Here is a 72089-nt window from a genome sequence, read left to right on the forward strand (position 1 = left end):
GTTAAGACATCAGGAAATAACTTCCACTGTACTAGAAGGAGCTGTAGAGAGTAAAAATTGCAAAGGAAGACAAAGACTGGAATTTTTCTATTAAATACTTGACGAAATAGGTTGCAAGTGCTACGTCCAGATGAACAGTTTTGAACAGAAGAGGAATTAGTGGCTGGCTGCATCAAAGCAGTCAGATGACTAACAGAGCGAGCGAGGTGGTTAGCACACTGGACTCGCATTCGAGAGGACGACGATTCAATCCCGCGTCTGACCGTCCTGATTTAGGTTTTCCGTGATTTCCCTAGATCGCTTCAGGCAAATCACGGGATGGTTCCATTCCAAGGGCACGTCCGACTTCATTACCCAACGTTCCCTAATCCGATAGAACCGATGACCTCGCTGTTGGGTCCCCTCTGTCCAATCAACCAACCAAAATCTTAGCCTAGAGCTAAGCGGATGAATTGTGGCTTAAAGGCGGGCATTGTTATGAAGCAGATGACACTTTACCGCGGACGCCTTTTTTTCAGCACTAATCAGTTTTAAACTGCCTCGTAGGAATGTGTTGTTCAGGTACACATTACCTGTTGGTAACACAGTTACAACGAAAAACATTATGATGCTTCTTTCAACAACAGTAGCCGAAGACATCACAAACATACAAACACAAGATTATTGATTAAAATGTGGGTGTGGAAGAAAGGATCCAAAGACAACTGTGTATGCCTTTGTCAAAAATGTCAGCATACGCCGCAAGTTGAAATGGTATGGTATGGTGCAGTATAAACAGTGAACCGAGTTTCCGGTTACACAAATCCCCGAGAACGATGGCGTTAACACTGTACTACCCCATTCGAATATGTCCTGTATGAATCTCATAGGCACTCACCGATTTTGCGCTATTAACTGCTGCCTGTTCACGATATTGGCTGCCCTCAAAACTAGCTATTAACGATCCAACAAAGTTTATTTTCCTTCCCGTATGCTGCCAAACTACTCTAAACACCCTTGTGCTCTGTTCAATAAACTTCCATTAGTGTGTTTTCTCGGGTTCCGCCAAGGTTTTGAATCCTTATTATTCACAATATCTATACTAGCGATCCAGCCGTCGTCTTGATGCAGTGCATGATGTGTCATTACGCGTACTCGCTGCCTGGATTGCATCCAGACTGTCTTGTTATTTTAATTTGTGCTGTCAACAGTGAGCGGATTTACGTTATTATGAAAGAATATGTTTTTTCGTCAAAGAGGAGATTAATACAAATGTCAAACTGCAGGTGTACATCTGTTGCTGAGTGGTGTACGTGTGTCTGACCTCCATTCAGTTTTCTCTCTCTCTGTCGCACTGGAATGACTGGAACGAATTTCAGAGCTGAGCGGAGCAGCTGATCAGCTACTCAATCGCATTGTCTGCGGTTTGCAGAAGCTAACAACATTAATATTCAGTTGAAAGAACGTAAGATGGCAGTGGATGACAGAATCGGCAGTGTTATCATTTGAATTATAAAATGTAAAATTATAAAGCATTTGAAAATCTCATTTTTGTTACTATAGTTTCCAAATACCTTCTATAGCCGAAATACCAATCTTCGTAACAACCAGTTTTCAAATCCCGAGTATAAGACTACAGGCTTGATGTGGGAACGTTGGCTGGTATACAGTTACCTGCAAGAAAAATAGATGCGAATGAAAATAAATATAACATCTACAGATTTGTGAATAAGATATAAGTTTAAATTGCTCCAAACATTTTTCTTTACTGTGGTTAATCGGCCGACATATTCATTGAGCAGGTTGAGAAAAAACATGTTCAGAGCAATTTAAACAGACACGTGACAGAGTCGTTTACTGCAAAGTTATGTTAATGAAACGTTATGTTAATGACACCTTAGTCCTCGTGATTAGTACAGAGTAGGACATTGTTAACAGGCATTCATAATTAAATGTACGCACGATAAGACCAAATTCGTCAGTTAAGTCAAAGTACATAAGTGCATTAACTTTTTCGATATTAGTATAAGAAATAAGGATCCCACACATAATGTGACTGATACAGGAGGCAAGAGGGCTCCAATTAAGCCACACCTGGACATAGTGAGGTCCCCCAGAAAACCATAAACTTACGATTTAGATCAAATATTAGCTTCGCTCTTAAAGCGTGGGTGCGTTTAAAGACTGACTGACAGCAGAGTCGCTTTCGAGAGCCGAGCGCCTGGGGCACTTGAGCGAAGGCTTACAGGGAATCCCATTACGTAGTCACCTTGTTGTTTGGTTGCAGCCTTCTTGTAACAAGAAAACTCGCAACTGAGGGACCAACATCCAACGCTGAAAAGTGCTACAATGAGAAACTCCTGAGAGCGACGCTGGAATTCGCGTGTCACACGCTAGCTGTCGTCCAGGGACGTTGAGACTCTCAAGATCGGAAATTGGGAGAATCTACACGAAGATTTGGATGTGTAGTTACTCAGTCAGTCCAGATTCATCCCACCATTGACGAAGATGATATGACGGGAAATACAGCGCCCTGAGGAAACATGAACCAAACTGTGTGCAGGGCCATCCATGATATCGATCAATGAAACAGGAATGGTAGCAGGACTCGACGATGTGAGGAATGTAGAATCAGCCAAAGCAATCAGAGAACAGTGAGGACTGAGTGGAATCTTTTGCTCAGATAGAACAATCAGGCACCATACAATGTAATTTACGCACTGTTTCCCAGAAAGCGCTCTAACTTTGCCTTCTGTAAGCAAGTTAGCCTATTGTCTAACAAGTTATCGAATTTCAAGTCGAATCCTCGCATTAATGGCCCCTTTCATCTTCAATTGTGACATCTTCATCTTCCATTCCATGTCGGATGGAGTTTCCTGAATCTTCATGTATCGTATTGCATGTCATCGCGTGACTTCAGGTTTCAAATTTTTCGTAGTTCTCTCCCCTGAGAGTTAATCACTACAGGCCACTGGACAGTGCCCTGCGTAGAGTGGAATTAGGACCAGTGGAGAAAGGAACGAGCTAAACTGCAGAGACAGGCTCCTCAGAGCAGTGGGCTACGTAAGATCAAGACCGACGAGATGGCAAGTGGTAAACTGGTTAACACCACCCTACTGGCCCAGTTACTGAGTCGTGTCTACGCCTAGTCAGAGTGACCCGAGATTAAACTTATTTGCATTGTTGGTCTGTAAACGATAATAACAATAAATTTAAATGTTTCCATGTTTTATTTAATTTGGTATATTTTGACGTCAAGTATGCTGCCATTTTCGTATAACTACCTCAGTCAGTTTATTTTATTACATTTTAGATCCCAGGGTGGTGCCATTTCATGTCAGTCTTTCAATCAGTCTATCTTATTACAGCAGAAATTCAGAGTTTTTTCGTAGCCAACAACTACAGCATATTAATAGGGGATCAAACCATTTAGTAATCCATATAAAGGCATGATTTCACGTAATAGTATAGAGGATAATAAATATTCAGCTTGATGAAAACGAGATTAACAAAGAAACATCACTCCTCGAAAATTTATCCGAACTATTTTGTACCACAAAGGTACAAATACATATTGAAAAATAAACTAAACTTAGACACCATCGCCTTTACTATGCAGAGAGGAGCAGCTAAACCGAAGACCAATTCAGCAGTTCTTTTGTATTACGTTACTATTTGGAACAAATAGCCAAAACATTTAAAACTACGAAAATTAGAGACACCCACAGGAAGGAAGCATTAGAATATATAAAATTGTATACGAAGATTGTGAGACAATGTACAGGTTGTCACTAAATTCCCTTAACAGCCTTTGAGGTCAGATTTCTTGCACCAAAACAGGAATGAAATGTCTAGTAAACTGCATACCGTAAGAGCTATGAGTACTTGTTCATCTTCGGTACTGTGAAACACATTTCTCCTACTGGAAGTTCTTTGTTTTCCATATTTTGCGAGGAGATAGTCTGTCTAATACAAGTGGGCTTAAAACGCATACATTAACAGCTTTTGGCACTTGTTCAATAGAGCACGTGTGTTTCATAATAGTGAAGGTGAGCCGCTGCTTCTAGCTTGTGAAGTGTGGCTTTTAGAGTCCATGTTTACCAGACATTTTTTTCTGGTTTTGGAGAATGGACCTGTCCTCGGAGTCCGTAATGGAATTTCAGCTACACTTTATACATCGTACCAACTGGCAGGAGTTTTTAGATTCCACTGAAACAACAAACAAAATTATTTAAGTGAAAATAAGGAAGCAATTTCACAACGCATCTCATAACCAACGAAGAGACGTCACGAAGCATTTATGATTTACTCAATCGTTCATATGTAAATAAAGGTAAGGAAATAAGTATTCTGAAAGAAATTGAAAGTTTTAAACAATTTAAACATCCAAAAAGTAAACATGTCAAGGACAAATAGAATTTCGGAACAAAGGATATCTCGATAACTTTTCAGTTATTTTGCTAAAGGCTAATCAAAGTTGTAACGTCCCTTTTGAAAAATTATTGAATTACTGTGCTGATAAATCTCTTACATTATTTGATTTTCAAACAGGTGAGCAAAACTGAACGTACTCAGACATTTCGCTCTTTACCTATTCTGATCAACACTAAACTGACACACAATATTTTTGACGCGACGCAATCTAACTTTCAAAAATCCCTACAAAAGAATGGCCCTGACTAACATTAACCTATACCTTTCACAAATCACTTACCTCACAAAAATCTACGTTACTCGAACTACTGAAATACAGCGACAGCCACTACTGCCAGCTAAATAAACGATTCAAACTACTGAAGGCACTAACTACTGATGGGCATCGTTAGCAAATGAAAGATTTTGATAGAGAACGAACAATGTATTTACCTTAATAGTCTTCAAAAGTCATAATATATACACTCCTGGAAATGGAAAAAAGAACACATTGACACCGGTGTGTCAGACCCACCATACTTGCTCCGGACACTGCGAGAGGGCTGTACAAGCAATGATCACACGCACGGCACAGCGGACACACCAGGAACCGCGGTGTTGGCCGTCGAATGGCGCTAGCTGCGCAGCATTTGTGCACCGCCGCCGTCAGTGTCAGCCAGTTTGCCGTGGCATACGGAGCTCCATCGCAGTCTTTAACACTGGTAGCATGCCGCGACAGCGTGGACGTGAACCGTATGTGCAGTTGACGGACTTTGAGCGAGGGCGTATAGTGGGCTTGCGGGAGGCCTGGTGGACGTACCGCCGAATTGCTCAACACGTGGGGCGTGAGGTCTCCACAGTACATCGATGTTGTCGCCAGTGGTCGGCGGAAGGTGCACGTGCCCGTCGACCTGGGACCGGACCGCAGCGACGCACGGATGCACGCCAAGACCGTAGGATCCTACGCAGTGCCGTAGGGGACCGCACCGCCACTTCCCACCAAATTAGGGACACTGTTGCTCATGGGGTATGTTGGGATTATTTGTATTGTCAACATACAGTATACAATATTAAATTTTAATGTTTCTCTATTTTTGTATACGAAACGTTTTATTTATTTTATTTTACTAGCCCTTTAATTTAATAAATGGCTTATTCTTGAAAACCCAATCCTTAATTGGTGAATTAAACTTATAACTGGTATGTCAAGAACAGATAGTCCTCTCATTAAATCATCCCTCTACTTCTACTTTCTTCCCACTAAGTGTGACATCGAAGGCACTCATGTTTAAATTAACAGAAAATTTTGCAAAAAAGGAAGGTAAACTGCTTCGAAAATCTTGATGCCGTAAACAGGGCATCAATTTTAGGAGTTAGATGGGGGGATACGACGATTCCAGGCAGACTGACCCGAGAGTACAGTATATAGAGCGCGTCCACTGCTGTGCCCACGTCCTTCCAGCTGCGAGAGATGCTTGCCCAGGCCTTGGGCGAGAGTCAGGAGTGGCTCCTTCTTGTCATGCCCTCTTGAGTTAATATCCAGCGATAGCGGGTGCGTCATGCTGTAATTTGAATGACGAATCTACGCAGCCGCCAGTGTGTAGTTATCAAACTTGCAATTATTCAGTCTTTCTCGGTCCATTCCACCGATGCCAACGATCCAGGAATGTGAACCGTTTTCTATGTGGTGAGCCCATCTCGTCATTACCTGCCTTTTCTGCATCCTTCATTTTCTGCACTCTGGATACGCACTTGGTAAATTGACTACCTGCAGTAATGTGCTGTTCCTAGGTTCTCTGTAAAATCCGTGCGTGATCCAATGTAAAGTCCCATTTATACTCTTGTACCTCTTGCACATAGTTATGTGTCAACTTTGGTATAATGAACACGGTCCTGGCAGGCCAATATCAACTATGTTCACATTGCAAGCGGTATTAACTTACTTTACTTGCTTTTATTTGATTGAATTCTTGTGTTGATTAACGGCAGCAGGAAGGAAGTACGTAATCTCCGCTAGACACAGTAACTGGAAATCTACTGTCAACAGATTTACAGGACAAAAATCAATACAATTAAAGGACACAGACCTCTCGTGCAATTTTCTTGTGGAAGATGTAAATGAAATAATCATCCTCCTTGTGAGTGGTGTGACTTGATACTGCAAGCACGGCAACATTTCCTAAAAAGATTATCCCCACATCAACTACCACATCTAATCACCTCCTAATGCCCACTTTACGGCATGCCCTGCAGTGCCATATCTTTGTACATTTGCGGTCTTATGTCTTTTATCAAAAGTAATAAGTGTTTTACTAAACTAGCAAGAGGTAGTGGAAACGCACTTCACGTATTGTATTAGTAGCCGCAGACGGTTAGCTGCAAGTGCGGCGACATTTAGTTCAGATAACGTGAATGTAAGAGATTGCGAGATGAGGCTAGCTGCCGTCAGTAGGAAACCGAGCGAAGGCGCGGTAATGTCATACCAGTTGGGTCGATGTCAGCACTTCAGGGCAAGTCTTAATTATGAGTGACGTGACTAGAGGCCAGATTTTAGTGAAACAATTGCGACTTGTGACGCAGTAAATACATCTGTTTTTTGAGGCAGATGCACTTCTATCTCCTGAGTCTCGCAGCACCTCCAGCTAAATAGCTGGCACCTAGGGGTAAAATAAGTACAAAAATAAAACACTAACAATCGAGGACACTAAATAAATTTAAATAAATGGAACACTGTCGTGGTAAATAAATGGAACACTGTCGTGGCGTAGGTTGAAAAGCGTCTATTAACGGAAAACCATTATTCAATTTTCTAATTTCACATCATATTTGTAAAACAGCTGCTTGGGAAACGTGGGGATAAGTACACCATACGATTTCCCGGAGCTGAACTCTCAAAAAATGGCTTGGACGACATATAATGGTGCTGTAAAATAACTGGACTGCGAGCGATCAATTGGACTGGCAACCGTAAGAAACGTTCACCTAAATTAGTAAGTTACGTGGTTAGTTTTTTTTTTTAGTGTTATTTTTAAGTGAAAAAAGTGTTGAGTAACACCTTTTCCGAAGTTAAAATCTTCCTCTTTTACCGTACGATATGTATCGTAATGTCGCCACTTTCCTTCTAACATATCGTTACTGTAAAGAACTGAGGAAAACTACTGAATTATATCGTTTTGTGCTGGACAGTGGTAAGTCCCCGCCGCAAATTTATGAAAAGACAAGGTGACCTTAGATACCGGCTTAGTTACTTTGGAATGTTACACAAATAAGCTTCTGATAAGATTACGTTGGCAATGTCACCCTGCTACTGCTACCTCTAAGGCGGCCTGCAGTTAGTAAAGTACGTATATATTTTCAGTTGGAAACGCACTCGCCAGTACTCTGTAAAGCCTTGTACGGTATGTCACAGCAGTGAGTAAAATACCAAGGGCTGTTATAAGGGAATCAGTCACTGTTCACGAAGCTGCAGCTGATATAGAAAACTTTTGTGTTGTTGGATGATACCAAATCGGTAAGAAATACGATGCTTTTTTTTCTGAAATTGCATTATGTAATTAAAAACCATACATGTTTGTTGTTTATACGCCATTCATATTTGTATACCCAGGATGTGCAAAAGAAGCCGACAGGTCAAAAGGAAATTTGAAAATAGTGCCAGTATACCCTCTTGCTTTTGTTTTTACACTTCTATTCTATGTTACGGGAGTTTATTTGTTAAATATTAGTATTTAAGTTATACTGAAAGAAGTTAAACCAGTACGAGTATGTGAAGTCTCCATTTCCGTGGATAGCTAGTTACCTCATGAAATTCAGATTGATTGTTAGTTATTGTTATCAAGCAGAATGTTCGATGGAGGATGAGGATTTGAGCTCCTTGGAGTATTAAATTTTATAGCTTCTTGTTTCCTGTGACTTTGGGTGAGAGCTGATTAAATGAGTGACAGTAAATCGACAGTTTCGGTAGACTTTTATGTATACGCCTTATGGATAGTGAACTCTACAGTGAACCGTACATCATCCAAGTACGTGAGCTGCTGTACAGGTTTGAGAAGGTCGAGGACATATACCAGCAGGACTAAGTTTACTTCTTGGAGGGGGTGGGGGAGGATTGTTATAGAGTACTGTGGCCGTCCCGAGCAGTATTGAATTCCTACAACCACATTTGTGGTGGAGTTAGTTACCATCACAGTGAGATTTACGCGAAGTGAATGCCGTTTGTCTTGCAAATCTGATGGGAGCACCGATAGGCTCTGACGAAAGAGAGAGCAAGTGCAACAAGCTTAGTGAGAGCATTCAGCAGCCAGAATGAATCTCCTACTCGGCACCAGGGTGTGCTCTATCGCGAACATTTCTCACAAATTTAGAGCTGCATAGTGCAGCATAACTCGAACAGGGACCTTTCTTCGTGATGGAAATGCTCTTACCGGTTAAGCTGTCCAAGAACTACTGACAACGCTTTGTTATTCTTCAGTTGTCTTCGTGGTCAGAATATGATTCACCGCTCACTCTAAGTCTTACATGCGACACAAGGTTTGGGTGACGGTACTGAGAATGATACGCAGCAGTAGAGAAACGTGTGATATTTTTAACACAGTATGTTTCTGAACTGCGCTATTCTATTATCAAGTGCTTAAAGCTTCCATGTCACTAGGAACCGTCAGACATAAAACAATCCATGTTGTTGCCAGGTTTTTACCTTTGTCGGTGTCTAATGGCATAGAAGCTTTAAGCACGTGATAAAGACGTAACTTAGTTCCGTAACACGCTGTGTAAAAGTGTCACACGTCTGGCAAACGGTGCGGAGAGTATCGATTCATGGGACAGCCGTATGATGGCTTCATAACAGATAAGGTTTGCGGAAGGGTTGTTGGGAGATCAAGCTGCATGTTTAAGTGCTGAAACAAATTCTTTTTAAGATATCATTCCACAGGACGCATCCCGCTACAACAGTATCGATCGCTAGGCTAAAATAGTCATTTATTTCGCTGAGTATATATGCATCAAAGGTGTCATCTGTAGGGCGAAAAAAAAAATTGTCAATGGTTGTAGGACAGCAAACTGGTCATTTTTATGATTCTGTGCGCCAATGTGTAAGTACGAAACCCTTGTAGGATCACTTTGTTGACCGTGCAGTCTGCCTGTCTGTCCAACCGCTAAAAACCCTTATTTACAGGAAGCGGAGGACGTATCAAGTAGAAATTTATATCACATGCTAAGGCCTAGAGTAATGACTGTAAGTTTCCAAGTTAATGCCATTTATGTCACTTTGAAAGGTATGTGTTAAGGTCTGATCAGGGTAGCTCCAGAAAATAGTTGGTAGTTGCCAACTTGAAGGTCGAACGAGTATAATATCTTCGAGTAGGAGGATCTTTGATGGTTAAGAGAGTCGGGCGCGTGAAGTAAAAAACTGGGGATTCGCAGGTAGGTGCCCGGAGGAAGCAGACGTGTGCAGACAGCTTTAAGGGCGGAGTCGCAGCTAGGTGCCCGGAGGAAGCAGTGGCCCTGACGTTTACTTGGTTCTTTCATTGGTGGGTAACTTTAGTTTACTACTCATTTTACAGTACAAGCAAAGGATGTGGATTATCATTCTGGCTGTTAGATTTAAACGCAATATTGATCTCAATATATATATTGTTAGAAAAAGTCTGCTTCCGCCGGGCACCTAGCTACGGCTCCTCCCTTAAAGATGTCTGCACATGTCTGCTTCCTCCGGGCACGTACCTACGATTCCCCGGTTTTCTTCCTGCACGTGCCCGGCTCTCTTAACCATCAAAGATCCTCCTACTCAAAGATATTATACTCGTTCCACCCTGAAGTTGGCAACTACCGACTATTTTCTGGAGGCACCCTGATCAGACCTTAGCACATACCTTTCACCGTACTTTGATACTCGTAAACTCATTCGTGAAAACCAGTGCGGTACTTCCCGTTGACGTAGAATCATGACGTTCATACTCCAATTAAATGGAAAAATCGGAAAATTCTGAATTTATATGATACTATAAGAATATTTTTTGTGGTTTTTTATACGACTGTGTCTGCCCGTTTTTCCGTTAAAACGTCTTTTTTCTCAGGAACAGATAGACATATCGCAATGAAATTCATGACTTACAGAGCGGTATGAACCCTTGGTGGTGTAAAAATGTTAGGCTTTTAGGTCAGTGCAATCAAAAGTTATGGCCATTTATGTCCCATATTTTGATACTCGCAGACATATTAGAACCTACATTGTACTTCCCACTGGCCTAGAACCATGAAATTTGGCAAGTAGCAATGTCTAATAATGCAAGAACAGGAAAAAAAGTAGAAAACCGTTCATTTTCAATTATATAACGTAAAACAATTCTTCTTTTGTCATTTGTTATTGGACTACAAACTTAAAAGTATAACATTCCCGTGACCGATATCTTACCAGTATCAATGTCGATAATAGGCAAAAATCGTTGCGTCTCGACTCCCAGGAAGGAGGAACTGTCTACGTATGCAATTACTTTGGCATTGGACCCTCAGAGCGCAAGTCCAACTGGCACCTGGCCAGTTTGTCTAGAAACAACACGTGGCCAGAAACAAGTTTATTTCGCTCTTAGTAAAAGAGCAGTTTGCCGTTCTGCTCAACATTTTTAGCGTTCCGCAGACGCAGTCCGAGTATCCGTTTTACAATTGTGGCCAATGGGTTGCATAACAAAATAGGATACCAAAAACAAATCGAAATATTTTTATGCCTCCATTCTCATACTTCAAACTCCCACAGCTCCAACACTATGCATTTACGAAAAGGCTTCTCTCTTGAAAAATTACACATTTGCCGTACTGTACGTCATTCTAAGCGTTGTCGTTTATTTTAATACACCTTGTGCAACGAAACTGGGGACTCGACTCTTAGATCCAGTGCGGAGCTCACTTTATTAGTAATCCCAGTGGGACATTTTGGTGTCATTTTGAAGTTAACCATGGCTGTACGTCATTATTACTGCCATTTAAAAGTTAGCCCTGACTGTTGTAGTCTGATTAAAATATCTATACTCCTCAGAAAACATTAGAACGATAATCTGAGTAGACAGAGTTAAAGACACGCAACATAGTTAAATAAAATCGCGGAATGCCATACCAGCTAAAGTACACTAGAAATTAAAACGAAACAATTACGTAAATAAGAATATTTGGGCAGCCAAGAAGGCGTGTTCTAATATTTTAATTTTATTGTATTTCACCACTGACAGGTTTCGACAGGGTCTAGTTGTCATTTTCGGATTTATAATGTACCAGGAGGAAAAAAAAAGATTACTAAGATAACAGGCTAAACCGTGCAACCAGTATACAAGAGGATAAACAACATTTGTATACTGGTTGCAAAGCTATGTTGATTGTCTTAGTAATGTTTTTGCCCTGGTACATTATAGATCATATAATGAAAACTGGGCCATGTCGGAACCGGTCATTAACGAAATACAATAAAATAAAAATATTACAACACGCGATCTTGTCTGCAAAAATTCTTGTTTATCATATATCAGATCGCGCCCAGCAACATGTACACCTTGTGGAAAAATTAGACTTTAACGTTACGTGGTCGATGACGTCGTAAAGTTGGAGAAGAACATATTTTTTTGTTTCAAAAGCAGTGATAACCTAAATCAACTCGTTTATACGAGGATATCATCGGAGATCCTCTGTAATGACAATGATGTGTTCTGTCCACTGTGCCACCTCGCTTGGTAAGTGCATACGTTCGAGGGACATAGTCTGAAGAAAAAATCTCAATGTAAGTAATTATACAACGGCTGACGATCTAATTTTTCTATTACGTATTCAAAAACTGGATATAATCTTAACAACAATGTATGCCTGTTGGAATCTTCAGAAGTGCTAAAATCGAGCTTTTCCCACGGAAATTTTCATTAAGGAGTGCTCTCTGGCCCCCATGGTTTAAAATAATACAATTACTCCAATACTAATGGCTGACAGCTGCTATTGCGTTTAAATCTATACTTAAGAGCTTTCACAGAGTTCCCATGTGTAAGATAACAAATTGTTGATTTTGTTGTGGTCTTCAGTACACCGACTGGTTTGATGGAGCTCTCCATGCTACTCTGTCCTGTGCAAGCTTCTTCATCTCCCAGTACCTATTGCAACATACATCCTTCTGAATCGGCTTAGTGTATTCATCCCTTGCTCTCCCTCTACGATTTTTACCCTCCATGCTGCCCTCCAATACAAAACTGGTGATTTCTTGATGCCTAAGAACATGTCCTACCAAACGATCCCTTCGTCTAGTCAAGTTGTGACACAAATATCTCATCTCCCCAATTCTGTTCAATACCTCCTCGTTATGTGGTCTACCCATCTAATCTTCAGCATTATCCTGTAGCATCACGTTTCGAAACCTTCTATTCTCTTCTTGTCTAAACTATTTATCGTCCACGTTTCACTTCCATACATGGCTACACTCCGTACAAATACTTCCAGAAACGACTTCCTAGCACTTAAATCTATACTAGATCTTAAACAAATTTCTCTTCTTCAAAAACGCTTGCCTTGCCACTGCCAGTCTACATTTTATATCCTCGCTGCTTCGAACATCATCAGTTATTTTGCTCCCCAAATAGCAAAACTCATATACTACTTTAAGTGCCTCGTTTCCTAATCTATTTCCCTCATCATCACCAGATTTTATTCGACATTATTCCATTGTCCTCGCTTTGCTTTTGTTGATGTTCATCTTACATCCTCCTTTCAAGACACTGTCCATTCTGTTCAACTGCTCTTCCAGGTCCTTTGCTGTCTCTGACAGAATTACAATGTCATCGGCGAACCTCAATGTCTTTATTTCTTCTCCATGGATTTTAATTCCTACTCCGCACTTTTCTTTTGTTTACTATATTGCTTGCTCAATATATATATTGAATAACATCGGGGATAGGCTACAACCCAGTCTCACTCCCTTCCCAACCACTGCTTCCCTTTCATGCACCTACGATACGGCTATCTGTATCGCTGAAGTACGCAATCCTCCCCATCGACGGCAAGGTCTATTGTTCATTGGGTGTATTGGTATAAAAACACCGATTTATAAAACAAACCCTTTGGCGAAGCATCATAATTAACATAAAGAGAGAGAGAGTGTCATGCCTGAAGATTTGTGAAACAAAAAGCCACGTATGTACTGCTCACTACTCGAGACAATGAGCGCGCCAGCGAATTTTTTGGACAATGGGTCAATGTGGGACCTTTGTTTCCATGGATGAATCCACATAAGCTGCAAGAGCGTCAGCAGACGACCTACAGTATCTCGATAAATCTGTACCTGCTGTGGAAATTTGTTGGATACACTAACTTCCGTGTCTTTCTCGCGTCAGAATGTGACTATACATGTGTACGTGTGGGATGAAAATAGCCAACACTGACAAAGCTCAGTATAATTTTCGGCAAGGCAAACTGGTCAGTTTACTGCGAAGTGCTGCATATCATGTCTTTTCTTAACTGCTACCAACGTCGAAAGATGCAGATAATTTGTCTTGGGACATCTTTCTGCAAAAAATCGTGTAGCATTTCGGTCGTTTCCTTCAGTTTTTTCGTACAGAAGCAACATATCGCTCATTTGGTCACTTATGTGCTTGTACATGTCACAAAGCTGTCCGCAGTGTTACAGCAATGGTACAGCTACTTTATTATGGTGAGAACAGTGGACACCGATCAGCCACAACATTATGACGATTTAGCTAAAAGTCGGTATGTCCAACTTCGTCACGGAGATCAAAGGCAATGCACCATGGCGTGGAAGCAATAAGGCCCTGGTAGGTTGTACCACGAATGCACACATAAGTCACTTAATTTCCTTAAATTCCGGGGAGGCGGCCGATGAGCTCTTGTGCCACGTGCAATCACATCCCACATGCGTTCCGTCGGGTTCAGATCTTGCGAGTTGTTGGGGGCTCCGTATCTACTAGAACTGCCCACTCTTTTCCTCGAACCACTCCATCACACTCCTGGACTTGTGAGATGGCTTATTATCTTGTTTAAAAATGCCACAGCCATTGGGAAATATAATAGTCTGGACGAGGCGTACGTGGTCTGCAACCAGTGTACAATAATCCTTGGCCGTCATGGTGCCTTGCACGAGCTCCACTCGACCTATGGATGCCCACATGAATATTCCCCTGAGTATAATTGAGCTTGTCTCCATCCCGCAGTGCAAGTGTCATGGAGCTGTTCCCCTGGAAGATGTCGGATTCGCACCCTCCCATCGACATGAGTAAGAAAGTATCGGATGTCATCAGACCATGCAACGCTCTGGCATTGCGCCAACATCCAGTGCCGATGGTAATGTGCCCATTTCAGTCATATTTGCCGGTGTCGTGGAGTTAAAATTGGCACATGCATTGGTCGTCGGCTGCGGAGACCCTTCGTTAGGAGTGTTCTGTGCACTACATGTACAAATACACTTGTAGCCTGCCTAGTATTAGAGTTCTCCGCCTGTCCACATTTACCAGTTTGCCCACCCTACGACGTCCGACATCTGTAATGAGGGGTGGCAGGCCACGTCTGAACGTGGTTTCACCTTGGTTTCGTCATGTATTGAAGACATTAACCACAGCACTCTTCGAACCCCCGACAAGTGGTGCTGTTTATGAAATTCTTGTGCTTAGCCTCCGGGCTGTCACGTTCAGCTCCCGGTCAAACTCAAATAGGTCGCGCTTCTTCCACATTCTGCACACGGTTAGCATGCTTGACGGTACTACATGTACCGTGCATGTGTCTGACTAGCAGTCATACCTGGGCAGGTCACGCTGGACGGGTTTATATCGATGCTAGGTCGGTGGTTATAATCAGTGTATGAGTACAACGCAGGCCCAGGAATGCTCCTCATTAGACAGAGTCCAAGCATCCGCTTTACACTGATGGCTAAACGGTTGCCTAACTATTCAAGATAGCAAACATATTCTGAGGAAGTTCTGACACCACCGTTCCGAAATTTCGAGGCCCCATGGTGCGGAAACTTTACAGGGTGTTACAAAAAGGTACGGCCAGACTTTCAGGAAACATTCCTCACACACAAATAAAGAAAAGATGTTATGTGGACATGTGTCCGGAAACGCTTAATTTCCATGTTAGAGCTCATTTTAGTTTCTTCAGTATGCCCTGTACTTCCTCGATTCACCGCCATGATTTCATACGGGATACTCTACCTGTGCTGCTAGCAACATGTGCCTTCACAAGTACGACACAACATGTAGTTCATGCACGATGGAGCTCGTGCACATTTCAGTCGAAGTGTTCGTACGCTTCTCAACAACAGATTCGGTGACCGATGGATTGGTAGAGGCGGACCAGTTCCATGGCCTCCACGCTCTCCTGACCACAACCCTCTTGACTTTCATTTATGGGGGCATTTGAAAGCACTTATCTACGCAACCCCGGTACCAAATGTAGAGACTCTTCGTGTTCGTATTGTGGACGGCTGTGATACAATACGCCATTCTCCAGGGCTGCATCAGCGCATCAGGGATTCCATGCGACGGACGGTGGATGCATGTATTCTCGCTAACGGAGGACATTTTGAACATTTCCTGTAACAAAGTGTTTGAAGTCACGCTGGTAAGTTCTGTTGCTGTGTGTTTCCATTCCATGATTAATGTGATTTGAAGAGAAGTAATAAAATGAGCTCTAATATGGAAAGTAAGCGTTTCCCGACACATGTCCACATAACATATTTTCTTTCTTTGTGTGTGAGGAATGTGTCCCGAAAGTTTGGCCGTACATTTTTGTAACACCCTGTAGTTCTCCGAACAGGTTTTCGCTCTGGACAACAGAACAGTTTCTCGGGCCGCACAGCAACAGAGGCATTGTCGGTGGTTTACGATGCACTCTGCGTACTTTAGTCCTTGCTGACATGTAAAAGGAAAACCGAGTAATGACTGACGTCGTTAAGACTTACGAGAACGGTTGTTATCAACAACGACTTCGTATAATTGCCACCTATCTTGCTTACTGAAGAAGGTTAATGCAAATTGACAGTCTAGCAGAAAGCAGGCGGGCGTTATCGGGGAGTAACAATACTTCACGTATACTTCCTGGCCGTTGTTCTTGCTCTGCATCAACAGCGATGATTACACCTCCAGAAAGCAGTTCGTAGTACACTCCAACTTCGCGGTTCCACCACACGCATAACTATCTTTTGAGGATGCGCGCAGGTCTTTGTACTGGGAGTTACCGCTTTGTTCGGGCTAAACAACTTCCTTATATTATCATAAAGACACCATCACCAGTAATGGTCCGTTGTGTTCACGAGCCAACTTATGATGAGCAAGCGGAAATGCACATAAGGCCACCGTGTGACTTTTGTGATTTTGGCTTAGAGCATGTTGAAGCGTAGCGCCGTGTAACCGTCCTGCCTTGATCATAAAGACACCATCCCCAGTAATGGTCCGTTGTGTTCACGAGCCAACTTATGATGAGCAAGCGGAAATGCACATAAGGCCACCGTGTGACTTTTGTGATTTTGGCTTAGAGCATGTTGAAGCGTAGCGCCGTGTAACCGTCCTGCCTTGGAGGCGTTTAAGTGGGAGATGTGTCTCAGTGCTGGATAGCGACAGATGGTGACGCGAGACTGGACGCGCACGTAGCTTATGTATCAGCCGATAGAGGACAATATTGTATAGGGGGACTGCGATTTTAGTTTCGATTGTGCCCACTTTTTCATAAACTGTTCTAGTATTTTCATAAAGTGTTATTATCTCTTTTTGTGTTTGTAAAATGTTATAAATGTGTTTTATCAGTATGAATGATGCGTGAGTGTGGTTTAAGGTTATATGAAGGTAATTTTCTAACGAGTTATGTAGTAGGATTTAGTTTGGGAACATTTCGAAGAAGTATGGATATGGACAAAGGGGATTTTTGTAGAATAGATTTGTAAAGTAAGTTTATGGTAATGGGAAAGTTAATTTAGGTATAAATAACAATCGTAAATAACTTTAAGCATAAACAAAACTTCAGCATATTGGATAATTACGTCGGTAAAAATTGAGTCGTTAGGTTTTCTATTTTGCGATTGGTTATGGATGAAAAGCGCGGGCTGACGCGGGAGAATGTTGTTTTGCTATTGGCTGTTGAGTAAACTGACCAATGGTAAAGCAATATACTTCGCGCGCCTTTCTCTGCTGATAGAGAAGAGTGGGAGCCTAGCCATGAAACAGTTCAGACGTGTGTAGTAGTAGTTCCATGGAAAAGATAAGTTGCCGGATCTAGCAATGTTTCACGCATCAAAAGTGTGGAAAAGTGACGGCATGATTATTCCGATGGGCGTGTAGAAATTTAGGAATTTTTAAGTGAATTTTGTGACGAGAAAGGACATACGAGGGTTGTCCAGAAAGTAAGTTCCGATCGGTCGCTAAATGGACACCACAGTGAAAACCCGTTGAAAATTTGCACAGATGTGTTGGGTAGTGTCTCTAGTATGACCGTCGATCGGATTAAGATGCTCTTTTCAGTTGTGAGGCCACTGTGAGCGAGTAAAAGTGCCAAGAACAACGATGTCCCCCGCCAAGTAGGAGTGCCCGCTGAGAGGCTTCGCCTTAATGAATGCAGCCCACCTATCACAACTGCCACGCACTTCCTTCTTCATGGCAATTCTCAGCCGCACTCTGCAGGGGCAGTGAAGACGCTCCTGCAGCCTTTTCGATGGGAAGTGTTCGATCACCCACAAAATAGCCCTAATTGGCTCGTCCTGAGTATCATCTTCGTTCATATGAAACGCTGGATACGAAGACTACAGTTGAGCGCAAGCTATCCGCTATAGACCAGCATAGAGAATTATCAGAAAGCACAGGCGGCTGCCTTCTATGACGATGGTGTTGGAAATTTGGTATAACGCTCCGACAAATGTCTAAGTCGGAACGGCGACTGTGTAGAGAAGTATCTGGAAAGTGTAACTAACTCTTGCAAATAAAATGTTTCTGATTTTCACTGTGGTTTCCATTTAGCGACTGATCGAAACTTACTTTCTGGACAACCCTCGTGTATTCCGCGTGGCATATTGAGCTGGTCGGTGGCTAAAAACTGTGACTGCATTTGGTACCGACATACTTAACATTTGGCGAGCATTATCAATAAAAACCAATCAGTATTTTTGTAGCTATTACGTTTTCAGGAAATGTAACACCATAAACTTGCTAACGTGAGTGAAAGAGATTGTGAGTGACTGTGTTAAGACTGGCACGGGCTTGGCAGTGATACTTGTTCACCCAAGATTCAGAAAATATTAATTGAGAACAACATTTCCAACCTTTTATTTCGTGTTTTAACTTTCTCCCAAAACGTAGATTAGTGACTTTCATTGCAGCCTGTTTCACGTCGAAGTACAGTAGGTTTCGCTCGGCTTCCCTACTGATGATACGCTGAGACAATGTTCACAGGTAGGTGCAGGTTAGTCGTAACGGGACAGAAAGAACCGCGCTGCCGCAATGTGGTACCCACATACCCAATTGTGAAACTTCCCATTTGCATGCAAATGTCGTATGATAGTGGAATGATTACAGTCCATCGCATATGTCAGTTCTCGAGTACACTGTCGTAGATAATCGTGGATTAATGCGTTTAAACCATCTTCATCAAACCCCAAATGCGGAAAGTCACTGATGTGAGAACGATTCTCCTTAAAAGACGAGCCCGCAACTCGTGGTCGTGCGGTAGCGTTCTCGCTTCCCACGCCCGGGTTCCGGGGTTCGATTCCCGGCGGGGTCAGGGATTTTCTCTGCCTCGTGATGGCTGGGTGTTGTGTGCTGTCCTTAGGTTAGTTAGGTTTAAGTAGTTCTAAGTTCTAGGGGACTGATGACCGTAGATGTTAAGTCCCATAGTGCTCAGAGCCATTCCTTAAAAGGCGAAAACTATTTTCCTACCGTGCTCAGTCTAATAGCATTATCCTAAAACACGCCGAAAGTGTTTGGGCCCTCCTCTGCTGTCAACCCTCTACTGAACTCAGACAGAAGAATATGTCGGAGACGTTCCCATTACTCCACTTGCCACTCCATTTTCTAGCGTCCATACTCCACTCACTATCTCCAAATGACAAAATGAGAATATGCTGACTGAAACAGCAACGTTAAACTACACATTAAAAAATTATAATCTAATAAAAACCATAGCAACCCGAATTCCAACATGCAAAACAAGAACGCTACGAACTTATGCCCCATCGTAATACTTCCGTCTACAGGGGATGGCAATACCAATCTAAAAAAAGTTTATCACCATTTAATACATACTGTTAGAGGTCGTGACTGGAAAAGCACTTCATCCACGAGTTCCTTATCCGCATCCACATCCATATTAGCAAGTTCGTTATCCGCATCCGCATTCGTGGATACTAAAGAACTTTAACATGATACCTAAGTCGTAGTTCTTGATCTAGGCTTCCTGCTAACCTGAAACTTTGTCTGACGAAGTTGGACACTGCAAGTGACATTCAATAATTCAGGATTACAGAGGCCATATTATTTTAATACAGCATAAATGTGATAGGTTCCGTAACACACAACTTCTTGTCGTAATTACTGAAACGGAGTTTATATAATTTTCCACGTAGTTTCGTCGCAACATAACGAACTCAAATGAAGTCGTATTACACGTCCTCATCACATCTTATAAACTGTTTCATGTTAGTCTTCTAATTCGTTTATCAAACAATGAGCCAAAACGTTAAGATCACGCGCTTAACAACATGTTGCTCGCAGTACAGCAGCTATTTTCCGTGATGTGGATTCGACTAGTTCTCGGTGATTTTACGGAATTACGTTGCAACTGATGTGTAAGTAAGGTCACACAGATTCCATAAGTTACGAATCAATGGTTTGTGAGTGCAGACCTACAGCCCTATTGCGTTCTGATGTAACCTGGAGAAGTTTCTGAGGCGTAAACAACACTTGGAGGAGCCTCAGCTGCTATCCAGTCCCATCCCCTTACAAAGAAGGATAGACGTATTAAATTAAAATCATATTTTCAATCGGACACCGTTATTAGTAGCAGTGAAGGAGTTGCCGCCATTTGAATTCGACATTTGATGGGTTCCGTCACACTTGAAGCAGCCGTGTGTAGACACCGTCAGTTCCTGTTTTAAGATGTTACGCTCTAGAAAGCTCATGGCTTCTTCGATCATGGTTATTGTGCAGTTAAAGTGTTTGCACGACGAGCAACAAGTGCTGCGATGTCCTGCATGCTAATGCGGTAGTATTTGTCGTGCCGCCCCAGTTATGTGTTCATTTTACGTGGCTCCTCATATCTGATAACTTTATTCCGTGACTTTCGTTTCCCAGCATTCCGTGACTTTCGTTTACCAAAATTCCCAGTGTTCCGATTATCGCTCTCTCTAGGGACTGCACGAGTTTTCATATGTGTCTCAATGTTTTTCCATGTACTTTTCTTGTTGTACACCAGGACAACAGATTTCCAACTAATCCAGAATCGTGGGTTGGCTATGTTCCAAGTCTACTTTGCACTTACCGTGTTTTATTGTCGATATATTTGATTTCATTTCGGTTCACTGTCTGCTTTTGGACTGTTACCCCTATCCCATTCATTAATTAAGTTATTAATCCAAGCAATAGAAGCACCAACTGTATGAGAAAAGGGCTGATATTTTCACGGTCAGGTGACGGAAGATCGCCACACGAGAATATTTCTACCTACCGATAGGGAAGTAATGGCAGGTAGCATATGTCATTTTCATCCAATCAAAGAATACAGCAACTACACTAGATGTGTTCCACTGGGTTCAGATTTGGTGAATCACCATTAAATTTCTTGACATTTCTTAATTTTTCCGTGATCACTATAGCTCAGAAAAGAAACATTAGAATAGCATGCATTTTCCTGTGGTATTCGTATCGGTTTAATAGTAAATCAAGCTGCTTTCTGACTACTTAGCAAAGTGAGAGATCTACGGGACCATTATCACAGATCACTTGCATCCCTTGATGCTTGATGTCTTCCCTGATGGCGGTGACATCTTTCACTAGGGAAACACTGTCAGTGTCAAAAGGCCAGATAAGAGCTAAATTGGTTTGAGGAGCAAGATACCGAATTTACGTTGCTATCTTGTCCACCAAGATAATAGAAGTAAGGAGGTGCTTGGTATTTCAGATAAAATATAATTAAGTGGGTAATATTACGCACATGAGATCAATTATGTTTGAATTATTCAAAATTAAATATTTTCATGAGAAACGTACGTTGATTTTTGGACAAGAACAATGTTGTAAAAATCTGTTTTAGTAGATGATTAAAAAAATACAAAACAAAACAGAAAAGGTTAACTCTATAACCATACCATCTACCTTTCATCGCCTGGAATGAACTGCTTTATGAAAAATACTCCAAGTAGGCAGTTTGTTTTAAGTGCATACACAATGAATGCGAAGGGAAAACCTGTCTCTGCTTAATCTACGCCTCTGAGTCCACATACAAAACCGTAATTTTTATATACTGTTGTCATACTTCGTATCCACACACGATCATTTATTTCACACATCAGAGAGAGTCCTTTGGCGAAGAAGTTGGACAGCTTGTTACTTCCTCAAACTCGCGAAATGACAACGACGAGAAAATTCGAGGAATTAGAGCTAATATAGAGGCTTACCGACACTCAGTCTTCCCAAGCGCCATTCGCTAATGGAACAGGGTAGGGGGCGCGGGGAGGGGGGTGGTTGGGGGGGGGGGGGAGTGGATCGTTTGGTGGTACCAGAAATACGCTCCGCCACACACCACTAGGCAGTTTGGAGCATGATGTAGATCCAGATAATAAAATATTTAGTATTGAAAATGGTACAGTGCACTCTTTGGTTATTACATTAAAGGCTTTGGGCAGCATTCGTGTTTGAAGCTAATGGTCGTGATCTGGAGCTTACATACTTTTCAGCTGAGGACGCAAGAGAATGACACGCCGCCTGTGTACCGTTGCTTTCCTGATGCTCATGCTGTTGGCAGCTTGCAATGCCCACCAAAAGAGGTCAAACATCAGGAGGCAGGGTAATCTCAAGAAACACCCGACACTGTTAACCAGCAAGACAGCGAAACACGTCAACTTGGGCAGAGCAGCTCTGGTAGGCAGCAGGAGGACAAAGAGCGGAGCATCAAGCAGTCCAGAACTAGTGACCCTCAAGGCGATCAAAGTGGCCACATTCTACTTCGCCAACGACACAGAGGAGCAGCAGCTGAAGGACAGCGGCGCCTACGACAGCAAATCGGTGTTGCCGTATGACGTAACAGGTCAGTGGTGCAGGTGACACTCTACTATCTTTAATCCACGATTTCGTGTGTGTGTGTGTGTGTGTGTGTGTGTGTGTGTTTGTGTGTGTGTGTGTGTGTGAGAGAGAGAGAGAGAGAGAGAGAGAGAGATAGAGAGAGTCATCAGTCTTAAGACTGGTTTGATGGAGCCCGCTACGAATTCCTCTCCTGTGATAATCTCTTTTTCTCAGGGTATCACTTAGAAACTACGTCCGCAATTTTTTAATGAGTGTCCGCCAGTCTGTCCTCCTCTACACCTTTTACCCCCTACAGCTCCCTCTAGTACCATGAAAGTCATTCCGTAATGTCTTAACATATTCCCTGTCAGCTTGGCCATTGTTAATGTCGGTGTTTTCCATATATTCTTTCCCTCTCCAATTCTGCAGAGAATCTCGTCATTCCTTACCCCATCAGCCCACCTAATTTTCAACATTCTTCTGTAGCACCCCATCTCAGATGCTTCTGTTCCGGTTTTCCCAAAGTCCGTGTTCCACTACTGTACAATATGGTGCTCCAAACCTACAGTCCCAGAAATTTCTTCGTCAAAATTAAAGCCTTTGTTTTACACTAGTAGACTTCTCTTGGCCAGGAATTCTGCTTTTGATGCCCTCCTTGCTCCGTCATCGCTTATTTTGCTGCCTAGGTTGCAAAACTCCTTAACCTCATCTACTTTGTGATCACCAGTCCTGATGTTAAGTTCCTCATTGTTTCATATCGGCTACTTCTCACAAGTTTCGTCTTTCTTCGATTTTCTCTCAATCTTCTATTCTCATTATACTCTTCATTCCATTCAACACATCCTGTGTTTCTTCGTCCGTTTCACTGCGGGTGGTAATGTCATCAGCGAATCCTTTCTCCCTGAATTGCAATCCCACTCTAGAAACTGTCATTTTAATTACCTCATTACTTTTTCGATGTATCGACTGAATAGAATAGCCGAAAGACAGCATCCCTGTTTTATACCTTTTCAATCCGAGCACTTCATTCTTGGTCTTCCAGTTTTACTGTTCCCTTTTAGTTGTGGAATACATTGTATGTCACCCGTCTTTACCGCTAGTGTACTCCTATTTTTATCAGAATATCGCACATCTTGTACCACTTCACATTATCGAAAACTTTTTCTAGATGGACAAATCTTATAAGCGTGTCCTGATTTTCCTTTAGTCTTGCTTCCACCATCAAGCGCAAAGTCAGAACTGCCTCACTGGTGCTCTTACTTTCCCTAAAGCCAAACTGATCGTCGTCTAACATATCCACAGGTTTCTTTTCCATTCTTCTGCGTGTTATTCTTGGCAGTAACTTGGATGCATGAACTGTTGACCTGCTAGTGCGATAATTATCGCACTTGGAAGCTCTTGCAAAGTTCAAATGTGTGTGAATTCCTAAGGGACCAAACTGCTGAGGTCATCGGTTCCTAGACTTACACACCACTTAAACTAACTTACGCTAATAACAACACATACACCCATACCCGTGGGAGGACTCTAACCTCCGGCTGGAGGGGCCGCGCCGTCCGTGTCATGGCGCCTCAAACCACGCTGCCTCTCCGCGTGGCTGCTCTTGCAGTATTCGGAATTGTGTGTATGATGTTTTTCCGAAAGTCAGTTGAAATAACGCCAGACTCATATTCTACACACCAACGAGAACAGTCGTTTTCTTGCCACTTCCCCCAGTGATTTTAGAAGTTCTGGTGAAATTTTATCTATCCACTAAGCATTGTCTACCGTGATTCGACACTCCACAAAACGTTTTTCTACTGTCCAATTGTCCAATGTTTACTCTCCTTACACCAAGAGAGGCGACGTTTGGCATTTACCGGCGTGATATGTGGCTCATGAGCAGCCGCTCGACCATGAAACCTCCGGACTACCTGTCATACTTCTTGCAGTGGATCCTGATGCAGTTAGGAGTTCCTGTGTGATGGTCTGCATAGATGTCTGCCTATTACACATTACGACCCTCTTCAACTGTTGGTGGTCTCTGTCAGTCAACAGACGAGGTCGGCCTGTACGCTTTTGTGCTGTACATGTACCTTCACGTTTCCACTTCAGTGTCATATCGGAAACAGTGGATCTAGGGGTGTTTAGGAGTGTGGAAATCTCGCGTACAGACGTATGACACAAGTGACACCAAATCACCTGACCACGTTCCAAGTCCGTGAGTTCCGCGGAGCGCCCCATTCTGCTCTCTCACGGTGTCTGACTACTGAGGTCGCTGATATGGAGTACCTGGCAGTAGGTGGCAGGAAAACGCCAATACTATGACAAACGTACATTTTTGGTGGTGTCCGGATACTTTTGATCACATAGTGTACCTGAACTATCTTTGGTGTGTTTGTTTGCTGTCATTTCTGATGAGAACAACCCTGTCACTGAACTTTTCATAGTAACTCACTCTCTGCCCTACCTTTCTATTCATAATGAATCCTTCTCCCATTATAACATTTTATACTGCTGTTGATACTGCCCAATACTCATCCGAACAGGAATCCTTGTGTTCTTCCCATTTCTCTTCACTACGTCTAGATGGAGCCTTAGCGTTTTCCTTTTTCAAATATTCTACCTCCCCCATCATTTCCAAACTTCTGACATTCCACACCCCGTCCCGCAGAACGTTATTCTTTCGTTGGTTATTCATTCTTTTTCTCATGGACCGAATGAGGGACTAATTCGGAATCTTATGCCAGTGGGGAGATCATCATGATACTGAATCAAACCAGAAAATATGTAGAGAGCGTTACAAAAGGATTCATCCGATTTCAATACATTTTGTAGGTGAACGAAGATAGAAACTCTGGCTGAAGTAAGTTTAATAAATGGTATAAACCATTGTTATATAGGGCCAACAGGACCTCTTTTACACCGGACCAGACAGTCACACATTCAGTTCATGTTTTACATTATATTTACCTAACACTTAATAGGACAAACAGTATTAAAATGATCTGAGTGCCGTAGAGTCAGTGTGAGTAAACAGTATTGGTTACAAACTAATAAAGTTACTGCTGCAGCTGCTGCACTAATAATAACAATAATAATAATAACAATAACAACAAAAGAGCCGTACTGTTGACGCCGCAGTATTATAATGAAATTCCACCTGTTCAAACGGAGAACGGAAAATTCCTCTTTTTGCTTTGCAATATAGGGTACAGTCTTGTAAAATAGGAATAATCGTTTTTGAACATCCTACACACCCATAAAAATGAAAGCAAGGCATTAGAATATTTCTGACGGATTGTATTACATAACGATTTTCATGATTACATGACTGGAATTTATTTTATGAATACTAAATCAATTCCAATGGAGTAGTAGTGTTTCCGAGTCTGTTTGAAACCACGTCCACAACTACGAAGTTATTCCATGTGACTATCGTGGTTGGGTCTTTTATCAAGTGACGCCGACAAACAGTATTGATGTTATACGTCGGCACGTGAGAAGACTATCACACAAACGGCTTAAAATCTCATGTATACCAGCTGCTGCCAAAAATGCTTTACTAGAGAATGGAGAATGTGTTATTTGACGATCAGTTTGCCTTTAGAGAAGATAAAGGAACCAGAGAGGCAGTTCTGAATTCGCGCTTGGTAATGGAAGTAAGAGTGAAGGAAAACCAAGATACGCTTATAGGATCTGTCGACCTAGAAAAAGCGTTCGACAGTTTGAAATGGTACAAGACGAGCAGTATCATGAGAAAAATAGTACATTGCAGGGAAAGACGGGTGACATTCAATGTGTTCAAGAAGCATGAGGGAACAATAAGACTGAAAGACAAAGAACGAAGTGACCAGATTGAAAAAGGTGTAAGAGAGGGATGCGATCTTTCGCTCCTTCTATTCAGTCTATACATCGAAAAAGCAATGACGGAACTAAAGAGACAGGTTCAAGAAAGGGATTGCAAGTCAGGATGAAAGAAGTCGCTGATGACATTACTACCCTCAGGGAAACTGAAGAAGAAATACAGGATGTGTTGAATGGAATAAACGGTCTATTGAGTACAGAATATGGACAGAGAGTAAATAGGAAAAAGAAAAAAGGTAATGAGAAATAGCAAAAGCGTGCATACAGAGAAACTTAACATCGAATTTGATGGTCATGAAGCAGACTACGTTAAGGAAGTTTACTACCTTGGAAGCAAGTATAATTATAACCACCCAGTATTTTTGTATGTGTTTGGTTATAAACAAATCTATTTTTGAAGTGATCCGCCTTCGCCGGCCGTTGCCACCGAGCGGTTCTAGGCGCGTCAGTCCAGAACCGCGCTGCTGCTACGGTCGCAGGTTCGAATCCTGCCTCGGGCATGGCTGTGTGTGGTGTCCTTAGGTTAGTTAGATTTAAGTAGTTCTAAGTTCTAGGGGACTGACGACCTCAGATGTTAAGTCCCATAGTGCTTAGTGCCATTTGAACTATTTTTTTGATCCACCTTCAGCAAAAAACATTTTTTCCCCATCACCCAGAAACGTACGCTGAAGTTACAGCATCATCAGTGGGTTTTTATTTTCTTTCTTGTTACCAAATGCTGCGGTTTTCGTGTTCTTTATGCTTTGCATTTCAGTTGTTTTTCTTTGAAAGTGGCTGCTTTGGGCGACTGATATTTGAATGCAGAATATCACGTACCATAAACGTAAAAAAAAAAGAAAAAGTACTAAAGTGCTATTGCTGTGTGGTATTAGCACAAGAACTGACAGCTCACTTTCACCGTAAACAAATACCGCAAATCAAATAGGCGGGAAAATTCTTGTTACGTTTTAAGATGAACACAGAAGATAACTACAAGTATTCTTACCCTGGTATCTGAGTGTACGCTTGCGGAGCGATTTATAATGATCCTATATAACATAAAGCCAATGTGATTTATATGTAATATTACATCCAGCCTTGTCGTCAAATATGGGGCGTCTAGGAATCCTTCGTACTCTGTTCGATAGATAATAAAATCAAGCAAATGGTATTAATGAGTTCAAAAAAATGTTTCAAATGGCTCTGAGCACTATGGGACTTAACATCTATGGTCATCAGTCCCCTAAAACGTAGAACTACTTACACCTAACTAACCTAAGGACATCACACAACACCCAGTCATCACGAGGCTAATGAGTTTTATTACGAAAAAGTAAATGACAATACTTAACACTGACAATTACACAGATGTGTCGTAAATGAAGGGCGACATACAAAATAATTAATCTCTTCACTATAACAATTCCCAAATCTGTGTTACATAGAGTCTACAAGCGAAGTAACGAGCATTGACGCTTCTGTACAAGTCGCTAGCCTTGAAGCGGCTATTCAGCTGGGGCGTCGCCAGTCAGTCACGGCGCTTACGTCCTCTTCACGTATGGACCACTGCTGTCGCATTGTCGTCCTGGAGAGGGTTCGGTCAGTGTAGGATTGGCTGACGTCTTCTCACAGCCATCTCTTCTCTGTCGTTCCCGACTGGCGTGCTGGTGCTTGACTTTACTTCGTAACATGTGATACAAAATCACAGGGATTTTACTGCACTATTGGTACACCCGACCTGCCCTAGGAAAGTCGGTGGCAGTATGTTCTTGACGTCCGTAGCTTACCACACATGCTGGTTTTAGGAACATCACACCCGGCACCTTGTTGCAGCGGACGCAGGGAGCCGCAGCCGACTGTTCGTAACGACGCCGCTGGTGAGGCGCGGCATACCGGCCTCCCTGAGCACTGTGCCGTACGAGGAGGCTGCCGACGCTCCCCTGACACCCTACCCCAGCCTGGAGCTTCACCGCACCACGGAGGACTCAATCACCGACTGCAACTCGCAACTGGTGTCCGTTACCCCCACCACGGTGAGATTCCTACAGTGCACCATTCGTGGCTATCACGTTTCTTTTTATGTGAGAGTTCGTCGTCGTAAATCTAAAGAATTTTATGGTGGCCTCAGCAGAAAAGATACTAAACAGAGAACTGTCCGTTGTAGGTGCCACTAATGATATATACCAACGTTAGTTATTTTAATCAAATGAAATTGTATAATTCCAGATAAAAGTCTCAAATATCTACACTACTGGCCATTAAAATTGCTACACCACGAAGATGACGTGCTACAGACGCGAAATTTAACCGACAGGAAGAAGTTGCTCTGATATGCAAATGATTAGCTTTTCAGATAATTCACACGATGCTGGCGCCGGTGGCGACACCTACAACGTGCTGACATGAGGAAAGTTCCCAACCGATATCTCATACACAAACAGCAGTTGACCGCTGTTGCCTGGTGAAACGTTGTTGTGATGCCTCGTGTAAGGAGGAGAAATGCGTACCATCACGTTTCCGACTTTGAAAAAGGTCGGATTGTAGCTTATCGTGATTGCGGTTTATCGTATCGTGACATTGCTGCTCGCGTTGGTCGAGATCCAATGACTGTTAGCAGAATATGGAATCGGTGGGTTCAGGACGGTAACACGGAACGCCGTGCTGGATCCCAACGGCCTCTTATCACTAGCAGTCGAGATGACAAGCATCTTACCCGCATGGTTGTAACGCATCGTGTAGCCACGTCTCGATCCCTGAGTCAACACATGGGGACGTTTGCAAGACAACAACCATCTGCACGAACAGTTCGACGACGTTTGCAGCAGCATGGACTATCAACTCGGAGACCATGGCTGCAGTTACCATTGACGCTGCGTCACAGACAGGAGCGCCTGCGATGGTGCACTCAACGATTAACTTGGATGCACGAATGGAAAAACGTCAGTTTTTCGGATGAATCCAGGTTCTGTTTACAGCATCATATGGTCGCATCAGTTTTTGGCGACATCGCGGTGAACGCACATTGAAACGTATATTCGTCATCGCCATACTGGCTTATCACCCGGCGTCATGGTATGGGGTGCCATTGGTTACACGTCTCGGTCACCTCTTGTTCTCATTGACGGCACTATGAACAGTGGACGTTACTTTTCAGATGTGTTACGACCTGTGGCTCTACCCTTCATTCGATCCCTGCGAAAGCCTACAGTTCAGCAGGATAATGCACGACTGCATGTTGCAGGTCCTGTACGGGCCGTTATGGATACAGAAAATGTTCGACTGCTGCCCTGGGCAGGACATTCTCCAGATCTCTCACCAACTGAAAACGTCTGGTCAATGGTGACCGAGCATCTGGCTCGTCACAATACGCTAGTCACTACTCTTGATGAACTGTGGTATCGCTGCATGGGCAGCTGTACCTGTACACTCCATCCAAGCTCTGTTTCACTCAATTCCTAGGCGTATCAAGGCTGTTATTACGGCCAGAGGTGGTTGCTTTGGGTACTGATTTCTCAGGATCTATGCACCCAAATTGCTTAAAAATGTATTCACATGTCAGTTGTAGTATAATATATTCGTCCAATGAATATCCGTTTATCATCTGCATTTCGTCTTGGTGTAGCAATTTTTATGACCAGTAGTATATGATGTACCAAGGTCTGGATTCTAAACCGGGTCTCCCGCTCGCTAGGCAGATGCGCTGACCAGTACGCCACCCTGGCGCATTTGCCGCCGCTCGTGGTCTCGCGGTAGCGTTCTCGCTTCCCGAGCACGGGGTCCCGGGTTCGATTCCCGGCGGGGTCAGGGATTTTCACCTGCCTCGAGATGACTGGGTGTTTGTGTTGTTCTCATCATTTCATCATCATCCAGGAAAGTGGCGAAATTGGACTGAGCAAAGGTTGGGAAATTGTACGGGCGCTGATAACCACGCAGTTGAGCGCCCCACAACACCAAACATCATCATCATCACCCTGGCGCATTGAGTTTGCACAGCTGCACGGACTACTATAGTGTTACTCCCTCCTCAAAGCAAATTCCCACCCACGCCTCAGCCCAAGTATACCCCCTAAACTCGAACAGTACTGCAAAGACTCTCCAGCTGTATTTGGAACAGTGTGTTTTATTTTGGCATATTAGACGAGCTGTCATCAGTAGATTCCCAAACCAGTAACTGCCGATAATATACCTAATATGTGTTTGTCGCTTTGTCCAACACTGATGCGTCAGTGTCGTACAGTGCTTGACGTGATTTTAAAATTATAGAAGACAAAAATAATTCATAAAGTTTATTGTTGATTATTATTTAGCGTAAAATAAGAACATACTGCTCGGCTTCACCATGGTTTCGTCAGTGCTGCCATCATACTATTTACTAGAATGGAATCATCTGGAATAGCCGCTCTCATCACTCTTCTAGTAGCTGGTATCTCTGAGAACTCTCCAGAAATACCGTCTTCAGCTGAAGAGGTTATTTTATTTTTGTGGGTTGATACGTCACTCTTATGGCGCCAGTCACAATGTACGAGTTACTAAGTGTCTTATGAGTCAAACAATTTTCACGATTTCCAAAGGCACGAACGCCAGTTTTCAGCCTAATCAGTCACTCAAAATAGAAATCAGGAGCACTAACAGATGACCGATTCTGTTCGAATGTTAATCATACTTATTTAAGATTTATTCGTCGCGGTTGACGTGGGAATGTAAGTTCAAAAGAACACTAAAACAAAATTAACTACAAAAAAACAAAATTAACTACAAAAGTTCAGATAAACCGTAAACACAAGTTTTTTATACAAGAGGAAACGTATACGAGGACTAGTTCATGTTCGATATTGTGAAGTAAATCTGCTGTAAGCTCTCTACTTTCCATATTTTGAGATGAAAGAGAAAAAAGTGTGGTAAACATGTCCTCTAAAGAGCGCACTTTAAGAGCTAAGATCACTGGTTCATCTTCGCTACTGTGCGACACATCTCGTCTACTGAGCAAGTGCTCTTAAGGTATGCTCTTTAGAGTCCACGTTTACTGGACACTTTTCTCTGGTTTTGGTCCGTACTACCATCTCTTAAAATATGGAAATTAGACATATTGCAGTAGAAGAGGTTTGTTTCACAGTAACGAAGGTGAACAAGTGCTCACAGCTCTTAAAGTATGTATTTTAGAGGCCACGATTACTGAGACCTTTTTGTTTCTTTTAGCGTGTGTTTTCAACTGTACGCGTTTACACCAATTATGATTCACCTTGTGTACATCGAAGTATTTGATAGCTATAAATCTGTGCTGATTTTTGCCCAGGGCAAAGTGTTTCGTCATTTATCTTTGATCTTGTACAAATGTTTCGATTAATTAATACTGATTAAAATATCGTTATAAGCGTGAGACACATTACCTTTATCGAGTTATTTATAATTGGTACATTGCATCTGATCAGTTATTTCAGAATTCTTACCAGACCAAGAGTCATAAAGTCAGCTAAGTAGGATTAGTTAGTAGTCTCCCACTAATTGTATTACGTCACTGTGAACAGTCAGAATAAGGACCAAAAACATCGGTCAGCATACTGTACGAACTACATTGCATCAAAGCAAAAACAGAAAATACTGAATGATATGGTATGGCCGTCCCTAAGCCCCGATTGTAATCCCATTGAAATGATCTGGGATGAACTGGACAGACGTATCAGGGTAGTTAATATATCCAGCAAGGAACATCTCTGGAAGTTACGGATGTGTGGAATCATATAGATTCAAGATACCTACAAAAACTAATTAATTGCATGCCTCGAGTTTGCGAGCCAATCATTAAATCCAAAGGAGGATACTTAGGTGAAAGTAAAATACAATGATTGTGATCGTATTATATATGTGGAAGTTTATATAATTATATTTCGTGAGAATTAACGTTTGATTGGTGTTGTAAATCTGAAATACAAAGGTGTATTGAAATTAACATTATGAACGTTCTTCTTAACAGGGTGCCCGTACACGTGTGGAACGCAATACAGTAACGACTGTGTGCCGAAGTGTCTATAGGTCCTTGGTAGGTTTCCTGAGGTATGTGTCACAGGTTACGCATTTCCCATAAATATGGGCCTTTGGTTGGTGCAGATCCCAGATGTGCCCCTTTGGGTGCAAATCTGGCGCATTTAGTGTGCTGGACACCAATGTGAGTTTACTATCACTCTTCTCAAGCCATTGTAATATGAGTGTGGCATTGTAACACGGCTAGTTATCCTGCTAGAGGATGCCATCACCACTGAGAAAGACATCAACAGTTATAATCAAAATATCCACGGGTGTACTGCCGGACTACAGTGTCCAACGGGCACAATATTTCGGCGATCATACATGTCGCCATCATCAGGTGAACTGACGGACTGAGCTCCTGTGAACGTGCCGGCACGGAGATCCGTACACTATGGTTGCTCAGGGGGAACTGGGTTCGGTCGCGGCGGCGGCCCATTTAAATACCCTCCGCCCGCGGCGCGCTCACTCAGCCGTCCGCGCCCCGCGCCACGGTTGCGCGGTCGAACAGATTGCGACGGCGTCTGGGATGACGTCGGTGTGATGGCTATGTCCGCTGTGGTCGTCACAACCATACATTTGCTCGATATACTCTTGATTAACCCAATAGCTGGTTCCCAAGCCTTGTTAAGATTATAGCCATCGAAATTCGCACCAATGACGACCTCATAAGCCGTGACAGAGCCATCACACCGACGTCATCCCAGACGCCGTCGCAATCTGTTCCACCGCGCGACCGTGGCGCGGAGCGCGGACGGCGGAGTGAGCGCGCCGCGGGCGGAGGGTATTTAAATCTGCCGCCGCCGCGACCGTACCCAGTTCCCCCTGAGCAGCCACAGTGTACGGATCACCGTGCTGGCACGTTCACAGGAGCTCAGTCCGTCAGTTCACCTGATAATGGCGACGTGTATGATCGCCGAATATTGTGCCCGTTGGAGACTGTAGACCGGCAGTACACCCGTGGATATTTTGATTATCAAATACGCCGAGAGAAACTCAAGAATCACATCATCAATAGTTATATTCACCCAGTCCACTGCTGTCATGTTGCCTTAGCTTACAAGAAGCCCAAAGGAACATGCCTAATCGCCTTGCAACCTGGGTGAGATTCTTGTTTGAAGCAACCGTTTATCTGGATAACGGCATACCCAGACACTACCATATATCTTGTGTCACAATGAACGTGACGTCTGGCCAGGTTATACATATGGGCACTTGTACTGACTCAACAAGGCAGGAATACAAATTAAAACGGAAATTATGGGATTCGACGATTTTGACGAAACGTTAATGCGTAGAACTGTACATCGATACTACGACAAAGGAGAGAATGTAATGGCAAAAAAAATACAGAGTTAACTTCGAGAAAAAATTAATCGTTTTTCTCGACTTCAACGGAAATTTTGGCATGGAATACCTACAGTTACTGTTACATAGCGTATATCGGCGATTTGTGTGATGGGTGCAGTGAGGAAGTGTCGGTAAGAGATGCAAATAAAATATTTTCTGGATGTATGGAATATTGTCGGTCGTATTAAGGCGAGCCTTCGGAACTGAAATCCTGGGGACGGCCTACAAATACTCATGCGCTGTCTCTCAAGGGATCGCTTGTAAATAAAATGCGATCATACGTCAAAAATACAGTTCTCTATTAAGCGCAATCCACCTCGTATTGCGTGATACTGAAGTATGCGGTGGTACTGCTTCTGATCCATACATGCTTCTATTTCCACAATGTCACCAACTCCATCTCCGGCAAAACATCCCCAAACCATAACAGAACCTCCACCGTGTTTAACTGTAGATAGAACATGTGAAAGTATTACGAGATAAAAAAAAATGAAATACCGTAAAAGGTATGAAACTGTTCCGCACGTGTGACGAAAAGTGTCGTCGCTGATGAATTTGCGTTCTGCTGGACTTTATAGAAACAGTCAGCGAAGGAGTTGTTAAGAATCTTTGAAATTAATTTTAGTTACATCTCAGACATACTTACTGTATTTTATTACTGACGAGATTATGGAACCTAGGTGGAAGTACAACATTGTGGCACTGCAAGAAGTGAGTTGGCAAGTGGAAGGACAGATATATATGCCTCAGTATTCTTAACTGTATATTGTACCAGAAAGAAGAAGAAGGCAATCTGGAACAGTATTCATAAAAACAAAAGAGATTAGGAATATTCTTTTGGAATTGAACCTATAAATGTAAGGCACGTAAAGAGTATACAACTACGACAAGAACACGACTACAGCCACTGCTAAATTTTAAGAAGGATGGGTGAAATGAATTCGATAACGAATCAGGGAGATATATATTACATGGATAAATTAATAATAAAGATAAATTATGAAAGTTAGCTGCTAGAAATAATTTACTCGTCAAGGGTACCTGTTTGCTACACATAAGGATATTGATATATGGAAAGCAAGTGTAAGTAGAAGAGCTAACCAGACAGATCACATGTTGGTAAAAGCACAATATGACACATCAGTCACAGATGTACGGAGCTGAAGGGTCCAAGCTATAATTCAGAACACTACGCTACAAAAGTTATATGGAGAGGGAAGTTAGTTGTAATACGTAAAAACAGAATGGAAAATATGCAAATTGGAATAAGGAAAAGCTTAACAACCCCTAAACTGTAAAAGCATACCAACGAGGAAACAAAGGGGAATCAAGGGAACTGGAACGAGATGTAGAGAGTGGTGAAAGTAGCAGCAGAAGAAATAACTGAGATAAGAAGGAAGGAAAGAAATGAATGGTTTGTTGATGAATGTAAACCTGAAATACAACATAAAAATGCAAGACTGAGCATGCTGCAGAAAGGGACAAGAAGAAATGTGGAGGAGGATAGAGAATTAAGGTGTAATGATCATAGGATAAGTAAGATAAACAAAAAGGAACTTCTGAAAGCAAAATTTTATGGGACAGAGGAACTATAGGAACAAAATGAAATAAGAAAATTATATCATGCTATAGGAAAGATGGGGGGAAAATTTCAACCAATACAAAATGCTTGTAAAAAGAGAAACGGAAAGATAATCCGAGACGAAGAAAAAATACTGCGGAGATGGGCAGAATATTTTGAAGATACCTCAATAGCAACACAGGCCCGGTGGACAATATAGAGGCAAGAGAAGATAAAAGAGAAGAAGCAAAAAGACCAGAAACGCAAGATATGGAGTCGGTGATACGTAACCTGAAAGATAAATATGCCGCTGTTGAAGATGGGGTAGTGTCGGAACTAAGAAGGTCTGGTGGTCATCCTCCAATAAGTGAAATTCATGCAGTAATAAATAACATATGGGGAAATGGAAGTATGTCTGAGGATGGGAAAACTGGAATAATATGCCCTCCATATAAGAATGAAGAAAACACTGCTTGTGCAAATTACAGTTGCATAACCTTACTAAATACAGCATACACTATATTCTCCGGCTGCTGAGTGAAAAGATAAATATTACACCGACAGTATCATCGGAGAATACCAATGTTGTTTCCGATCAAATGGAGGCATTTCTGACCATTCGTTTGTAATTAGATAAATAATGGAGACCGAGCGAGGTGGCGCAGTGGTTAGACACTGGACTCGCATTCGGGAGGACGACGGTTCAATCCCGCGTCCGGCCATCCTGATTTAGGTTTTCCGTGATTTCCCTAAATCGCTCCAGGCAAATGCCGGGATGGTTCCTTTCAAAAGGGCACGGCCGACTTCCTTCCCCGTCCTTCCCTCATCCGATGAGACCGATGACCTCGCTGTCTGGTCTCCTTCCCCAAACCAACCAACCAACCAATAATGTAGAAATCTTATGAATATGACGCAGGGTTACACTTCCTGTTTGTGGATTTTAAAGAAGATTTTAGTAGTGTTAGCAGATCAGCATTAGCACTAAAAGAATTGGGCATCGCAGCGACAAGCTAAGAAGGCCAACTGAATTAACAATGGAGGCAATGAAGAACACAAAGGCAAATGTAAAAGTGAACAACAAAACGACCAAGACCTTTAACTTTACAGATGGAGTGAAACAGAGTGATCTCTCTGCAGTCCTGTTTTACTTAGCACTGCATATTCTTGATACAAAGAAATAGACAAGAGAGGAACAGCAAGGATGAAATCAAGTCAGGTATGTGCGTATGCAGAAGATAATGCAATTGTGGACTGAGAGGTAAACACCCTTGATCAAATATGAAATAGTAGAAGGAGAAGGAGTAAAAATTTGACGTACTGCAAAATAAAGCTAGACCAACTACAAATTGATGTCCAGTTCTGAGCTTAGAAGAATACCACATGACTTAAGGCGTTGTTTAAAGCTATCAGCTGCTTGCATTATTCAAGTGTCCTCTTGACCAGTGCAAATAATATGAATCAATACATCACAGAAACGATTCAAGCTGAATATTATGCAACTTACATGTATTTTATGATTCTGTAATTACAAGAACAACGACGTTAGGAGTATATTATTACCTTGTGCGACGTGACCAGAGAGATATGGACGACAACTGACCCAGATGTGAATAACCTAAGGGCAATTGAAACGAAAATCATTCGAAAACTTTAGGGGCTTGTGAGAGAGGCAGAGAATTGGTGAGTTCGGTACCACCGTGAAATTCAAGAGCTAGTACGAGGGAAAGATATACTGTAATTTATTTAGTTCTCAAAGAATACACTAGTTAGTGCATGCGAAGAGGGTGACAGGTGACAGGATGTCGAAACGAGTGATGAAAAGCTGGCAGTATTGCACCAGAAGGAAGGGCCGCCCAAGAGCTAGATTGCTGGACACTGTGGTGGCTGACCTTACAAGTCAGAGACCCATAGATGGAAGAGAGAAGCAGAGAACAGAGATGTAGGAAGGATGGTTTTCGACGAAGCCAAGGCGTATCAGGGGTTGTAGACCCAAAAATAAGAAGAACAAGAAGAGGAAGAAGAAGAAGAAGGTTTTCACTCGCCTTGTGCTGATGTGTGCTATATGCAAACAAAAACGTAAATTTTTGAAAGATTGTCTCATAACAGATATCGTAAAATTTAGCTTCAAGTACACTACGTATTACTGACGAATGGTTGCTGACTGTGACGTGAGGTTACAGATTCATTTTAAAACCTGTAACTAATGGTGGGGAACTTACGTTACCAAGAGAAGATGTGTAAAAAGAATTCCAGCTGAAAAACAGATACTCGTTTTTATGTGTGAATAATGTGTTTGCTTTGAAAGAGAAAAGGACAGTGGCGGTCCTTTTGTGCCAGTCAGAAAATTACAATATGATACATAGACGACAAATGCAACTGGAAGCTCGGTGTGTGTGACGTCTGAAAAATCAAGGTGTGACACTGGGCCATGCGACAGATAATAATAGGTTAATTGAAAATGTAATTCCCAGAATTTGCATGAGTATTACGAGCGTAAAGTACCCAACAGGTAGGAAGCGACTTTTTAGTAGGGAGCACGACAGCTTTTCGATTTTCTTAGGAATTATTCGCTTTAGGTGGAGAAAGAAAATAACGTTCCACGGAGAAATTATAGAGCCAAAGTGGTATTACTTCAGTGAGTGTCCGGCAGTGAAACTGGAAATTACAATACCGCTCGGTGGGTCGTACACGATGCGCCGCATGATTAGACGACTTCTAGCTGTGAATATTCCATCAGGGAAGAGTGTGTAACTTATTGTCGTTCATTTTGAATTGATGGTCCATTATGAGTAATAAAATATAGATTACCAAGCAATAAATAGACTTCACCTTGGTTACAAACTGGTGTGTTATTCAGCTGCTAATCATACCGAGTTAGAAAAATGTTTTCGTAATGTATAATGCCCCGAACCATTTACGCGTCAAATGCGTCTACGAGGTTGGTGAGAAATAACATGGAACAGAATACTTCGCAATAGAAACTTTTGCATCTAACGAAAACAAAATAAAACATCGCCACAAATTTGTGCGCACTGCACATTACCACTTAACCCAACTAAACACAAATTAAAGCACGCGTTACGGTGTGAAATAAAGAATTTGCATTATGAGGAACGGAGGGGCAGGTGAATGAATCTGTCACACGAGTAACGCTAGAGAAATGCAATAACGATACGAGATTTCCATCACATTGTAGTAGGCAGACGGGCACGTAAATTTTGGTACCAGTCGAAGGTATGTCCTGAAATGGGACGTGATACTGTATTTATTGAAATCTTTCTTCAAAATATACGAGAAACGTATTAACACTGAAAGGCAAGGCGACTGGACTCGACTATTATGCTGTAAACTCTGCCATGTGGGACCCTCATGCTAGACTCGGTCTAGCCATTTATCTCATTAATTGGTTTCACAAAAGTTGTTCAATTAAACGTAAGTACGTACACACATTTTAAACCTTTCTTTTAATCCCCTTCTGATGCAGTAGAAGTTACCATATCGTTCAGTCTACAACAATCGTAGGTGACGGTATGTCCAAGTCATAAAAGGTAGTGATTACTGGAACCCTAATCTACCTCCGTACAGGTGTGTGATCTTCGAACTGCGGCCCTCGCTCCGCATGCGGCACGGATCAGGAATTCGTGTGCCCCATTGTTCCCAGACGTGTTTTATGCTAGCTTTCCTGTAGTAAATAACAGCCGAAGCTGAAGACGTCAGCTAACATTGAGAGTAATTTTCCACCTGAGGTAACAAACAAAAATTAATTACAGACACAGTAATATTTTAAGATGTGCTTAATTTTAATTGATGTCTGTAACTTCGGCCGTGAACTAAGTAAAGTTGGCCGCTTACATAAGGGCCGACAGATAAGCAGCGCGGCCATTACGGAATTACAGGATGTGAGAGGTGAAATGTCTTATCGTCTGTCTTCCAGTACTGACAACTCACGGGCATGCGCGGCTAGTAGCGATCAGCTGCTATGGTATAAATATTTGAAGGGGAGGAACAAAGGTTCGCGAATACGCTCTACAGAGACGGCAGTCTACAAACGTGTTTCTTATTTTTAGCAAGGAGCATTAAATTAATTAAAGCTGGAAACGAACAACAGTAAACACGAAGCGTTCCGAATAGTGCCGATCAGTAATTTAGGGCCAGCGGCAAACTTACCACTCCTTTACTATAGCTAGTCTATTGGGGGCTCATAACATGTTAATTTATGTTGGTTGCTAAAACCTGTTTGTTTAGATATCTCGGGTGATACAAGAGTTAAATGTGTTAACTGTACGATGTCCGCCCCTCGTGGTCTCGCGGTAGAGTTCTCCCTTCCCGAGCACGGGGTCCCGGGTTCGATTCCCGGCGGGGTCAGGTATTTTTCCTGTCTCGAGATGACTGGGTGTTGTTGTGTCGTCTTCATCATCATCTTTCATTCCCATTACGGTCGGAGGAAGGCACCGGCAAACCACCTCCATTAGGACCTTGCCTAGTAAGGCTGTGCGGGTCTCCCGCATCGTTCCGCTACGCACTGTAAAGAAGCATGGGACTTCATTTCATTCATACAACACAATAATGTACAATTTTGCCACCTGTCAGTTGTTGAACATCATGTTTCGTTATCTCGAACAGTTTACGAAACAAAAGAGGACAATCACCTAAAATTTGCAACCCTTTCATTGTGTAAACGGTGCTCTCCCTCTCTTTCCCTTCCCTCTTCTCCCCCTCCCCCCTCCCCTCCCCGTCTTCCCTATGAACACTAATAAAATCGACAAACTGTAGCAACCGTATTTCAGACTGGTAACGCAGGAAAAAGGTCCTTAGAACATGTGTCCGTGAATGGACGGTATGTGTGCAATGACAACTAATCGTCCCAGAACACAGTACAGAGCTGCATCGCATCCACGTCACAATATATGTTCTGGCCTTCACGGGATGCAACGCACACGCGTTCACATGTCGCTTCATGTACTGCCGCACTCTTTCGCACGTTTTGGCCCCTCTCCGAATAGCGTCGCAGAGGTCGTGAACACGTTGTTGAAGCGACTGCAAATCAGGAACTGGATAAGCAGGAACAACACTTCACAGATCCCCCTGAAGGTAAAGAATCATGGGGTTTAAGTCCGATGATCTAGAAAGTCTTGCTACGGGGCACCGTGTCCTATCCAAAGTCCGGGCAAGATGATGTTGAGGTGCCGACACACTGTAATGCGGAAATACGTTGGTGTTCCGTTATGCAGTAACCACAAAACCGGACGTATTGCCAAAGGCACATTATGAAGCAGCGGAGGCAGAGTATTCTGCAGGAATAATACCAGGTCTAAATATGTGGTCGCCAAGAATCCCTGCCCACACATTGATGCTTGAACCGATGCTCATGAGTTGCCTGAACCATTCCCTAAGGATTGTCTGTAGCCCACTGATATCAACTATGCAGATTTATGACGCCAGTTCTAATAAAAGGTTGCTTCGTTATTAAAGAGGACTGATGACAGAAATACCATAATTGCGATGGTCTGGTGTAAAAACCATCGACGAAACCCTTCCCGTAGAGGGACATCCGCTGCTGAAAATCCTTGCATTCGTTGCAGGTGATAGGGATAGTTGCGGTTATCACGCAGGATACACACAATCGTACTTAGGCTCACAGGATGTTGGTGGGCCACTTGCCACAAGCTAGTACTCCTGTTCGTCTCAACATGCTGTAGCATCCGGTCCTCCGAATCTTGTATACGCAAAGCCCGGAGCCTCCCTGCACGTTCGCCTGTCCGAAAGGATCCATGGCCACACAAACAACCACAAAAAGCTTGAAATATTGTGTTATGTAGTTGTTTTCTCTAAGGGTACTTGTTTTGGTATAGCTATGCTGCCTCTCGAAGACTTCCATCTGCTTGGCCATCTACAGACACCATCTCGGATCGTTCCCGGCATGAATACCGAATCACTCTGCTGCTTACAGTACGCTAATCCATTACACACCCTGCAACACACAAGGAATACACGGAACATGGTCAGAGGAACTTCCATTCATCTGTACCATCTAACGTGGCAACGATGCATTTCCGGACACATGTTCAAAACACCTTTCTACCTCCATCATTTCCAGTCGGGAATACGTCCTTGCTGTTTGTGGGTTTTATTAATCTTCACCCTCTGTGTAGCGGTAGTGTACCGCATTTTATAAGCTTAGTATCCATCCGTCGTTAGTGCTGACCCCATGACGTCACACACCCATATTACCTACATGCAGGGCGGCGGGAAGAGTGGCGTGGGAGGGGTAGGATTTGGTGTATTCGCGCGTGCTCAAACACACACACGCACGCACACACACACACACACACACACACACACACACACACACACACACACACACAAGCACCACTGCTGCCAGTACTCCACTTGGCTCCAAAACCTAACTGATTTTTGTACCCACTTGGTGAAAGGATGTTATAAACCTTCAAATTAAGTCCTACAACGCTATTTTCACGTCTCTCTCTCTCTCTCTCTCTGTCACACACACACACACACACACACACACACACACACACACACACAGACACATAGACACACACACACACACACACACACACACACACACACACACACACACATACACACAACACAAACATACCGTTACTCATAATTTTCACGGCTGGAGAGCTCTTTCTTGTGGTTTATCACTTAAACTGCACATTTTCACAATACGCGAGGGTTGCCATGAAATCAATAATGCTTCACCTCACCAAGCATCGTTTTATATGCGGTAGAAGGGGCCGGGTGAGAAGAAAATACGTCACTTTAACACCAGAAAAATATAATTGTCATTGTTGGCTGGCTAATACAGCTTTTGATCAGTTTCCAACTTACGCCTGTTTGAGGTTACGATACAGCTGGTAGAGAGACGAGCTTTTATCGCCTGATGTTTTTAGAAGTTTTTCTCTAATGTTTCAGATCGTCATGCACTGTATCAGGGGGAAGAAGACACCGGTCTATGTTATAGTGAAATACAATTGACGCTATTGACTGTCTTTATATTTGCTGTAATTCGTGACTGCCCAACGTAGCTTTATGTTTGATAAGACATGGTTAGTAATTACCATACTGAGAAGCTCTGTGATGTTTACCAACTGGAACTATAATATCAAGGCTCTTTAAAACGTTTACAACTATATCTCATTTCCCATGCATAAGCGATTACGACATAACACGAAGCGCTAACTCTGATGCAAGTTCTGGAGAATGTGGTGAAAACAGTTACTATGAAAGGAGGATTTAATCAGCTGTTGTAAAAAGAAGCCGTTGCAACTGTGCAGACTAGTCTCCCAAATTACTTTAAACGCAGTATATGGAAAAATATGGATACGACTGGGGAATGCGTGATGATAGCAGTTACTGGTCAAGGAACGTGGCCATATGTTGCAGTACTCGCAAAAAATGAAGGATCCAATAACGCTTACTACATTATATCAGATTCAAAAAATAAGTTCACAATCATTCTGTGCCATTTGGATCTTTTCAGAAGGGATGGTTTAACTGTACGTAATGGTGGTCTCATCATTGTGCTTCTACCAACTGTAAAGCTTTTTGCAGAGTTTAAATTGATGAAATAACTACGTTTGATGACCGTTCGTTTGCTCAAGTGGTAAGCCTAAAGTTGTGTACCACTAGAATATGGGGAAGACCCCGCAATGTTTGTTTGAACTACGAGATAGTGATGTTTTCATGTTGTCACAAATGCAGTTCTGCTACTGGTTGACAGAATGAGACCGAGCAGCCGTTTATGTTGATCTAAATTTTTATGAAGCTGAAATAATTAGTTGGTACTTCTCGCATTTATCCTTGAATTTTACGAAAATATGACATCTCATTAATATAATGCATTAAAGATTCTTTCTGATTGTCAGTGATGGTTGTTTGTGCATGTGTTAGATCTGTAGGAACATTGTGGCAGATAAATTGAGGGTCTATTGTGCTTTCTAACGAGTGGTGCACCATAGGCAAATTTCGGCATAGAAAAAAAATTTACAAATTTTAATAAATATTGCAGATAGTTCAGACGTGGATATAATATTGTGTTACTTAATTGGAAAGGAATTGGTATGAAGGTCGAACCACCGTTGCGTTTAGTCACCATGTATATATCTTAACCCGAAAGTCACATCAGTAATGCTACTGAAGGAGACACTTGTGTTTTGAGAGAGAGAGAGTAAGTAAAGAGTGGCAGTGCAGCAAACAAAAGATTTTAACTTCTACGTATATTTTGGTGTTGCCAACTGTCTGTTGCACATCGCTGTTCAATGATGGGAAAAGTGCTACCAGCTGTCAAAGACTGTGTTACTGTTAGTCGGAATGAAATATAATCACGAATAGCGTATATGTAGGTTATAGCGTAACCTAAATATAGGTATAGTCAATTACAGTGGTTCATTGTGCTGCACATTTCACTAGAGAGGGAGATTTTGTTTGCGTACACATAATAGTGGACTCCTAGGTTTTCCTATACTGCTAAATATCTCTTGTTTTCGTTTCAGAAAACATGGATGGATGACGACACGCTGTACGCCCTTGACAGTGGCGTTCTGGACATGACTACAAGTCCTAATCATGTCTGTCCACCCAAAATTGTGGCTTTCAATCTGCTAACCGATGAGGTTAAAAGTACGACAGTTATCGAGAATTCTGCATGTAACTCACTGTACACAGTAATTGTGGTAAGTTTAAACTGTAAACGTAAATACACATAGGATATGTCTGCGTGATTTGATATCGATTGATTATTACTAATAGCTTTTGCGAAGTAGTATTGTCTAGGTCGTTTGCCGGAACTTTTGTTTATTAAATTGTTGACACAATTCGACTGTTTTCATCATTAGCTTGATTGTAAGATTAAATGAGAAGAAGAAGAACTACATGTATATTACCTGTTTCAGTTATTCAGTTAAAAAATTCAGAAATGCCTTTTTTTCCAGAGCAGTGCCTCAGCTCTCCTCTACAAATTTGAAAAGATGTTGAAATACCAAAAATCTCCTATGTGGCTTCCTTCATTCACAACAAATTTCAATCATTAACAATATAATCCTACACCTACAAGAAATGTTCCTTGATGACAGATGATATGAACTGAAATTAGGATACAAACTTGTAACTGCTGTTCTTTACAGGTTATAAGTCTGCTAACAGGTCCTTTGTGCTCAGTGTGATGTAAATTTGGCGTCTATTAATTTATTTGATGCCTAGGAGCCTAAATTTGAACTAACGATTATGTTGATAACACTACAGCATATCGCAAAAGATGACATCAGTGATGAAACTAATTTTCCATGAAGCAACTCTCTGTGGATTCAAGATGTTACTTAAAAAAATGTATTTTGACTTCATATTCAACTGAAAACCAGATTTTTGAAAACAGGACATCACGTTAACCGAAGAATAACGAAGAGGACTCGTAGATGAAAACCTTGCTTCAAATTTTCGTTTGGACGTCCTAAGGTAATTTCCCTATGGTGTTTGTAAATGACTCAGGGTGAGACTGTTCTTTTTACTTGCTCATGATCGATTCCATCTTGTCTCCTGGTCGACTTGGGCTAATGTGTCGTTCGGCAAGTTGAAGAGATTTTAACCGTCCGTATTCTTCTTACAACATTAAACTGCAGTAATAATGAAGGTATTAAAGGGAATAAAGAAAACTGTTTCTCAGACTAATTGTGGTACTAATCATAACAACAGTCACAGTAAATATTGGGATTACGTGAAAACAGTATGATCGATTGTACCTCTTTGTTTTGTCTGATATTTCACGTACTCAGCATTTCATTTTCCCTGAGACTGCTTGGACATTTCCTGAAATAAAAAGTATGCTACGTTTAGCTACTAACATGCCAAGTATTCACCGGACACAGTTCTCTGAAATGGTCCTTGGTTAACAACTGATCTTAAGATTAAGGACAGGATACTACTGTGCACTCTGAAATTGTTTCTTGGAAGCCCTTCCTTTTGTTGCACTTCAGTCGATAGTAATTAACTGGACAAAGCAGACGACTGGCAACTCGCTACGTCCAGCTTAGTGGTGTTACTACCACTACATTATTTTAGGTAATGGTTCCTCAGATCTATCTTTCACATGAGAAGAAGATAGTGGCTGATGAGCCAGACGTTCGGGATGCCTTTTAAAAACAGCGGTTTACTACACTTCTGTCGATGCAGGACACGATTGAAATGTATAAACTAGTTACTAAAGAATACGTAATGTGACAAGGAAACCTTGAGTGCGTGGTCGCAAGCTTACGTCTTAGCAGCGTTCATTTGAATGGGTTTTGTTATCAGGGTTCATTTGAAAGGGTTCTGTTAGCATTTACGATAGGAGAAACATTAACTACTAATTACTCATCATGTACATCATGAGGGCGACAGAAAATGGATGTCAGGGAGGTGCAGATATCAACCTGACGTGGTATGTGTTTATTATACTTCACAAAATGGACATCGTCGACATGCAAGAAATGTTCGAAACAAAACCACTAACTTGCACCATGAACACCGAATGAAAAACTGCGCGCCACAGTGATCACAGACGTTCGCAGCGTCAAGCTCCAACGCGAACTCCTTGGCAGCTACAAGCTGTGCAGGAAGTTCGGCTTTGTATCCACTTTTCAAGAACACACATAAAATTATATGGACGTAAGGGGTGATAAGGACTGGTGAAATGTGATGGCGAAACATCCTATTTGGTGCTTATTGTGAAACTGGCTATCCTTCAAGGTGTAGCTGCCAATAGTGCGATAATATGTTTAAGGATAATTTGATCTACAGCAGTATGATTTTTACACGTAGGTTACGAATCAAAGAAAGGCAAGTTATTTTGACCAGGTATTGGCCAAAATCTATGGGCATGCCTTAATTGCAATTCTCTTACTCCCGTTTTTCCTGGCTCGCTTGCAGTTATGTCAAAATTCACTACAGCCCTCGCAAGATCATGCACAAGAGAAAGAATCGTAGGGATCAAATCACCTCAACTTCTTGAAGTACAATAAATAACTTCCCAGCCAGTTTACAGTCCAGATTAACAGTCTTCATAATTGTATACGAATGCGTTAAGGTATTGATGTTAGTAGTTGGTACAACTCTCATGGTACCTCTAATTTCCATTGTCTCTTTCATATGCATTTCCTCTTCAAATCTTAATTGGAGTTGGAAACTAAGTCCTTACTAAACGATGGGATAAGTTTATCTTATCTACAATTTTTTGGGCCGATTCCGCAGTTTGCTGTGCATCGTCAAGTCAACGCGTTGTAAGAAATTTCGTTATCTTACGTTTGCCAATTCTGTAGCCCTGTTTGAAATTATACAACTAGCAGACTGTTTCCACTGAAATCACTGTAATCTATGTCACGTGATATTTGATGTGCATAACGTCACTATCATGCACGTCCTGAAGATTGTATCGAGCATCCTCGAATCACTCGACCACCAGTTTTTGCAGCAATTGTGCCTTGTCCTCTCTTGATTATCCTTAGCTTTTCTTATGCACTGCACGGTCGTATTGCTGCGGACTTATTTTGAAATCTGTTCAAAACTGATTTTTTTCTATACTGTGGGTGATCTATTTATATAATTATGTTTCGCACACATCCTTGGACAACAGTTGTTCTGTACTACGTTTCTCTGAAGACGGTATTTGTGGCTCCCTGTCCGACAAGGATGATGAACTATATTGCTCGACACCTGTTTCAGTATCACTTTCGCTCGTTAAGCACGTATCGTTATCGTTGTACTCCTCATGTATATTGTCTGCACAGTAGAGCGTGTACGACACCACACATCCCACTAACTCACCTTGCAGATACGCTAATACTTCATCTGCGACTTGTTTCTCACTCCGCTAAATTCCTTGCGTTCCTTTCTCACGAAATGTCAACTTCTGCGACTCTCGTTGTGTATAGAAAATAATGTCGACTTTGTTTATCGTTGCCATTGCTCTGCTTTGTATCAACACCACTACCACTGTAACACTGTTGAGAGTTACTCGTCGACTAAGCAGTTCAACTACGCTCTTTAGCCTCATGCTATGCCCACCATTGGATAACTCCAGTCCCGCCTTCTGTTGCCATTAGCAGCTAATATTGTGGTTGTACAACGATAATATATTGGGCGTCGAATGCTGTAAACTACTTTGGTCTTTTGCGACCTCGCACGTAAGAGGTTCCTTGTGAGATGACAATTTTCAGTGATTTAGAATGTATTTTGCGATGAATCTTCTTGGTAAATCTGTGAGCCGGGTTCACGAGTCGAGCTCAGAGCTTTACATGAACAAAACGCTACGAGCTGAGCTATCCACGAACGCTTCACAGATCGACTAAAAGTTTGAACATAAGTTTGAGAGCACAACTTCTATTCATGGGCAGACACAGCAATGAAAAAGATACATGTAAACGAAGATGTAAGGTATGGTTTGCAGCTTGTCTCCTATTCTTGTTACAATTCATATAGATGTTTTGATTAGAGAATGGATGAATAAAATTAACGGAGGAATTTTATTCCACAAAATTTTACACATAAGACGACGTCATTTGCTGATGATCGGATTACTGAAATTGAAGACGAGGTGCGAAGAGCAGTGCAGTATGTGTGCTACGGAAGTCATATGAAAATTACAATGTAAAATCTCCATAAATAAAGCAAAAACAGTGGCATTTACAGGTTAATATACAGTGAGAACCAAAATTGCAGTCAGTGGTGGTGCATTAGAACAAACTGCGGGCTATAATTCCTTGGGAACATACGTCAGTTAAAAATATGAAAACTATTTTATAAACAATGAACTCATGTTGAAGCAAACATGCAGTACAATAAATAAACGTCTAGGAACTAAAACCAGGGAAAAAGTTCATAAAATAATGTGCCTGGTTATGTCTATGGATATAATACATGGACGTTGACAAAAGCTGATAAATATAGAAATCATTCCAGTCATCATGTTGACAGAACACCGAAGGAGAGGATCTCAAGAAGAGTGTTGTCCTATAGGCCTAAGGGGAGAAGATATCCAGGAAGACCAAGGAAACGAAGGTCAGATATCTTTGAAGGCGGAAGAGGTAACATAACCTAATCGATGGTGTGCAGAGGAAGAAGAAGTGTCTTACAGAATGTATAGAGGATGCAGGTGAGCTCAGGTGGAGAATGCTGGATCGGGATGAGTCGCTCATAGGTAGCAGAATCCCTTATTACAAGGTCAAGTCTTCATATGGCGATGGATGGAAGGTGGACTTCGATAAACGGACCGACGGCAGTGCAGTGAAGCGTTGTTGTAGGCAAATGGCTGCTGTTAAGCTGAGTTTTCGTAGGAGCAGGAATTTTGCGTCCCGTAGTACGTAATGTGCCCCGTGAATTCGTCGTCTCCTCGACAGTGACAAAATAATGAACATCTTTTCCGGTAGAGTGCAGTGTGTAATGCGTAAGCGCGTTTCCTTAGGCGACAGAGTTGCGCTCTACATTACATAAATGACGTAGTTAGTAGTAGTACTTCCGGTATCGGTAGCAGTGATGGGGAAAGAAAGATAAATGAATGTGCAGGACAGAAACGGGGAGCCGAGGACTTACGTGTTTTATTGTTTCGTTGTCTGTTTGTCTTGCACATAATTAGAAGTGTATATCATACGGCGTTAGTCCACTGTGTATTTTATATCCTTACAAATATAAATTCCTTTTTATAAGTAATAAAAATTTTGTTGATTGCGCAACTTACGTGCTGTTATCTAACCAAAGCAGTTACTTTTGTACTCAACAGAACGTTTTTCATCATGATCAAAGCCAAGAGTTTCTCGTTATTATTGATAAATGCGAAAATGGTTTATGATTAAAAGAAGTGTGTTTTATGTAAGTTTTACGAAGTACTGAAGCGTTTGTTTTCTTTATTTTTACTACAGCATGCCTGTCTTTCATGTTCCAAATCAAAAATTTTCGAATAAAAGTTAAACTAATCTTTAAAATTTTCAATTATGTTGGAAATATGTTTATTTTCAAGAAATAGACAAGAGGATAACTAAGTAGTAACTCTGTTCAGTAAATTATGCACTGCGCTCAGTTAAATGAAGGCCTAGCAAAATCCTCTGTAAAAACACGGAGATTTCCGCTTCAGGTGGAAGAGTGCCCAGCCGGCAGTCTGGTGGCCTACAGCGCCGACCCGCTGGGCTTCCGGTTGACAGTTACCGACCTCGTCAACGGAGACTCCAAACATCTCCAGAGTCAGTACTTCTACCCCAAGCCCGGATTCCTCTTCACTAAGGCGGGTGGACCGTCTGTTTTCCTCCCGTATGGACTGTGCGGCCTGTCAGCAGATAACAACTGCGATGGGAAACTCTACCTACAGGCCTACGCTAGCGACATTCAGGACGTCTTGGACAAGGAGCTCATCCACAACTCGAGCGACGGGGACGTCTTGGACACCAAAGCACAGGTAACGTAACACTATAACTGCCTTGACGTGACTCACTTACTACCCAGTGTATGTTTTCCATTCTACTGCGTGTAGTGATAAGTTATGAAGCTTCCTAACATATTTGAACTTCGTACTAGACGGGACTTGAGCCAGGACCCTTTTCTTCCATGGGCAAAGATCCTACCCGCTAAGTTATTATTGGATATGTGTATCAGAAGAGAAACCTAATCTTCAAGTTGTTCACGGTCTGGCATAAACTTTAAATCTACAACGAGGTTTTATACGTCATGTAGCATACCGAAACAGTGGATAATGTGACACTATTGACGATAAAAAATGTATTCCAACTGTACTTTATGGAATTAAGCAGGTAATTATTTCCTCAGCTGGTAATACGCCTTGCATTACAGGCAGTAAATCACATCTATTCTAGAAAAAGTCATCGACATACTTATAAACGTTTTGGCACTTCGTCTTTTAATGTTAACTTCATTGAATAGTATGCTACAATGATATCTAGAGCTCATAGTAAGATATGGAAATAACTTAACGTCACAGAACGGCTATCACAAGACAGATGCGTTTTATCTCTCGTAATTTAATTTTAGTCGTAGGAATGCAACAAAGTGAATAGCAAAAATTTCATGATCACCATGCTACGAATGTTCTCCAAAGGATGATGTCATTTGCACAGTTTTTTTCCCTTAAAGACGCTTATGTTACTTGGAAGATAGTATAATACAATCCCATTTGCACAGCTAATATAAAACTACAAAATTGTACAGTGTCACATACGGTAACAATAACAAACAGGTTGCTCCAGCACTTACCACTACCTGTGAATTTCTTTCTATTAACAATTTATTTCGAAGACACTACATTTTCACATAACATGCTAATGATTACCGCTTTCAACTTCTACTTCGCATCGTCTTTAACGGTGTTAGTGAATCCAAATATTCCGATTCCTTCAAATTTATCAGCCATTTTATATAATAAAATACAGAGAACAAGTAGTACGTTTATTTCCGAAACATTACCCCATCATTTACAAATTACATTATGTATTTATAAAGTTTAAATGAATCTATTAGCAACAATATTCATGTCTAGGACGCATTTAGCTATTACACAAGATAGACCGGCAGACCTTTCAAAGTAAGATATAAAAGCATCTCCCTAGTAAAGTTGGCGGAAATTTGTACAATTCCACATTTGCAGAACGTCTGCTTCTTCTACAACACGCACCACGGAGATTAAAAGACTTCGAATGTTTCCCCGAAGAAAGTAAATGTTACTAGCTTGACCTCTTAGAAGACTTAGAAATTTCTGAACATTTTGCTCACAAAGATGGAGCCACCGTAAATGTACAGGTGCAACTCAAAAACGTAAATTTTCTAGATAATTTCAGACGCCTTCTTTCGTTAACGTAACAGAAGTACTCGATCTTCCACGTGACTATTGGATATGTCATTTTCCTTGTTTGTTAAAAGTGGTAATACTCTGTCTCTTCTTTGTTTATGACAATGTATTTTTTGAGGTTTTTATGTTCACCATTTCTCAGATTAGTTGTATTTTTAGTTATACACGTAATTACTATCACTTGTTTACAGTTTACGTAATTTGGTTTTACTGCAATAAGCCTTCCTTGATAGCAACCCATTAGTTATTGCCTTATTATTAAGTTTACATATGTACATAACTAAATATGAGTTGGTTTTCACTATCATAATTTTAATTTCATTGTTTTAAGCAAGTTAAGAGTAAAAACACTCAGTCACTAACGCGGACCATCTCCGCACAAACTACATGTGCTCTTTCTCGCTTGAAGCTTTTCTCAGCCCAAACGTTACGTTCGCGACGCTGGTGTCTGACCTGTGCAACGATGAGGCTCTATTCAATGGTGATCACCGTATTGGGTATTGTCTTAATACTATGGAGGGGAGAGCTTCTATTTTACTGACGCCTTTTGGCTATTTGTAACGTACCGACCTGATTAGGTTGCCCCTAACATCCTTCTGAAGAAAACGTTTTTATAAACATTGAAACCATGTCAATGGATTTCAATAAACCTTCCAGTTTGGAACTGATTGGCTGAATATTATTTCTACACGAAGGTGAATAAATGTTGTAACGTTTCTGAACAAATTGCTCTGTTCGTAACCGCAACTTAGTTCGAAGTTTACTTAGAGCAGAGTACGCCTAATCATAAAAATTCACTATAAATGCATTGCTTAGTGACCCGGCGCACTGTCAGACTCTTACACAGAAAGCTACTCTTGCAACTATTGTCACATGGCCGTTGTGTAAAATGCTTTAATAAATATGTCGTTTGGCTTCCGATATATCAAAGACAGGGTCTTGTCCCAGACGAAAAAGACATTCTTCTGACGATGACAGTAGCTCTGTCGCATATAGACTAGCCACAAGATACAAAATTAAATACTATTTTCTTGGTATGCGATACACACGCCTCTTTGTTCGATGCCCATTCATTACAGTGCGGTGCACCGTATCAAAAAGTTTCGAGGTGGCAAAAACGATTATTGAGTTCAGTGTTGCTCTCAGTAAGATCGCTAACAATGAACCCTGGCACATACGGCTGTTCTATATCTTCATTAATGAAACAGCCGAACTTGTGGATTGTAAACCCTAGCCGGCCGCGGTGGTCTAGAGGTTCTAGGCGCTCAGTCCGGAACCGCGCGACTGCTACGGTCGCAGGTTCGAATCCTGCCTCGGGCATGGATGTGTGTGAAGTCCTTAGGTTAGTTAGGTTTAAGTAGTTCTAAGTTCTAGGGGACTGATGACGACAGATGTTCAGTCCCATAGTGCTCAGAGCCATTTGAACCATTTCTTTTTTTTTTTTTGTAAACCCTAGATCTGTTCGTATCCATTCACCTCCTTCCGTAGATTCATCAGTAACGGGATTAGTATTGGAATCTCATTTGTGATGTCAACATTTACCGGAAAATTACACTATTTCAGTACTCGTTTCCAGCTTGCTGTGGTCATCATCGACTTCTGCTGTTTATATTAGTTTCACTTAGTCTGATAGCTCTAGGGTGACTTTTGGTCGGCCTGTTTCAGTTGGCATTACCTGGACGACTCTCGGGTCCCAACGGCCCGGTGGCTGTCGACCCAACTGGCCAGCTGGTGTTCTTCTCCATAGAAGACGACCTGGCTGTCTACTGCTGGAACACAAGCAAGGAGCACGACCCAAAGAACTTCCGCATGATTGCTCAAGACGACGAACGTTTACAGTATATAAGCAGCTTGAAGATCGATCGTGGCTCTCAACGAATATATATACAAAGCAATCGGTTTACAAAGTACTTGTCCAATGTTACCGACTATTCTGAAGATAACTATTACCTTTTGTACATTCCCATGGACGGTTTACAATGTTAGATCATCCAATCCAGTCAACTTATGTTTCCGGAGGGAACTAAAAGACAAATATTTCCTGTATTCGCAAACTTATGTATCAATTGCAAAATGTAACACAGGTACAGCTGCATGAAATTTATATCTATATCATTTGCTCTCGCAACTCACTCATTGAAAATCTAACACTTAAATCTTTCCTTCGCCCAATACACGGATGTATTTTTGTATCTTGTCTGCATACAAATTTCATAATACAAACAATCGCAAACAGATATCTTCTGCGACCTAACGATGTAGTTTCTTGCTGCCATAGCACCAATGAGAAAACTTAAATTTTCATCGAACACATGGTTCAGCGAAATCTCGTCACATTAGTTAGTATTTAAGAGAGTACAAAGTTAGAGCAGATTATTCCATTAATTTAAAGCTTCATAAGTCACCTTCTGCATCGGACTACGTTCAAGGGCCCGATATAGTTCTTGCTCTAAGTGAGTAATTCCTATATCATTTTGTTTAACCAGGAGGCGTAACTCATAGTTTTCTTCAGATGATAGAGCTCTTATTGGCCAGACGAAGAAAGGGAGAACCATGTACGAAGAACTAAAATTCTTTTAGGGAACGTTATTAATTTTTTTCTCCAAACGCGCTTTCAAGCCTTGAGGAGAACGATAACAACATGACTGACTTGGTTTGTTAATGTGGTGTGTCTCGGTAGCTAACACAAACTGGGCCCAAAGTTTCCTTTTCCAGCCATCCTGAGAATTTTTTCTGTCGATTATCGCCTTTTACACACGATAATGATAGGTGGACGTGCATAATGTCGATTTTCATCGTGGTTTGCAGTCTCCTTAAACCGTGCATCCCCTGATAATTGGCTAGGTGAGAAAGTTCGGAGATCGGAGGAACGCATAGGTATGGTACCTGGATTACGAGAACGTCACTGCGACTAGTGATGGACAAACGACTGCTTTTAACAATCAAAACTTGACCATTCAATTGTTTTTCGTTCATTAGTTTTCTTTCTCGAAACTTGTCTCTGCAGTCACATAAGCTGCATGAATGTATTTCTACTCTCTCTCCTGGTTTGATATGTTTCACGTGGGACAACCGACTGACACAAGTCTCTTACGGTTACCTCAGCTACATGCATGCCTTCACTCGAGCTCTGGACGGGAGTATTTTACTTACACACTTGTTCAGCGTTTTCGGTCATCCATGAAACAAGACTAGGGTCGGCAGCTTTTTTAGAGATAATTACCGTATCTTATTTCAAGGAGAAATTAACAAAAGAATATTTCTCAAAGTAAAAAGTTTTCAAAATGTATGTATTTATTTACCTAAATATAAATTTCTGGCGATCAGTATGAATTTCTTGTTGCTTTTGAAAATTTTATAACTGGATCTATATTGTAAATTTGGTTAAATAAATAAAGAATGCCTTTTTTAGTTCAAAATTGTTGTAGCTCTGTCTCTGTCGCCCTACCGGTTCACACTTTCACTGATACTCTTTCGGCAAACCCTGCGACCTGAACAGAAAGCGAATAGGATACATTTTATCCAATCTTTTGAGGACATAATCACTTGCTTGTTAAGCAAGTACCACCTGTCGTTGGAAGTATTTTTTCGCGAAATATATTTTGTCATATTTCGTTAATTTTCTTTGGGTTTCCTTGATTAACATAATTTCAGAAAATGAAACATCCTTTCACATACTACATAGCGTTCTGAACTTACCTTGAGGACCATTTTTTATGGATTCGTGTGATTTTTCCCATTCATATTCATGTAATTTGTAAGTGTACTTCGGTTTTGTCCGACTTACCGGTGTATAAAAATCACTTTCAGTATTATTTGTTATCGCTAAAGAGATAAAAACGAAAAAAATATATTTATAAATTCCAAACTTTGCAACTTTATACAACGTGAGGTTACCTGAAAAGATGGTTGTAAGTATGATAACATGTTTCCGCAAATTAGTGTTACTACGTAGAGAGGTTTCTCGCGTTGAATGTCTTCGTGTATCGAGAAACTGAGGCATTCCCTCAAGTCTCCAACTGTCTTAATTCGAATTTTGAAAATTTCTGAGCCCACTCGAGATTGACGTGTTTACAGTATTTACCTAAAATTACTTACATAAAAATCTACTTCTGATATGTCACACTTTTAAAATGATTCTCCTAGATCCATAAAGATTCCTAACCCATATAGATAGTCGTTAAAATTTTTGACAACGAATTTTTAGTAGCTGTGATTGTACTTTTACGATTTAAAACGAGAAACGGCGTGAACATGTACGAATAGTTCACCTCAATAGCCCTGTCTACTGTATGCGCGCCTCTTACTTCGTTGTAAATTTTACTATTACTCCCATAGCAATTAAAAATTCACAATAACACGTTTGTAACCGATATAAATTTTTTTCGTGAAGTTGTAACAGAGACATATGGTAAATTTCACGTTTATTTCAGATTCTCTTGATATGAGTCAAACAGTGTATCGCTTCCTCCTACGTACATCTTGCGAAAATATGTTGAAGGTAATAATCAGAGAGACTCGAGCTCACAAATGACAGTTAGAACAGTTGCTCTTCCCGCGAACCATTCGCGAGTGGAACAGGAAAAGGAAGAAATGGCACTAGCACACGAAGTAGCCTCTTCCGTACACCTGACAATAAAGTGAATTACTAACGCACTGTCGTCCACTTCCGGGCTAAGTTCCAAGTTTCATGCCTCTGACTCATAGAGCAGTTAGTTCTAAATTAACTGCAAACTTCCTACCGAATTGACATACAGATAGACATGAAAGTACAATGAAATGAATACCCCTAGCTGCATACGGCGTTGATGTAATTCAACGGGGAGAGTTGAAAAAGTGTGCCCCGAGTGGGGCTCGAACCCGGGATCTTCTGCTTACAGGACAGACGCTCTATCCATCTTTTTTTTTCCATTTTTGTCCGTTTTCGTTCGTTGTATCTGTTCGGGGTGGACGTCGAAAGACACCCGTTTCAGTTCGTTGTTCATCCATTAACTCAGTTTTTTTTTTTTAATTACAGAGGGCAGCTAGCCCTCTGACCGAACACGCTGAGCTACCGTGCCGGCTATCCATCTCAGCCGCCGAGGACACAGAGGATACTGCGACTGCAGGGACTTACCTCTGACCCGCCTCCAGTGAGACCAACATTCGCAACTTATTGTCCCGCACTATATTCATAGTGCTCCTGCCCATCATACTCATTACTCGCGGCTTAACTGCCGATTCCCGTGAGAGTTCGGGCACTGTTTGTGCATCCGCACAGAATATATATATATATATATATATATATATATATATATATATATATATATATATATTATCCATCGGTGACCACGCAGCTCGTGAAATGAAATTACAATGAAATTAATACCCCTAGCTGCATACAGGCATTGATAAAAGTCAGTGGGCATTAAAGCCGCGAGTAATGAGTGTAATGGGCAGGGGCACTATGAACATAGTGCGGGACAGTAAGTTGTGGATGTGGGTCTTACGGGAGGCGGGACAGAGATAAGTCCCTGCAGTCGAAGTATCCTCTGTGTCCTCGGTGGCTCATAAGGATATAGCGTTTACCTTATCAGCAGGAGATCCCGGGTTCGAGTCCCGGTCGGAGCACACATTTCCAGCTGTCCACGTTGACTTATTTCAACGCCTGAATGCAGCTAGGGGTATTCATATCAGTATAATTTCTTTCTAATGAGCTGCAAGGTCACCGATGGCGTCTGTTCTTTCGGACATGTCGGAAAGAAGATACCATCTTCATATGTATATATAGATATGAAAGTGACGTAGTAAGAACATGATAATAAAAAAGGATCATGCGGACTGCTCGATCCCCTTCAGTGTTTTAATCCTGTACTATAAGGATTAGAAGGTGGTTCCTGAGCATCAGTTTCCTAAATCAGTATGACGCAAATACAAAAAAACTCGATGAATGTGGTATGAAGGCTGGAAGATAACTAATATATGTTAAGTATAAAACAATTCATGGTTATCAATGCTGTCACCGAAGGTAGATTGTGTGACAAAGAAGTTTTATAGTAGAAAAGCCACTGGTTCGAATATAGCTTTAGCCTTAAATTGCTCGAACGTCATTGCTGTTTAACGCAGGAGCCAGAAGCATGACGACAGAGGCCAATGCAGCCTCTTGTAGTTTCCGGCCAGCGATCACTTCGCCTTACATCTCCACACAATATGCACTGTTCCCATCCATTTCCTACTATGTAAAATCACGAAACAAATATACCAGTCAAAGACAAAAGCGACAATTTGAGGAAGAAACAGCAGACCAAAACCAGCGGTCAAACTAAAAAATTGTGGCACTGTAAGCGGAATAAATCAACACTAATGAAACTGCGATGCGCACGAAAGACAGTGGAAGAATGAAAACTAGCACAAAATTTTTCCAGGTTTATCCCAAGCCACACTAAATACCTGAAATATATCCTACTCCTACAACAAAATTATGACAACACGCGAGAAGTAGCCACTGTTCACTTCTTCTGAAGAGCACATAACAAAACTCACAAACCGAACGATGTATGGGCTGTAGGGCTGGAGATACAACGCTATTATATGTTAAACACGAAGAGCTACAGATTTAAACATATGTTAAGACTACTGCTTAGCCATAGTACCTCAACTCGAAAAACCGTTGAAATAGCCTTCTGGTACAGTCTTGTAATACGACCATACATTGATCTTTCCTGCAACGACATTCGGATTAGGTGTCGATCTTGTTGGGGAGTGGTCTGCGTGGTTCGACCTGAGCAGATGCGCAAAACTATAGACCTATATCTCTGACGTCGATCTGTTGTAGAATTTTAGAACATGTTTTTTGCTCGAGTATCATGTCGTTTTTGGAAACTCAGAATCTACTATGTAGGAATCAACATGGATTCCGGAAACAGCGATCGTGTGAGACCCAACTCGCTCTATTTGTTCATGAGACCCAGAAAATATTAGATACAGGCTCCCAGGTAGATGCTATTTTTCTTGACTTCCGGAAGGCGTTCGATACAGTTCCGCACTGTCGCCTGATAAACAAAGTAAGAGCCTACGGAATATCAGACCAGCTGTGTGGCTGGATTGAAGAGTTTTTAGCAAACAGAACACAGCATGTTGTTCTCAACGGAGAGACGTCTACAGACGTTAAAGTAACCTCTGGCGTGCCACAGGGGAGTGTTATGGGACCATTGCTTTTCACAATATATATAAATGTCCTAGTAGATAGTGTCGGAAGTTCCATGCGGCTTTTCGCGGATGATGCTGTAGTATACAGAGAAGTTGCAGCATTAGAAGATTGTAGCGAAATGCAGGAAGATCTGCAGCGGATAGGCACTTGGTGCAGGGAGTGGCAACTGACCCTTAACATAGACAAATGTAATGTATTGAGAATACATAGAAAGAAGGATCCTTTATTGTATGATTATATGATAGCGGAACAAACACTGGTAGCAGTTACTTCTGTAAAATATCTGGGAGTATGCGTGCGGAACGATTTGAAGTGGAATGATCATATAAAATTAATTGTTGGTAAGGCGGGTACCAGGTTGAGATTCATTGGGAGAGTCCTTAGAAAATGTAGTCCATCAACAAAGGAGGTGGCTTACAAAACACTCGTCCGACCTATACTTGAGTATTGCTCATCAGTGTGGGATCCGTACCAGATCGGGTTGACGGAAGAGATAGAGAAGATCCAAAGAAGAGCGGCGCGTTTCGTCACAGGGTTATTTGGTAACCGTGATAGCGTTACGGAGATGTTTAACAAACTCCAGTGGCAGACTCTGCAAGAGAGGCGCTCTGCATCGCGGTGTAGCTTGCTCGCCAGGTTTCGAGAGGGTGCGTTTCTGGATGAGGTATCGAATATATTGCTTCCCCCTACTTATACCTCCCGAGGAGATCACGAATGTAAAATTAGAGAGATTAGAGCGCGCACAGAGGCTTTCAGACAGTCGTTCTTCCCGCGAACCATACGCGACTGGAACAGGAAAGGGAGGTAATGACAGTGGCACGTAAAGTGCCCTCCGCCACACACCGTTGGGTGGCTTGCGGAGTATAAATGTAGAATGTAGGTGTAGACCTATCTCGTCGTGTTCTATGGCCTTGCGTGAACCATTCTCCACCCACCCGTTGCACCGCCGAAACACGTCGTCCTACACGAGCAGCAATTTTTCGGATGGGTGCATCACACTCTCTCACGCCAATAACGAGCACTCTTTCCAACTCAATGGGTTGACGATCCTGTTCACTCATACGTCATCGAGGCATCCTGCACGTCTGCTCAAGCGACACTAATCCATTACCTTCGGATATAGCGACTACGACAGCCGCAGGCATTTGTTACAGGTAGATGGTGTTGCGTCGCGATTTCGATGTTGTCCTTGATCCCACGGGCCGACATGGGTCAAATGCTAATAATTTCTGCAGAACATACTAATGTAGCATACATGTCATGTGAATGTGAGCGTCCTACCTCTAGTCGTTCAAGGTGTTCCGTTTTTTTCTGTAAATGAGTGTACTTAATAAAATTGTAGTATTTTCAAGAAAGAATTCAGTATTAGTACCGAGACAAAGTAATTGAAAGTGCGCAGTTTTAGCACTAACAATCATTCTAGTCCTCACCACTAGTAACTGAATGTTCCACATTGCCGCCACTTGACCTCATTCTCAATAAAGGAAACCTTTTCTGGTTCAAAAATGGTTCAAATGGCTTTGAGCAGTATGGGACTTAACATCTGTGGTCATCAATCGCCTAGAACTTAGAACTAATTAAACCTAACTAACCTAAGGACATCACACACATCCATGCCCAAGGCAGGATTCGAACCTGCGACCGTAGCGGTCACGCGGTTCCAGGCTGAAGCGGCTAGAACCGCGCGGCCACACCGGCCGCCAACCTTTTCTGGAGTCCAGCACTCCACTATTTTCAAGCCATTCTGGTTTCCGTATTAAAACTGAGAGGAAGATCGTTCCTCTCGGTCGGTTCAAACGCTGAACATCGCAGAACCATAACCCTCAAACTGAAAAATCTTGCTCCAGTAACAGAAGATGGTCGTTAATTTCCTTTTTTCGATGTGAGGTAAAAACAGACTGAAGCCCTCTACATAACGTCTGTTTGTCAGTAACACGTACAATTATTTTCAGTAATTTCTTCAGTAAATTCTTTGAAGCTCGATAAGTTGTTGCAACAACATTAAAGACCAAATCGATGGTGCCCTTCACTGCTTGCATTACACTCTCTGTGTCACATAAATCTTATAATTACCTAAATCCTTTCTTCTTATTAATGTACCCCATCGCTGTATGGAAAAATAATTATTTTTATTTAATAACCACTATTTATTATTATCATGTACGTGTTATATTAGTATTAATTACTAACACCATTATTATTTATTATAATTTATGGTTTGAAAGAGTTACATTCACTAATTGTGTACCCACCCAGAGAGCCGTGCGCGTTAAAGCGACCCTTCCGAGACGGGGAGGTGCCCCGGTCCCGGTAACAATCCGCCCATCCGACTAAAGACAGCTAGCAGTGTGCTGGCAAGACTGGATGTGGGTTTTAGGCGTATGCAACACCACAATACGTTAGTAACGCAGTGGTACCGAACTTCCAATTTAGTAACACGATTTGCAAACAATTAGAAAACTGACTCACTTTCGTACGAAGAGCACTAAATGCGGACACTTTTGGTACACACATCCCCTTCTGGGGGTCAGGGCTGGCTACAGGAAAGGCACCAGTCCACCCCTTTAAACTAACCATGCCACATCCGTTCATAATCACGGCTACCTTGTCCCGAAGCCGGTAAAGGCACAAGGAAACTAAGAAGATAGTAACAATGAGAGGTAAATGTTTTATTGGCCAAAATTGGCGGTGGTCTCCCGAGCAATCGTCGACACGAGACGATTCCGCTAATTAACCACTCTTTCGGTACAATAATGACAAAAAAATAAAAATAAAACCTAAATTGTTCTGCAAATTTCTAATTCTTACATGAACTGAGAACTTAACTTCAGAAGTCTCAAACGATATCAACGATGGCTGCGTGATAATGCGATAAATTGGCACCTTCAAATGACTATGCGTAACTGAAGGGACTTACAGTGACACCTTTATGCAGTCACCGTACGACTGCAGCACGGTACTGAATCACAAATTCAAATGGCCGTTATGCCTGCACTGGCCATTATGCCCGATCTTGCCCCACCGGTGTTCAAATCGCCAGATTCATGACAGGCGCACACTGAGGAGAAGTGTTTTGAAAATCCAACGAAATTAAATTTAAAAAGTTTATAATTAATGAAAAGCACCAGTTTGCTTTTGTTCTGCAATATTGTAGAACAAAAGCAAACTGGTGCTTTTCATTTATTATTATAATGTTGTTCTACCAAGAAGCGACTGAAGATTCTGTTAATATGATAAAAAGTTTATGTCTGGTGTCTTGCTAAAATGTTTCAAGTGTTGGTTGGCAACGACAGAGAAGAAGGTGGTTTCCATCTCTATACCATCTGTCGTGCGAGTTCCCATGATAGAATATTATCCAGTGAAAAATATAATTTTTGAGAATATTTCTCGCGCAGAAACAGCAGTCTGTCTGAAAGTACTTTAAAAATGCATTGCAAACAGTGTCAATCGTAAAAACATTTTTGTCGATAGTAACCGGTTTCGGTCAGTATTTGACCATTCTCAGACCCTCATACGGTAATGGTAGGCGGTGGCAGTGATTGGAACGGCTGTTGTTACAGCACCCGCTCCATTCACCGCTACAGCCTTCAGTTAAACGTTTGTCTGAGGATGGTCAAGTACTAACCGAAACCTATTATTATGGAAATAAATGTTTTTCTGGTCGAAACTGTTTTCAATCCATTTTTGGAATACCTGTAAAATGCGTTAGAAGGTATATCGTTACATCATCAGATTTATCTCAAATTTTTCTGGAGCCTCTATCAGTGCCCCCCTCTAGGGAATGAAGACAACGTCGTATGTGACAATAATGTCAGTAATTTCAAGTGAAACAGTATTTTTCGCATTTGCATAAATCTGTGTCAAGGTAATTTTAGATCTGTTGAGCCTCACGACTAGACCTTGATATACCCCGTGTAGATGTATGAAACCGAAATTTGGTTGCAATAATTCCATATCTATTGTTTGAAACGGATAAACAATACTTTATAGAAAACAATCTCCATTGCTGTTAATACATTTCTCCCATCTCTCCGGCAGGCAATAAATGCCACGCCAAAAAACAGCTCATCTTTTGAAGCGAGCCATTTTCGTACATTTTCGTAAGAACTGAAGCGTTATTCAGCGAGCGCGAGTCCCAGTAATACAAACAGATGATTATCAGACGGAGCCAGGTCTGGAGAATAAGCCACATACGCTAGAATTTCCCAACTGAAGGCTCAAATGGCTCTGAGCACTATGCGACTTAACTTCTGATGTCATCAGTCGCCTAGAACTTAGAACTAATTAAACCTAAGTAACCTAAGGACATCACACACATCCATGTCCGAGGCAGGATTCGAACCTGCAACCGTAGCGGTCGCTCGGCACCAGACTGTAGCGCCTAGAACCGCACGGCCACTCCGGCCAGCCCAGCTGAAGGCCTCGATCGTTTGCCTGACCCATTTTACTGTGTGTAATCATGGAGCAATATGACTTCGTGTTGCTTTTTTCCATATTCCTGACGTTTTTCACGTAATGATCTATTTAAATCAATGATTTGCTGTTGGTAGCGATCAGCGTGAACGGTTTCACCTTGTTTTAGCCTCTCGTAATAGATGATACCCTTCTGATAACACCAAACACAGAGCATTGCCTTCTTTCCAAAGGGATATGGTCTTGCAATGAATGTCGCTGGTTTGCCTGGATTCACTCATGATTTACGACTCATACAATTCTCAAACTATATCCATTTTTCATTGCTTGCAACTATTCGATGAAGATCAGCAATTCACAAGTGGTCTTTCGATTCGCTTCCTGTGTTTCATTCAGTTCATGCGAACTCATTTCGCCAATTTCTGGACCTTTCCCATAGCTTTCAAGCGAAGAGAAACGACTTTCTGCGTCACATTCAAAAAATGGTTCAAATGGCTCTCAGCACTGTGGGACTTAAACGTCTAAGGTCATCAGTCCCCTAGAATTTAGAACTACTTAAACCTAACTAACCTAAGGACATCACACACATCCATGCTCGAGGCAGGATTCGAACCTGCGACCGTAGCGGTCGCTCGGCTCCAGACCGTAGCGCCTAGAACCGCACGGCCACTCCGGCCAGCTGCGTCACATTCAATTGTTCCGCGATGTCCCGTTGAGTCTGCGTAGCATCTTCATGCAATATAGCCTGCAGTTCATTGTCTTCGAACTTTTTCTGTGGTTTCCGCGCTCCTCGTTTCTCACGTCAAAATCACCATTTTTTAATTTTTTGAAGCCCTCGAAACACTGTTTTCGCAAGAGCATGTTCGCCGAAAACTTTGACAAGCATTCGGTGCGTTTCTGCGGAATTTTTCTTCTAATGACAGCAGAAAACCGATGGTCTCCCGAAAATAGCAATTCGTAGACACAAAACTCTACACGTTCACGGGTTTGAAACAGATACCGATGTCTGGAACTTGGGTTAATGTTCGTTGACATTCGTCTTCAGCCGTTACAGGGAGCAGACGGTGCTGGAGACGCGGCCGCATGGGCCCTACACTGATGGTTAGCACCATCTAAAGGGAAATTCCGATTTCACACTTCTACACCTGGTGTATACCGCTGAGATGGTTGCAATATTTATAAATATTTGTATCGGGGAAGATCCGTAATCGTTTCAATTGTACTTTACAGGTTGTATCGGGGTGTTTAGCTGCTGCGCTAGTATTATTCTTAGTCGTAGCAAAGAGGAAATTTTATCAAAAGTCAATGAACGAGTGGTTGGACGATGGAATCTGTGGCCGCTTGCAGAAAGTTGAAAAAAAATGGTTCAAATGGCTCTGAGGACTATGGGACTCAACTTCTGAGGTCATTTGTCCCCTAGAACGTAGAACTAGTTAAAACTAACTAACATAAGGACATCACACACATCCATGCCCGAGGCAGAATTCGAACCTGCGACCGCAGCGGTTTCGCGGTTCCAGACTGCAGCGCCTAGAACCGCACGGCCAGTTCGCCCGGCAACGCTGAAACAGTCGACAGCTAGTACGTCAGGAAACGCAAACATGACACTCGCGAGCGCAGCGCTGCGACGGCGCTATTGCGCGCACGAACTGCTTTTTGTGAAGCAACAACGAGGCAGCAAACCGCAGCCTTGCTTGAAGTTATTGCGATATGAGGCGAGGAATAGGCCAGAGCCTAGTGAAGAGTTGTAGATGGCTGACGATTGGGAATTTAACCCTGCCATAGTTTCTGTCTCTCTCTCTGACACTATGCCAGAAGCGAGCGGAAAGGCAGTTTAAAAAGTGAGCTACTTTTACCTTGGGACAGAGTGTGCCAGGTCAGTCGAGCGTCGGGACGGACGTGTGCTGGTCTACGCTTATAGGGGCCAGCTTGGCAGCGATGTTGTAAATAATCTACGTAAATCGGAACTTAATTTCTATGTACTTATTCGGGCTGTATTCCGCCTCCGGGGACGCAACAATGGGACGGAACAGGACGGGTCGGCAGCCGGGTACTTGGAGACTGCATGGTCTGCGTGAAGAAGGGCAGTGACAGCGGTCTGCAGTGGATCCAGGATGGGCCACGCTCGCTTCCCACCTGGTGTTATCGGGTCCGGGTGCGGCGTTTGCTGCAGGAGGCGCAGCAGTGCTGGAGCAGCACCAGAAATGATGGAGGGTGTTGCCCACCGGCAAGCACCACCAGCGGAAAGTTGCGGCACAGCATCCAGGAAGGCGCGGGTTCGAGTCCGGTCCTGTCCTGGGAGCAGCAGCGGTCTAGGGCCACGGGTGACCAGTAAAACCACCTTCGTCCCATGGTGGGACAGAGCAGGCCAAACGGGGTGGAGGGCGGCGAGGACCGGGGACTAGCAGTCTCCGAAATAGCGGGCAGCGGCGCAGCGCCAGCTGCTACGCCTCGGCAGGTGGCGACCGAGAGAGCGGCGGCCGACTTACAGTGGTGAGCGGCCTTGTTGACACCAGCATCGGCGTCGGCATAGCGTCGGCATACCAGGAGTTGCTGAGCCGGCTGGACTCGCGGGACAGCGCGCGGGCGACACACTGACCGTCCCGATAACCCCGCAACATAGCGATCATTTACCCAGATTATAATATCCATGTTCCATAAATTTTCCCAAGTACGTTTTCTTCTTCATTATTTATTGTATTATTTCATACTACAGTTCATTACTGAAAACCTTCACCTGTCACAACTTGTTACCTTGCGGCAGACTCTAGAGATTTTTTTTTTCAAATTCTGTATCGCAATGCAAATACGCAAGATACCTATCGCCCTCCCCTCGAATTTTTTGGGCCATGGGTTTCTTCATTATAATCAGATTTCTGATATCTTACGTCTTATGTCGTGCAATTGGTCTCTGTGTTTAAGGCGAAGCTCACGAAGTTTAAAAGTCGCTGCAGCCTGATGTTTTATGAACTGCAATTTTAGAAGCTTTGGCACGTACAGAATGTGTATGTTGTTTCCGATATAATTTCGAATATATCGTTAGAGGCTGCCATTTGCATCTCTCTAAAGTACTGTTTAGGTTAGTAAAAATTAATATGAAATGTAAGCTCCTTGCTTAAGTAGCTATTATGGCTGGTCTCATATTTCGCCAATGACAAATGGCTGGTGAATGCGATACATGCATAGTGGAGCCCCGATACAAGAACACATCTCAACACGCCAATATGGATCAACGAAAAGTAACGTTCTTCGAGTTGGAGAGTCAAATGTCAGAAGCCTGAATGTGGTACGGAAACTAGAAAATCCTCTAGAGAATCCTCTACCTACATACAACAGGGATAACTGAAGTGAACAGGAAACAAGTAAATATCTCTAATTAAATGAATTTAGGGTAACACGAAAAGCAGCAGAAAACGGTGTAAGGAGAGCAGAATTCGTCACGAACGCAACGTAGGGCAGAGAGTAAGTTATTGTGTGCAGTTCTGTGATAGGATTATCATCACCTGAATCAACAGAAAATCAGCGCCAACAACCACAATCGTTTAGTTACAGAAGCGGTGTCGTAAGTAGAAGATGAAGAGATGGAGATAATATGTGAGGATGCCGAACATGTAATTCAGTATGTAAATTGATATGGTCATTGTCAGGCAGAGATTCTCAGATTAGGTACTGAATCGTAAGAAGTACTCAGGAGAGGACATAGACGCAGATCACAATTTAGTACTGATGAAGAGTAAACTGCAGTTAAGAGAATCGTTCAGAATAATCAATGTGGAAAGAGTGGAATACTAAAGTACTGAGGTATGAAGTTCTAAGAGGATATAGATACTTCGATACCGAATATCACAAGAGACAGTTCAGCTGAAGAGGAATGGAAATCTCTAAATTGGGGCAGCCACAAAAGGAATACATAGAATTAAGTAAACAAATGGTCAGGAAAATACAGGAATCCAGCAGTTTTCTTAGGAATGCAGTAACTAGAAAGCCCAGGGATCCAAGATAAAATGGCAGCAGGAAATTGGAAAAGACTGTAAAATTAAATGACTGTCGAATGACTTATACAGCACGCAGGAAAGTTAAAACTGTATCCCATTAAATTAACAGAAATAGATTCAATATAAAGATTGTAGGAGCAATTCGACTATTAAACACATAAGGGAGAGCAGATTGAAGGAGAGAGTAGATTGAAATACTATACGATTTGGAGGATGAAGAAATGGGTACTGACACGGAAGGTACTGGAGGATTCAATGTTACAGTTACAATTTAAGCGAACTTTAGATGTTTTGTGATGAAATAAGCCAAACATACCTTCTGAATTTCTAAAACCATTGGATGAAATGTCTACCAAACGACATTCGAGCTAGTTTGTAGAATATATACATATGCAGACATACGCTATAGGGAAGAGAGGAGTGAGGAGGAATTGCAGGAGCTGTTGAATGAAATGAACAGTCTAATTAGAACACACTATGGACTGAGAGTAAACTGAAGTAACAACAAAGTAATCCTTAGCAGAAGAAATGAAATTAGCGATAAAGTTAACAGCAGATTAGGAGATCAGGAAGTACACAAAGTGAACGAATTCCTCTACTTTCGAGTCAGGACAAGACTTGATGATAAAGCAAGGAAGACATAATAAATAGTCTAGCACAGAGGGAATTGGTGGCCAAAGGAAATCTATTGGTGTCAAATTTCGGCTTAATTTGCGGAATAAATTCTAGAGTACATGCGTTTGGAACGTCAAATGCGAACTCTGTAGCATTCCCGTCGATGAACTGGCACAGCGTATTTTAAGTCTTGTAAAGATTTACGAAGTGATCTGATGGGGAGGGGTTGGGAGAGGATGTCGAAAGTTATTCTTAAGTCGCAGCAGAGACGAGGTCAGTATTCGATTCATATGCGAGGCTGACAGATTGAACACTTTCTTTAACTTGAAAGTGTACAGTACATTGTAAACGTATCAACCTGATATGGGTATTGTGTATCTTGTTACGTTTGGACAGGGGTGAAATTTGAGCCCAGTTAGATGGGAATCTGAAAGAAATGTGTAAGTTCTACAAAAATTTCCGTTTTATACTGAAGTCAGCCTTGGCTAATAACAAGATTTATTTCACAAGCGACTAATTTATGGACCCATCTTTACTGGGAAGCTTTTGCTTGAAAACGCTCCAGTCGCATTCATGTGACCAACTATATTCGACGTCAACGTGCAGTAACCACTCACAGACGGCCGGTGACAACATTAGCAGTGGACGGTACAGAAAGAGAATCCGGGGGACGCGGAAAACAGTGCAATCGTAGTCTTTATGTGGAAACGGAGTGATTTATCTGACGTCCAAAAGGGACTTTAGGCCCTAGGGCCCTAGGGTGGAAACACAGGCGAAACGACTAACAGTGTAAGACGTTCGCGTGCCTCCATGGTTAAAGTATGCCTTGCATCGAAAAATGGCGCTACACAGAACCGGAACCAAGGCAACTATGGTGCACCAGGGGCCATAGACGACAGGGTGGATAACGTCTGCGGAAATGTTTATGGGTGTTCAGTGGACCTTGCTGCGTATGGGTCACCGCAGCAGGTACCTGATCAATGCACCCATGCTGACTGCTGTTCATTGGTGAGGAAGGCTGGAATTTGCATGTGAATACCGCAACGGGATGCCCAATGAGTGGCGACAGGTGGCCATATCAGATAAATTACGTTTTCTACTCCATCAGACAGATGGCCATTGCTGTGTGCGGCGTGAACTTCTAAAAGAAAAAACCCTGAAACAACCACCGATAGGGTCCAGGCCAGAGGAAATAACTTCATGGCCTATGGAATGTTTTCATTGCATTCACTGTGTGATCTTGTCATTCTGGAAGACACAATCGATCAACGCAAGCAGCATCTACCCCTGGGGACCGTGTCTACTCCTACATAGAGTTTTTGCTCAGTAAGATGACATCTATCAGCAGAACAATGCAACGTGTCACACAGATCCCTGTCACGGAGATCACAGTTTATACTAATCGAAAGAAAGTCACCGAGTAAACAGATGCTATTTCTGACATTCCCCAAGGTAGCGTTGTAGACCCTCTGTCGTTATTTATCTACATAAATTATTTAGGAGACAATCTGAGCAGCCGTCTTAGGTCGTTTGTACATTACGTTGACGTTTATCGTCTAGAAAAGTCATGAGAAAGTCAAAAGTTCGTTAAGTGTTCCACTGATCAATCTCTAGGTAATCGTTATGATGTGGAGTGTGTCAAGGGTATAACACATGCATACATGGACCAAGAGTTTTTTTTTTAAAGCTTAAAATTCTTATTACCTACCCCATTCCCTCAAATGGCACAGAATGCATGTATTATACCTATTGATATATTTATTCCTATTCAAGAATTCATATACGGTATACAAGGAGTTGTCAAGGAGATATGACTTCAATTTATTTTGGAAACTATTATTGCTGTTTGTCGGATATTTTATATCATCTTGTAATTTATCGAAAAGTTTTACTGCAGCATATCTTACCCCTTTTGTGCCAAAGATAGGTTAAGTGGAGGATAATGTAAGTCTTTCTTTCTTTTGGCACAGCCAGCCGCAGTGGCCGTGCGGTCCTAGGCGCTACAGTCTGGAGCCGAGCGACCGCTACGGTCGCAGGTTCGAATCCTGCCTCGGGCATGGATGTGTGTGACGTCCATTGGTTAGTTACGTTTAATTAGTTCTAAGTTCTAGGCGACTGATGACCTCAGAAGTTAAGTAGCATAGGGCTCAGAGCCATTTCTTCTAGCACTAGAATCATTAATGTCACTGTTGTTTTTAAACTGGACTTTGTTGTTGAGAACAAATTTCAGTAAAGGTACTGTGAGGCTGAAACTTCCTGGCAGATTAAAACTGTGTGCCCGACCGATACTCGAACTCGGGACCTTTTCCTTTCGCGGGCAAGTGCTCTACCATCTGAGCTACCGAAGCACGACTCACGCCCGGTCCTCACAGCTTTACTTCTGCCCGTATCTCGTCTCCTACCTTCCAAACTTACAGGAGCTTCCCTGCGAACCTTGCAGAACTAGCACTCCTGAAAGAGAGGATATTGCGGAGACATGGCTTAGCCGCAGTCTGGGGTATGTTTTCAGAATGAGATTTTCACTCTGCAGCGGAGTGTGCACTGATATGAAACTTTCTGGCAGATCAAAACTGTGCCTGACCGAGACTCGAACTCGGGACCTTTGCCTTTCGCGGGCCAACGCTCTATCATCTGAGCTACCGAAGCACGACTCACGCCCGGTCCTCACAGCTTTACTTCTGCCTTCCAGGTAGGAGACGAGGTACTGGCAGAAGTAAAGCTGTGAGGACCGAGCGTGAGTCGTGCTTCGGTAGCTCAGATGGTACACATAATAATAATAAAAATAATAAACTAAACAAAAAAATGTTGGTAGAGCACTTGCCAACGAAAAAAAAGAGGTCCTAGGTTCAAGTCTTCTCTCGGGTGCAAAGTTTAATTTTTTTATTTTCAGTTTATGTGACAAACTCTTACGTTTTCATGACTTTTTTGGGAGTGATTAAAAAAAAGCACTGAAAAAAAGTAGCGTCATTCTCAGCTATTGAGATGTTTGTTGAGGCCGTGGTTCGCGTCTAGACACTACCGAATGTTTTTTTAATAACATTCGCGTTTTTATTGGGTTCTGGTACTTTATTATTAGTTTAATATAAGTATATAGTATAATATTTGATGTTATGTAAATATAAAAAAAAGAAAGATGGTAGAGCACTGGCCCGCGAGAGGCAAAGGTCCCGAGTTCGAGTCTCGGTCGGGCGCACAGTTTTAATCTGCCAGGAAGTTTCACATCAGTGCACACTCCGCTGCAGAGTAAAAATCTCATTCTGGTACTTTGAGGCTGTTGTAAGAATTCCTAACCTTTTAAACAGATGCCTGCAAGATGTGCGATTATGAGACCCAAACATTATTCTAATTACTTTCTTTTGAGCAGTGAATTCTTTTTGCCTAACAGTTGAGTTACCCCAAATTATTTTCAATATGAGATTAGAGAGTGAAAGTAAGAACTGTATGTTAGCCCGTCCAGTTAGCCGAGCGGTCTAACGACAGCTTTCCGGAGTGGGAAGGAGTACCTGGAGCCCGGCACGAATCCGCCCGACGGACTTGTGTCGAGGTCTGGTGAACCGGCCGGTCTTTGGATGGTTGTTAGGTGGTTTTCCATCTGCCTCGGGGAATGCGAATTGGTTCCCTTGTTCCGCCTCAGCTAAACTATGCTGGCGATTGCTGCGCAAATAAGTTCTCCACGTACGCATACATCACCAATACTCTACCACGCATACATAGGGGTTACACTCGTCTGGTGTGAGACGTTCTCTGGGGGTGGGCCCACTGGGGGCCGAACCGCACAATAGCCCTGGCTTCGGTGTGTGGCAGCGGAGGGGTGAAGTGGACTGCGGTAGTCGTCGTGGGTTTGTGGACCATTGTGGCTGCAGCGGGGATGGGCCTCTCCATCGTTTCTAGGTCCCCAGTTAACATACAATACAATACAAAGGAAAGTATGTTAGCTTACTAATTTCTGTATCTTCAAAATTGGCAACTATTCTGATTGCAAAAGTTACTAATCCAAGTCCTTATAGGAGATATAAAATATGACTGTTACAATTAAGATTCTCATCTATATGTATATACAAAAATTTGGTATACTCTACCCTGGCTATGATTTCTGTTGTGTGTTATGTTTATTTAAGGAACTTTACTGTGTTTGTCAAAAGTTCAGAGCAAGCCCACTCACAGAAAATCAATTTATAACTTTTCCAAGTACACTGTTTGTATCGTCTTCTATTGGAGTTTCTTTTACTGGATTAATAATGGTGCTTGTATCATCAGCAAACATTGTCAGTTTAGTTTCTTGTTTCAGATAAGAAGGGAGGTCATTCACGTATATCAAGAACAGAAGGGGACCCATGATCAAACCCCATGGAATACCTAATGTAATTTCACCCCAGTTAGTCAAAATGGCGAAATTCCTTAAATCACTTAAATCATGTACAGGAACTTTTTGCTTCCTGTTCTGTAGATATGACTTAAACCACAGAGTTTTAATTTCTGTAATATGATGTCTTGCTTCACACAAAGTTCCTATCGGTAATATTTTACTATTTAAAGACTATGATTTGGGCAATGAAATTGTATATTGCTGTCTCAGCGGAACAGTATTTCTGAAAACCGAGCGGTGATTTACTAAGTATTCCATTACTGTTGAGATGACTAACCACTC

The 72089-nt window shown here is 42.1% G+C and overlaps 1 protein-coding gene across 1 annotated transcript; it reads left to right on the forward strand.

Annotated features, from left to right (window-relative positions):
* The first annotated feature begins 7746 nt into the window (after positions 1 to 7746).
* Positions 7747 to 53333, forward strand: LOC126174939 (major royal jelly protein 1-like). Its single transcript, XM_049921395.1, has 6 exons — positions 7747 to 7903; positions 22301 to 22650; positions 28284 to 28483; positions 43905 to 44084; positions 49508 to 49825; positions 52895 to 53333. The coding sequence occupies exons 2-6, from the start codon at positions 22317 to 22319 to the stop codon at positions 53213 to 53215; spliced, it is 1353 nt and encodes a 450-aa protein (XP_049777352.1). The 5' UTR covers positions 7747 to 7903; positions 22301 to 22316; the 3' UTR covers positions 53216 to 53333.
* The last annotated feature ends 18756 nt before the right edge of the window (positions 53334 to 72089 follow it).

This window comes from Schistocerca cancellata, chromosome 3, assembly GCF_023864275.1.
Source record: "Schistocerca cancellata isolate TAMUIC-IGC-003103 chromosome 3, iqSchCanc2.1, whole genome shotgun sequence".
Taxonomy (NCBI): domain Eukaryota; kingdom Metazoa; phylum Arthropoda; class Insecta; order Orthoptera; family Acrididae; genus Schistocerca; species Schistocerca cancellata.

What these genes read in the sequence shown, in the direction of transcription:
- LOC126174939 (XM_049921395.1), top strand. Translation starts at nt 22,317, where the DNA reads ATGACACGCCGCCTGTGTACCGTTGCTTTCCTGATGCTCATGCTGTTG. An exon ending in GTTGCCGTATGACGTAACAG is followed by an intron (nt 22,651 to 28,283) that starts GTCAGTGGTGCA and finishes ACCTTGTTGCAG; the next exon opens with CGGACGCAGGGAGCCGCAGC. An exon ending in TGTCCGTTACCCCCACCACG is followed by an intron (nt 28,484 to 43,904) that starts GTGAGATTCCTA and finishes TTTTCGTTTCAG; the next exon opens with AAAACATGGATGGATGACGA.